Source organism: Aquarana catesbeiana, linkage group LG05 (assembly GCF_042186555.1).
Source record: "Aquarana catesbeiana isolate 2022-GZ linkage group LG05, ASM4218655v1, whole genome shotgun sequence".
Lineage (NCBI taxonomy): Eukaryota > Metazoa > Chordata > Amphibia > Anura > Ranidae > Aquarana > Aquarana catesbeiana.
The window spans coordinates 322,887,634-322,959,722 of record NC_133328.1 but is presented as its reverse complement, the minus strand read 5'-3'; positions in this window follow the sequence as shown (position 1 = coordinate 322,959,722).

Genomic DNA, 72,089 nt, shown 5'->3' with positions numbered 1-72,089 from the left:
GCCTTCATCGAGCTCAGTATCATCATCAGAGCCTTCCAAACGCTGGGCATCCTCCTGGAGCATGTACCCAACACTGTGGTCAAACAGTTCGAGGGACTTCTCAGGAGGACATGGTGGGGCTAGGGAAGGAGTCACTGATGACATTGAGCTGAGGGAAGAGGCCGCTGCTTTGCCAGACAAAGTACCCTTGGCATGGGTGAGAGAGGATGAGGAGGATGAGGACGGCTTGGTCATCCACTCGACCAAGTCTTCCGCATGTTGCGACTCAACACGGCCAGCTGCCGAAAAAAAGGCCAAGCGTGTCCCACAGCCACGTGCTGATGAGGATGCACCGTCTCCACCACCAGCACTAGACACAGAGCCTGCTTGCCCTCTCTTATTGGCTTGTGACTGTCTACCTCTCCTTCTTGGCCTTCCAGACATACTAATGGCCTGTAGCTGCACTAAGCTGGGATATATATATATATATATATATATATATATATATATATATATATATATGTACTGATACTGCAGCTAGCAAAATCAACTGCCTGCCTGTAGTATGAGAACACCACCAACCTTCTACAGGTAGCTTTAGCTGAACACTGTGAGGTGAACGCACCCCACTAACTTGTAGGTTTAGCTGAACACTGTGAACAGGACGCACCCCACTAACTTGTAGGTTTAGCTGAACACTGTGAGCAGGACGCACCCCACTAACTTGTAGGTTTAGCTGAACACTGTGAGCAGGACGCACCCCACTAACTTGTAGGTTTAGCTGAACACTGTGAGCAGGATGCACTGCACTAACTGTAAATAGTCTAGCTGCCTGACTGAGGTACTAATAGGATCAAAAAAACACCAGTAATTTTCTTCAGGTAGCTGTATATACTGTAACAAGACAAGCCTGCCTGTCAGTAAGAAGATAACAGGAACGGATCTAGCTGAACACTGTGAGCAGGACGCACCCCACTAACTTGTAAGTTTAGCTGAACACTCTGAGCAGGACGCACCCCACTAACTTGTAGGTTTAGCTGAACACTGTGAGGTGGACGCACCCCACTAACTTGTAGGTTTAGCTGAACACTGTGAGCAGGACGCACTGCACTAACAGTAAATAGTCTAGCTGCCTGACTGTGGTACTAATAGGATCAAAAAAACACCAGTAATTTTCTTCAGGTAGCTGTATATACTGTAACAAGACAAGCCTGCCTGTCAGTAAGAAGATAACAGGAACGGATCTAGCTGAACACTGTGAGCAGGACGCACTGCACTAACTTGTAGGTTTAGCTGAACACTGTGAGGTGGACGCACCCCACTAACTTGTAGGTTTAGCTGAACACTGTGAGCAGGACGCACTGCACTAACTGTAAATAGTCTAGCTGCCTGACTGTGGTACTAATAGGATCAAAAAAACACCAGTAATTTTCTTCAGGTAGCTGTATATACTGTAACAAGACAAGCCTGCCTGTCAGTAAAAAGATAACAGGAATGGATCTAGCTGAACACTGTGAGCAGGACGCACCCCACTAACTTGTAGGTTTAGCTGAACACTGTGAGCAGGACGCACCCCACTAACTTGTAGGTTTAGCTGAACACTGTGAGCAGGACGCACTGCACTAACTGTAAATAGTCTAGCTGCCTGACTGTGGTACTAATAGGATCAAAAGAACACCAGCAATTTTCTTCAGGTAGCTGTATATACTGTAACAAGACAAGCCTGCCTGTCAGTAAGAAGATAATAGGAACGGATCTAGCTGAACACTGTGAGCAGGACGCACTGCACTAACTTGTAGGTTTAGCTGAACACTCTGAGCAGGACGCACCCCACTAACTTGTAGGTTTAGCTGAACACTGTGAGCAGGACGCACTGCACTAACTGTAAATAGTCTAGCTGCCTGACTGTGGTACTAATAGGATCAAAAAAACACCAGTAATTTTCTTCAGGTAGCTGTATATACTTTAACAAGACAAGCCTGCCTGTCAGTAAAAAGATAACAGGAATGGATCTAGCTGAACACTGTGAGCAGGACGCACCCCACTAACTTGTAGGTTTAGCTGAACACTGTGAGCAGGACGCACCCCACTAACTTGTAGGTTTAGCTGAACACTGTGAGCAGGACGCACTGCACTAACTGTAAATAGTCTAGCTGCCTGACTGTGGTACTAATAGGATCAAAAGAACACCAGCAATTTTCTTCAGGTAGCTGTATATACTGTAACAAGACAAGCCTGCCTGTCAGTAAGAAGATAATAGGAACGGATCTAGCTGAACACTGTGAGCAGGACGCACTGCACTAACTTGTAGGTTTAGCTGAACACTCTGAGCAGGACGCACCCCACTAACTTGTAGGTTTAGCTGAACACTGTGAGGTGGACACACCACACTAACTTGTAGGTTTAGCTGAACACTGTGAGCAGGATGCACCGCACAAACTTGTAGGTTTAGCTGAACACTGTGAGCAGAACGCACCACACTAACTTGTAGGTTTAGCTGAACACTGTGAGCAGGACACACCCCACTAACTTGTAGTTTTAGCTGAACACTGTGAGCAGGACGCACTGCACTAACTGTAAATAGTCTAGCTGCCTGACTGTGGTACTAATAGGATCAAAAGAACACCAGCAATTTTCTTCAGGTAGCTGTATATACTGTAACAAGACAAGCCTGCCTGTCAGTAAGAAGATAACAGGAACGGATCTAGCTGAACACTGTGAGCAGGACGCACTGCACTAACTGTAAATAGTCTAGCTGCCTGACTGTGGTACTAATAGGATCAAAAGAACACCAGTAATTTTCTTCAGGTAGCTGTAAATACTGTAACAAGACAAGCCTGCCTGTCAGTAGGAAGATAACAAGAACGGATCTAGCTAAACTGAATACAGTGTATATATATATATGCAACACCTGGGATGCATATATATATACACAATACACTGTAAGTGCCGCTAACTGACTGACTGTTCTGCCTAATCTATCTAACTCAAATCAAATGTCACTGTCTGTCTCTCTCTCTCTCTCTCTCTCAATGAACGCCGGAACACACACTACACAGGGCTGCCGTGCAGGCAGCCTTATATAGTGTGGGGCGTGTACTAAATCCCCTGAGCTATAATTGGCCAAAGCCTCCTTGGCTTTGGCCAATTACGGCTCTCTGTTCAGGCAGCGCTGTGATTGGCCAAGCATGCGGGTCATAGTGCATGCTTGGCCAATCATCAGCCAGCAATGCACTGCGATGCCGCAGTGAATTATGGGCCGTGACGCGCCACACGAATTTGGCGCGAACGGCCCATATCGTTCGCAATTCGGCGAACAGGCGATGTTCAAGTCGAACATGGGTTCGACTCGAACACGAAGCTCATCCCTAGTTACAAGGTATGTGACAGGCCCAATCTGATTAATATTAAGGCTTCAACAACAATTACTCTAAAACAACAATCTTTGCCATAGACCAAAGTCCTACATCCACTATTCCCCCCTCAATCACTTTGCTGGTTTCCTAAATTTGGATCTTTACAATGCTATGAATACTATTCTATGTCATGCTACCATCATTTGGTTTAAATCTTACATAATGACTCGCATCTCAAGAATATATTTTACACTCCCTTATGGCATAATCTCCAGCTCCTGAACTACTTCATTACAGAATCTCAACTCTGGTTTGGAGCAGGCTTGCTCTTTTTGGCCAAATTCTAGGAGCATGGTCAGTTTGCACCTTACCAATTCTTCAATTTCAACTGCACACTGGGTTGTTTCCAGTTTCACAGTTTTGCAGATACCTGTTACCAGATGCCCACTGGCTTGTTTCCAGTTTCACAGATACCTGCAAAATTAGGCTTTAAAGTCCTAATTTCAGTCACTCGAAAAAGACAAAATTTAGGTGCCGCTCAGGTAGAGAGGTAAAGTGTGTTCATTTCTCATAAAATTGCTCTTCTGCACAAAGGTTGCCAAAATGTTTTGGAGACATTTATAATGCCCTGTTATTGAACAAATAATTATTTACTGTATTTATCCATGCTATCTTTGCAGGAAGATATTCCTATGTTAGATGCATTGGAATTGGATTAAGTCTTGTAGACCCCAAAATTGGTCTCCCTTTATCTTCACTTACTTACTTAACTCACTCAGACCTAAATTACCCTAAATGTGGCTCTCTAGATGCTTCTTTTTACCATCTATAGTGGACGTGCTTGGATATACAGGCCTAGTGGCTTCAAAGCACTAAGATGTATCATGACTGTATGGGCTGTACAGTTTCCCTGGATCCAAAATTATTGTAATTGTAATCTCAGAACTAATATTTGTGATTCTGATTCACAGGTCTATAGCAATGTGTTGGCTTGTGGTTTCCTCTCCAGCATTCAAGAAATGGCTCTGGTGGTTTTTGACACTTGGTGCCCCTTAACCTTGTGGTAGCTCAACACATTAACAGAATTTTTGTTCCCTGTTGAGACCACCTCTACCTGAACCCCTTATATAAATGACCAAAGTAAAGAAAATGTCATCAGCACACCAAGGATTCCTTGAAAATGATTTATATTCATGGTCACATGATATACATACAGCATAGCTGTATGTTTTTCATGTGACCACGAAAATAAATCATGGCATTTTCTTCACTTTGATCATCCACGGTTTCCAGCCTATGGTCATTACACCACCCGGCATTACTGAATAGCCAGTTTCTTGAATGTGTTAGTAGGGAATATTGCACTTGGACCTATTATAAATGAGACACGGACACATTGGGGTTAATTTACTAAAACTGGAGAGTGCAAAATCTGGTGCAGCTCTGCACAGAAATCAGCTTCCAGTTTTTTTGTCAAAACTTAAATAAACAAGCTGAAGTTAGAAGCTGATTGGCTACCCTGCACAGGTGAGCCAGATTTTGCACTCTCCAGTTTTAGTAAATCAACCCCATTGCTTTTTTTCCTTGTCAAAAGAAGTTTATTGAGTATACAATGTTATAAAGATACATAAAGTAAGTTTACAAGGATCTATAAAGTAAGCTCATTGTTTTACAGTAGGGTTTATATAGGTAAATATCATGAAATTTCAAATATTAAACATTGGGTTCACGTAAACCTAAATTAAAGATATATATCATTTCCTTAGTTACTTTTGTAGGTATTTAAATGATTTATACCTACTATACATATTTTTTACAAGTAGAGTGTATATAGGTCAAATAAATTCTGATAATGAGCTTTAATCGTAAGGTGGAGAAAAGGAAAGAGAAAGAAGAAAAAGGGTTGAAAGGTAGAGGTATGGTCCACAAGGTTGTCCCGCTCGTCAGTTTATTATTCTTTTTAGTTCTCTTTGAAGCCTTAGAATGGGTGTCACTGTAAGTCATTTAATCTGTTACCATGGCAACAGGACAGAGTCATTGAAGTTTGACAGGAACTGTTGTTTTATCCAAGGATGCCAAAGTTTTTCAAATTTTGGAATTTGATTTTGATCGATGGCTACCATCTTAGCATGGGACATTGTATTATTCATTCTGTGAATTGTTTCTGCTAGTACCAATGTAGGAGATTTCCATGCCTTGGCCACTGTTTGTTTTGCAGCCGTTATTAGTTGGATCATAAGTTTGAATTGAGAGTGTTAACCATTCCGGTTTTAGATTAAGTAAAGTTAAATATGGATCTGGTTGTATTATTTTTTTAAATATTTTAGATGCAATCACGAAGACTTCCTTCCAGAAGGTTTGGATTACTGGGCACGTCCACCATATGTGTAAATATGTGCCTATTTCTGGGCATCCTCGAAAACAAAGAGCTGAGGTATTAGGTGAATATTTTGCCACTCTAGCGGGTACAAGGTACCAGCGAGTTAGGACTTTATAATTTGTCTCCAGTGCTAGGATGTTGGGTGAAGATGACTTAGATGTGAGCCATATGTTAGACCAGTCCGTGTCTTCTAAAGTTCGTCCCAGGTCCTCCTCCCACCTCTGAACGTAAGAGGGTCTATTAAGATTTGCTACTCCATATAATTGATTATAAAGTGATGAAATTGTACCTTTAGCAAATGGATCTTTTGTACAGATTGATTCAAAAATGGATAATTGGGATAATGGTGTATCCCCCTTTAGGAATGGTGTATAGAAATTTTTGATTTGGAGATATCTAAATATCTCAGAGTTTGGTAGATCATATTTTTCTCTAAGCGATGGGAATGAAAGGAATGATTTAGATGCTATGAAGTCATTTAGTGTCTGAATGCCTGATGTTGTCCAAGCTTTAAAAGAATTTGGGTAGATCCATGCCGGATAAAAGGCCGGATTTCTGATAAAAGAAAGGAGAGGATTGTGTGGAGATTGTAACTGATATTTGGTTTTTAGTTTATCCCAGAGAGATAAGAAGTGTTTAGTTATGGGATTATGAATTTTAAAGCGGTCTTTAGGATCAAGCCATAATAAATTTGATATTAATAGAGGGTCATTTTCTGAAGCCTCTATAAATACCCATAATGGGATTTCCTGTTTTGCATGGTATTTGGACAGACTGGCCAAATGTGCTGCTCTGTAGTAGTTAGTAAAATTAGGGTATCCCAGGCCTCCTTTATTTTTGGGAAGATGTAGTGTGTGTATAGGTATACGTGGTTTAGAAGAGCCCAATATAAACAAAGTTGCTCTTTTTTGTACTATTCTCAAAAAATAGGAAGGAATTGGAATAGGGAGGACTCTGAATAGATAAAGCAATTTGGGTAGAATAGTCATTTTGATTGCATTAATCTTCCCTATCCAGGATAAAGGAAGTTGCGACCATTGTTTTATTAGATTTGTGATCTGTCTTAATACAGGAGGATAATTGGTTGAGAATAAGTCAGAATGAGATGCTGTTAAATGAATTCCAAGATATGGGATTGATTTTTCTGCCCATGTGAATGGGAGTGCAGCCCTAGCCGGGATCAATTCCATGTTTGTGAGTGAAATATTAAGCACTAGGCATTTCTTAGGATTAATCATAAGGCCGGATAGGGCTGCAAATCCATCAAGAGCTGGTATTAAGTTAGGACCAGAGACCTGTGGTGATGATAGAAAAAGTAATATATTGTCTGCAAATATACATAATTTGTGTGTAATACCTCCTACTTCAATGCCAGTTATAGTTTGGTTTGTTCTGATGTATTGGGCCATGGGTTCGAGTATAAGGGCAAATAATAAGGGAGATAATGGGCAACCCTGTCGGGTACCTCTTTCGATATTAAAGGCTTCAGATTTGTATCCAGCATATTTTATATAGGCTTTGGGTTTATTATATAATGCTTTGATCCATGTTAAAAAGTGGGGTCCAAAACCCCATTTTTGTAATGAATATTGCATATATTGCCAGGATACTGTGTCAAATGCCCTCTTAATATCGAGAGATAGAAAACATAAAGGGATTTTCCGTTTTTTAGCAATATGTGAAAATAACACTGCCCTGCGTATATTATCGCCTGCCTGTCTATTTGGCATGAAGCCTACTTGATCTCTATGTATTAATTTTCCTATAATGCTATTGAGGCGTTTTGCTATTATTTTTGCTAATAATTTAATATCGAGGTTTAACAGAGAGATAGGCCGATAATTCACCCAGGAAGTATCATCAGAAAGGGGTTTTGGGATCATACAAACAATTGCCATTAGTGTTTCTTGCCGAAAAGAATGTCCATCTAGAAGTTTGTTAAAAGTTTCAGTGAGAATGGGAGAGAGTATTTCTGAGAATGTTTTATAGTATAAAGCCGAGTAGCCGTCTGGGCTTGGTCTTTTGTTAAGTTTTAGGTCTTTTATGGCGTTAGCAACTTCATCTATAGTTATAGGCTCATCCAAACTGCTTTTTTGATTCTGAGATAACTCAGGTAAGGTTATTTTTGAGAAGAAGGATTCAGCCTCTGTAGGATTAAATTCATTGTTTGTCTTGTATAAAGTTGCGAGATGTGAGTGAAATTTATGGACTATTTTAACTGGATTACAAGTGTAAACATTTTTTGATAATTTCAAACGTATTGGTTTGAAAGATTTGTTAGTTGAATTTAATGCCCGAGCCAAATATGTACCTGGTTTGTTTGTATTCATGTAGAAATTGTGTTTGGAGCGTTTGAGGGATTTATCAACTGACTCAGTGAGAAATAGATCGTATTCCAATCTAGATTTTTCCAGATGAGATTTTGTACTCTGGGATGGATTATCTTGAAATGATATGTAGGCTGCATTAAAATTGAGTTCTAGTTTTTTTGCTAGATTTTTGCGTTCCCATTTAAATAGTGCCATTTGTCTTTGTATTGTACCAAGCAAGACAGGCTTATGAGCTTCCCACAGTGTTATTGGGGAGATGTCTTTTGTATTATTAATTGATATGTATTCCTTTAAAGCTTGTTCAATGGCCTTCTGATGTAGTGGGTGTTTGAGCATTATGTCCGGTAAGTACCACGTTGGGTCATGCGCTTTTGGTATGGCTGAGGCTATAGTAGTGTATACTGCATTATGGTCAGACCACGGAATCGGAATTATATCTGATGCAATAATTTCTGGTATCATTCCTATTGTTAGAAAAATATGATCTATTCTGGTGAAGGTTTGATGAGGGTGCGAGAAATAAGTGAATTTCTTTTTCATTGGGTTACTTTCTCTCCACGAATCTACCAGATTGTATTTGGAAAGAAGTTGAGAAAAAGGTAATCTAGAGGTTATTTTGGATGGTGTAAAAGGTGATTTATCTAGAAATGGGAGGAGGACCTGGTTTGAATCCCCACACATTATCACTGTTCCTATTTTGTGTGTATTAATCACTTGTAATATATGTGAGAGGAATGGTGTAGGTTGTTTGTTAGGAGCGTAGTAGGAAATCACCGTGATTGCTGTATCCATTATATAACCCATGAGTATCAGGTATCTACCTTCTGGGTCTTTAATTTCTGATGATAAGGTGAATGGTGTGGATCGGTGAAATGCAATTAGAGTTCCCCTTTGCTTGGTACAGGCAGAAGCCGTGTAAATTTGTTGATAAAAAGGAGAAATATATTTTGGAGTAGAATCTTTGGTGAAGTGTGTTTCTTGGAGGCATACTATGTGAGCCTTCTTGTTATGGAAAGTACGGAAGGCTTTGGTCCTTTTTTGAGGGACATTTATTCCCTGAACATTCAGGGAAAGTATATTCAGTGGTGCCATGGCAATAGATCAAATAGTTTTGACTTACTTTTTGTTATGCAGAGCTGACTGCGCAGATCAACCTGTGTGGACTGAAGAGATGAATAGATAGAAAAGAAACCAGTGAATTCTGGAGTAAAGAGTAAACAAAAAACATATGAGATTAGATGATACATTGTATAAATTATTTTTTGCAAGTAATCACAATTTACCCGTGAAAGAGAATAAATATCTCTCTCAGGGGAATAAGTGCCTTCGTCACACTCCCACATAATATGGTTGGGAGAATGAGGAGGGCTAATGGGGGTACACGGGTCTTCCGCTTACAGGAGAGAAGTGCTATGTCAAAAGACATCAAAATGATGTTTCCTTAATTGGAGTGCAGAATATAGTTTTTGTTGAAATTATTTATTCCAGGGTGGTTGTATATGGTTAGTCTTGCCCTAGGCTAAATAATTCAGTTAGAAAGGTACTGTTAATAACTTTGGTATTGATGAAGATAGTTTGAATTATTTGGGGATTTTAACCCTTTTAGAGTAAACAATTACATATTTTATTCATATGTAACTGTTTAGATATGTTAACTCATAAAATTGAGGTTGTATTGCTTCAGATTAGAATAAACAAAAACATAATTCTAGGAACTAGTTAGGTAATAATATATTTGTTTTAAGAAAAGAAAGAAAAAGCTTCCATTACTTCTGGATTATTGAACATATTTGTCCTAAAAAGTAATAAATCTATTGTTATTACCTGATAATATATAACTGAACCAGAATTTCCTTATTTCACTTATATATTCTAAGGCTATATGAATCAGAAGTAATAAGAAATATAACTGGAATGTAACATGATCCCACACAGTGTGTGACTATCAGAATGCAGTTACATTCAGTTATAAATACAGGTTTTTTATAGAGAACCATCTCTTAGTATAATAAATGAAGAGATATCAAGAATTAGGATGTCAGTCCATTGAATCTTCTTGGTCCATGGATGATGTGGCATAACGGCCTCTTTTGTGAGAATGATGATTCCCATTTTGTTCTGAAATTTTCTGGGTGCTGCTTGAAGGTGAAAATGACGCCATTCTTCTGCGTGTGGGAGTGTTGCTGCTTGTGGGTTCTGTCAGATTTAATTTTAAAAGGGTTTGTTGTAGTTCATCTGCTGATCTGCTTCTGTAAATTGTACCTTGGTAGTTAAATCTGACTGAAAAGGGGAAGCCCCATTGATACATAATGTTGTGGCGTTGCAGTTCCATTAGTTGGGGTTTCATAGATCGTCTTTTAGTAATAGTAAGTTGGGATAGGTCAGCAAAAATTTGATAATTGTGTCCTTGAAAATTAAGTTCCTTTTTTTCTCTTGCAGCAATTAGTATTTGTTCTTTCGTTCTGTAATAATGAAATTTTGTGATTATATCACGTGGGGGTCCATCTTTCTTTTTGGCTGTGAGGGCTCTGTGTACTCTGTCCAGTTCTAAACGTTCAATAGGGATATCTGGCTTTAGTTCTTGTAATAGAGCAGTAATAGTAGATTGCAGGTCTGTCACAGTTTCAGGTATTCCCCTTATGCGCAAGTTTGAACGTCTGGCTCTATTTTCGTAATCTTCGAGCTTAGTTTGAAGTATTAAATTCTCTTTTTTTAATTGTTCCAATTCTGTTATATTTTCTTGGGTTGTAATTTCAATTTCATCCATTTTTATTTCTAAGGCTGCGGTGCGGTTTCCCAGCTCTCTTATTTCTTTGGTTAGGCTTTTTGTTATTTGGTCTGAGGTTTGTTTTAAAGCCTTATGAAGCATCTTTTCAAATTGTAATAATATTACTGGGGATACTGAGGAGGCTTGTGGAGAAGTTTGTGAGAGAATTTGATCTGTATCTGACTCAAATGGAGAGTCTTGCTGTGACATTTTCTGTCTGTGAGAGCGCCCTGGTGCTGTATCTTGTGAGGTGACTGGAGCTGCTTCAGCTGCAGTGAGTGCCTGTGAGCTCTTTGTGAGGTGATTTTTATTTCTGCCACGGCTTCCTCCCAGTACCATATTTCCTGCCCAAACTTTCACAGTTTGTTCCCAGGGGCAAAAAGGTTCAAATGGATACCTTTTGAGCCTGCAGGCTCCGCTTTGTCCTTCTCTTCTCTCCTCAGCGGTGTGGAGCTCTAACAATGCATGTCTGCTCCACTAGGCTCCGCCTCCTGCCCCCCCCCATTGCTTTTTTTCAATAAATTATTTTGTATTTGTTTATCTAGGTTTACTTGCTTTTGCATTATTCTTACCTAGTGAGATATTGCTCTGCCAGTTGTTGTGAGATGTTCTGACCCCCATAACATTATGCATGTACTTACTTTTTGTCATGCATAACAAAATAAAAAAAATGTTAGCTAAAGTTATGTTTTAATGCTTTAATGTGTTTGTCTCTTCCTTAAAGTCTTTTACTAAAGGTTAATTAAGGACTACCATGTCAACCTTGCTGTACAATTTAAATTCAGAATCAATAGTGTTGTCATATTTTTACAGGAAGTAAAAACATGACATATCTACTAGCAGGATCAACATGTAATAAAACTACATTACAGGAGACTCAGAAAAAGAAATGCTTGTGAATGGCTGCATTTTATACACTATATATTTTTGAGCATAATTTCACTTTAAAATGTGCTGTAATATTGGGCTTTCTGATTCATATTAGGTTCTTTGTCCTCCTTGGTATTTGAGAAGATGAAGTTTGATAGGTCACACAATGCAAAGAAACATTGACTGAAAATTGAATAAATGACCTGTAACTTGTTTTTAAGAGACATTTTTCATTCAGACTGAAAAGAATTGCACAGCTATTATACCTAAAACACAGCAGACTGGCTAGTATGTGCTGCAAGATAAATATTAGCATATATCTAAATTGTAACATTCAGGAATGTCTATGACATGGCTCTTGTGTAAAATAAATTGCATAGAAAAATCTAAAGCCCATGAAAAATATGAGGACAAGAGGCAAAAGATCTATCTATCTATCTATCTATCTATCTATCTATCTATCTATCTATCTATCTATCTATCTATCTATCTATCTATCTATCTATCTATCTATCTATCTATCTAATTATCTTTTAATCCACAGAATACACACTGTTTTTTCCTAACAGCTTTAAAAAAAACGATGTTTGTACCTCTGGCCTGCTTAAAACTCAGTGGCAATTCAGAAGGAAAAACTGTAAAACTGTTATTAAACTTGTTTTAAGTGTATTTATTTAAGTTACCTTTGTACTCAGAGGAATGATGTATCAGCTTTTTAACTTGACAGCTTATTATAATACCCATTTATCAACAGGCCATAATGCATATTTATAAGTTTTACAAAAATCCCTGAGTGCACAAAAACGTTTTCCCCTTTGCTTTCGCCTACTGTTGAACTATTTTAGTCTGAAAATGTTTTGTAATCCATTGAAAAGTATGAGGAAAATATTCAATTTAATACTCTATAGAGCAGATCTGCATTGCACAAAAATATTAAAATGAATGACTATAAACTCTGATCAAAAATATCTGAAGTGGAAAACAAAGCTGTGGGGTTCAGTGTTAGCAACTGTTATTAGTAATTGAAAAAAAAAAAAAAAAAATATATATATATATATATATATATATATATATATATATATATATATTATATCTATAATATATATATATATATATATATATATATATATATATATATATATATATATATATATATATATATTATATCTATAATATATATATCTATATCTATAGATATAGATATATCTATATATATCCATAGATATATATTTTTTCTGTCTGGCAGGAAATAAATGCATGTAATTAAAATGCATAATCCCACAGATACTGCCAGACTTTAATATGAAAATATTACATCAATTAATCCAATGTAAGAAAAAGTACTGCACTGAAAGATCTATTTTTTGCAAAACTTTCTATTTTAGATTCTTGTATTAAATAACATTGTGGCATTTTTTAAACAGATTCTTTTTATTTTTATATGCAAAACATTAAAACATTACAAAAAATTATCCTAACAAAATCACATAGACCAAACAAACACTACAACGAAAAAAAAGAGAGAGAAACCCTCCCCACCCTATTTCTTGGAGTATAAGAGAGAAAAAAAAAAAGAAAAACCTTTAATGCATTAGAAGCACTGAGAGAGGCCACAAAGTACAGTTTTCACAGAAAAAATGAAAATCCAAAAACCTATATACAGTATTTACCCATAAATACCTATATTAAGATTCACCTACAAGCCAATATCTGATATTACAATATACATAATACAGATTGGTCATACTGATGCCAGGGACATAGACTCAAGCCACTTTGACCAGATGCCATCAAACCTATTCATGGCGTTCCTTAAAAAATATGTATGTTTTTCAAATATTATAAACCTATTAAGGTCCTGAAATCCAGTCAGATACAGTCGGCGCATGGGGGGAGGTCCACCTAAGGGCAATCTGTCTGTGGGCAACAAGGAGTGCTCGCCTAATAGTGTTGCCTATAGAAAAAGTATAAGCAGAGATATCACAGTATCCCAGTAGGCACATAAGTGGTTCAGCTGAGATATTGATATCCAGTAGCCGAGTTAATGTGCTCATCACCTCCGCTCAGTATCTCTGGAGTTTAGGACACCGCCAGAGAAGATGTATTAACGTACCTGTGTTACCACATCTAGCACAGGCTGGCTCAGATCTCAGGCCAATGGTATGCAACAATTGAGGAGTTATATAAACCCTATAAAGGATAAAGATCTGGGTCAGTCTGTGTGATGGAGAAAGGGATACTCGAGGCAAAGATCGGAGAGCATCTTCCCATACCTCTTCCGGGATGGGACCAAGATCCTGTTCCCATCCGGCCCTAGAACGAAAAGGAAAGCTCAACAGAAATCTATCCAACAGCACCCTATATGTAACAGAGGTAAGACCTTTAGTTATCTTTGCTTGTACGATCTTGTTGAAAACAGGGGTAGGGGGAAAGAGTATTTCAGCGGACGAAAACCGAGCATGCAGAGCATGTCTCAAATGAAGGAATTGATAAAACCAAATTGATTGTAAAGGGAACTCTCCCCTTAACTCTTCAAAGGACTTAAGTAAACTATTCTCATACAGCTGAACTAACATTGTTATTCCTGATTTTTCCCACCTCTGAAAGCCTCTAAGAACTAAAAGATGGGGAAGTCTATCATTTTTCCATATCGGAGTATATCTAGTGGGGTATGAAATACTCATCTTTTTTTGACTGTATCCCACATTTTACACATTACGTAACTTACAAGTGGGCATTAGGGATGAGCTTCGTGTTCGAGTCGCACCCATGTTCGACTCGAACATCGTCTGTTCGCCCATTCGCTGAATTGCGAACGATATAGGCCGTTCGCGCCAAATTCGTGTGGCGCGTCACGGCCCATAATTCACTGCGGCATCGCAGTGCATTGCTGGCTGATGATTGGCCAAGCATGCACTATGACCCGCATGCTTGGCCAATCACAGCGCCGTCTGAACAGAGAGCCGTAATTGGCCAAAGCCAAGGAGGCTTTGGCCAATTATGGCTCAAGGGATTTAGTACACGCCCCACACTATATAAGGCCGCCTGCACGGCGGCCCTGTGTAGTGTGTGTTCCGGCATTCATAGATAGAGAGAGAGAGAGACAGACAGTGTCATTTGATTTGAGTTAGATAGATTAGGCAGAACAGTCAGTCAGTTAGCTGCACTTACAGCGTATTGTGTATATATATGCATCCCAGGTGTTGCATATATATATATACACTGTATTCAGTTTAGCTAGATCCGTTCCTGTTATCTTCTTACTGACAGGCAGGCTTGTCTTGTTACAGTATTTACAGCTACCTGAAGAAAATTGCTGGTGTTCTTTTGATCCTATTAGTACCACAGTCAGGCAGCTAGACTATTTACAGTTAGTGCAGTGCGTCCTGCTCACAGTGTTCAGCTAAAACTACAAGTTAGTGGGGTGCGTCCTGCTCACAGTGTTCAGCTAAACCTACAAGTTAGTGTGGTGCGTCCACCTCACAGTGTTCAGCTAAACCTACAAGTTAGTGCGGTGCGTCCTGCTCACAGTGTTCAGCTAAAACTACAAGTTAGTGCGGTGCGTCCACCTCACAGTGTTCAGCTAAACCTAGAAGTTAGTGCGGTGCGTCCTGCTCACAGTGTTCAGCTAAAACTACAAGTTAGTGCCGTGTAGGGATGAGCCAAACACCCCCCTGTTCGGTTCGCACCAGAACATGCGAACAGGAAAAAAGTTTGTTCGAACACGCAAACACCGTTAAAGTCTATGGGACACGAACATGAATAATCAAAAGTGCTAATTTTAAAGGCTTATATGCAAGTTATTGTCATAAAAAGTGTTTGGGGACCTGGGTCCTGCCCCAGGGGACATGGATCAATGCAAAAAAAAGTTTTAAAAATGGCCGTTTTTTCAGGAGCAGTGATTTTAATAATGCTTAAAGTCAAACAATAAAAGTGTAATATCCCTTTAAATTTCATAGCTGGGGGGTGTCTATAGTATGCCTGTAAAGGGGCGCATGTTTCCCGTGTTTAGAACAGTCTGACAGCAAAATGACATTTCAAAGGAAAAAACCCATTTAAAACTACTCGCGGCTATTGCATTGCCGACAATACACATAGAAGTTCATTGATAAAAACGGCATGGGAATTCCCCACAGGGGAACCCCGAACCAAAATTAAAAAAAAAATGATGTGGGAGTCCCCCTAAATTCCATACCAGGCCCTTCAGGTCTGGTATGGATATTAAGGGGAACCCCGGACAAAATTAAAAAAAAAAATGATGTGAGGTTCCCCCTAAATTCCATATCAGACCCTTCAGGTCTGGTATGGATTTTAAGGGGAACCCCGCACCAAAAAAAAAAAAAAAAACGGCATGGGGTCCCCCCAAAAGTCCATACCAGACCCTTATCCGAGCACGCAACCTGGCAGGCCGCAGGAAAAGAGGGGAGGACGAGAGTGCGGCCTCCCCTCCTGAACCGTACCAGGCCACATGCCCTCAACATTGGGAGGGTGCTTTGGGGTAACCCCCAAAACACCTTGTCCCCATGTTGATGAGGACAAGGGCCTCATCCCCACAACCCTGGCCGGTGGTTGTGAGGGTCTGTGGGTGGGGGGCTTATCGGAATCTGGAAGCCCCCTTTAACAAGGGGACCCCCAGATCCTGCCCCCCCCCTGTATGAAATGGTAAGGGGGTACTTACCCCTACCATTTCACTAAAAAACTGTCAAAAATGTTAAAAATGACAAGAGACAGTTTTTGACAATTCCTTTATTTAAATGCTTCTTCTTTCTTCTATCTTCCTTCATCTTCTTCTTCTGGTTCTTCTGGCTCTTCTGGTTCTTCCTCCGGCGTTCTCATCCAGCATCTCCTCCGCGGCGTCTTCTATCTTCTTCTCCTCGGGCCGCTCCACACCCATGACATGGGGGGAGGCTCCCGCTCTTCTCTTCATCTTCTTCTCTTCTTCTTTTCTTCTCTTCTTCTCTTCTTCTCTTCTTCATTTTCTTCTCCGGGCCACTCCGCACCCATGCTGGCATGGAGGGAGGCTCCTGCTGTGTGATGGCATCTCCTCATCTGACGGTTCTTAAATAATGGGGGGCAGGGCCACCCGGTGACCCCGCCCCCCTCTGACACACGGTGACTTGACGGGACTTCCCTGTGACGTCACAGGGAATGCCACAGGGAAGTCCCGTTATGTCCCGTGTGTCAGAGGGGGCGGGGTCACCGGGTGGCCCCGCCCCCGTTATTTAAGAACCGTCAGACGAGGAGACGCCGTCACACAGTGGGAGCCTCCCTCCATGCCAGCATGGATGCGGAGCGGCCCGGAGAAGAAAATGAAGAAGAGAAAAAGAGAAGAAGAGAAGAAGAGAAGAAGGAAGAAGAGAAGAAGATGAAGAAGAAGATGAAGAGAAGAGCGGGAGCCTCCCCCCATGCCATGGGTGCGGAGCGGCCTGAGGAGAAGAAGATAGAAGACGCCGCGGAGGAGATGCTAGCTGAGAACGCCGGAGGAAGAACCAGAAGAACCAGAAGAAGAAGAAGATGAAGGAAGATAGAAGAAAGAAGAAGCATTTAAATAAAGGAATTGTCAAAAACTGTCTCTTGTCATTTTTAACATTTTTGACAATTTTTTAGTGAAATGGTAGGGGTAAGTACCCCCTTACCATTTCACACAGGGGGGGCGGGATCTGGGGGTCCCCTTGTCAAAGGGGGCTTCCAGATTCTGATAAGCCCCCCACCCGCAGACCCCCACAACCACCAGCCAGGGTTGTGGGGATGAGGCCCTTGTCCTCATCAACATGGGGACAAGGTGTTTTGGGGGGCTACCCCAAAGCACCCTCCCAATGTTGAGGGCATGTGGCCTGGTATGGTTAAGGAGGGGGGGTGCACTCTCGTCCCCCCCTCTTTTCCTGCGGCTTGCCAGGTTGCATGCTCGGATAAGGGTCTGGTATGGATTTTTGGGGGGACCTCACGGCGTTTTTTTTTTTTTTTTTTTGGCACGGGGTTCCCCTTAAAATCCATACCAGACCTGAAGGGTCTGGTATGGAATTTAGGGGGAACCCCACGTCATTTTTTTTTTTAAATTTTGGCCGGGGTTCCCCTTAATATCCATACCAGACCTGAAGGGCCTGGTATGGAATTTAGGGGGACTCCCACGTCATTTTTTTTTTAAATTTTGGTTCGGGGTTACCCTGTGGGGAATTCCCATGCCGTTTTTATCAATGAACTTCTATGTGTATTGTCGGCAATGCAATAGCCGCGAGTAGGTTTAAATGGGTTTTTTCCTTCGAAATGTCATTTTGCTGTCAGACTGTTCTAAACACAGGAAACATGCGCCCCTTTACAGGCATACTATAGACACCCCCCAGCTACAAAATTTAAAGGGATATTACACTTTTATTGTTTGACTTTAAGAATTATTAAAATCACTGCTCCCGAAAAAACGGCCGTTTTTAAAACTTTTTTTTGCATTGATCCATGTCCCCTGAGGCAGGACCCGGGTCCCCAAACACTTTTTATGACAATAACTTGCATATAAGCCTTTAAAATTTGCACTTTTGATTTCTCCCATAGACTTTTAAAGGGTGTTCCGCGGCATTCGAATTTGCCGCAAACACCCCAAATTGTTCGCTGTTCGGCGAACTTGCGAACAGCCAATGTTCGAGTTGAACATGAGTTCGACTCAAACTCGAAGCTCATCCCTAGTGCTGTGCGTCCTGCTCACAGTGTTCAGCTAAACTTACAAGTTAGTGTAGTGAGACCTCTGCACAGTGTTCATCTAAAGCTACAAGTTAGTGCAGTGCGTCCTGCTCACAGTGTTCAGCTAGATCCGTTCCTGTTATCTTCTTACTGACAGGCAGGCTTGTCTTGTTACAGTATTTACAGCTACCTGAAGAAAATTGCTGGTGTTCTTTTGATCCTATTAGTACCACAGTCAGGCAGCTAGACTATTTACAGTTAGTGCAGTGCATCCTGCTCACAGTGTTCAGCTAAAACTACAAGTTAGTGGGGTGCCTCCTGCTCACAGTGTTCAGCTAAACCTACAAGTTAGTGGGGTGCCTCCTGCTCACAGTGTTCAGCTAAACCTACAAGTTAGTGTGGTGCGTCAACCTCACAGTGTTCAGCTAAACCTACAAGTTAGTTTGGTGCGTCCTGCTCACAGTGTTCAGCTAAAACTACAAGTTAGTGCGGTGCGTCCACCTGACAGTGTTCAGCTAAACCTAGAAGTTAGTGCGGTGCGTCCTGCTCACAGTGTTCAGCTAAACCTACAAGTTAGTGTAGTGAGACCTCTGCACAGTGTTCATCTAAAGCTACAAGTTAGTGCAGTGCATCCTGCTCACAGTGTTCAGCTAAAACTACAAGTTAGTGTGGTACATCCACCTCACAGTGTTCAGCTAAACCTACAAGTTAGTGCGGTGCGTCCTGCTCACAGTGTTCAGCTAAACCTACAAGTTAGTGTAGTGAGACCTCTGCACAGTGTTCATCTAAAGCTACAAGTTAGTGCAGTGCATCCTGCTCACAGTGTTCAGCTAAAACTACAAGTTAGTGTGGTGCGTCCACCTCACAGTGTTCAGCTAAACCTACAAGTTAGTGCGGTGCGTCCTGCTCACAGTGTTCAGCTAAAACTACAAGTTAGTGCAGTGCGTCCTGCTCACAGTGTTCAGCTAAAACTACAAGTTAGTGTGGTGCGTCCACCTCACAGTGTTCAGCTAAACCTACAAGTTAGTGCGGTGCGTCCTGCTCACAGTGCTCAGCTAAAACTACAAGTTAGTGCGGTGCGTCCACCTCACAGTGTTCAGATAAACCTACAATTTAGTGCGGTGCGTCCTGCTCAGAGTGTTCAGCTAAAACTACAAATTAGTGCTGTGCGTCCTGCTCACAGTGTTCAGCTAAACCTACAAGTTAGTGTAGTGAGACCTCTGCACAGTGTTCATCTAAAGCTACAAGTTAGTGCAGTGCGTCCTGCTCACAGTGTTCAGCTAGATCCGTTCCTGTTATCTTCTTACTGACAGGCAGGCTTGTCTTGTTACAGTATTTACAGCTACCTGAAGAAAATTGCTGGTGTTCTTTTGATCCTATTAGTACCACAGTCAGGCAGCTAGACTATTTACAGTTAGTGCAGTGTGTCCTGCTCACAGTGTTCAGCTAAAACTACAAGTTAGTGGGGTGCATCCTGCTCACAGTGTTCAGCTAAACCTACAAGTTAGTGGGGTGCGTCCACCTCACAGTGTTCAGCTAAACCTACAAGTTAGTGCGGTGCGTCCTGCTCACAGTGTTCAGCTAAAATTACAAGTTAGTTTGGTGCGTCCTGCTCACAGTGTTCAGCTAAAACTACAAGTTAGTGTGGTGCGTCCACCTCACAGTGTTCAGCTAAAACTACAAGTTAGTGCAGTGCGTCCACCTCACAGTGTTCAGCTAAACCTACAAGTTAGTGTGGTGCGTCCTGCTCACAGTGTTCAGCAAAAACTACAAGTTAGTGTGGTGCGTCCTCCTCACAGTGTCCAGCTAAACCTACAAGTTATTTTTTGCGAGCTCTGCACAGTGTTCATCTAAAGCTACCTGTAGAAGGTTGGTGGTGTTCTCATACTACAGGCAGGCAGTTGATTTTGCTAGATGCAGTATCAGTATATATATATATATATATATATCCCAGCTTAGTGCAGCTACAGGCCATTAGTATGTCTGGAAGGCCAAGAAGGAGAGGCAGACAGTCACAGGGCAATAAGAGAGGGCAAGCAGGCTCTGTGTCTAGTGCTGGTCGTGGAGACGGTGCATCCTCATCAGCACGTGTCCGTGGGACACGCTTGGCCTTTTTTTCGGCAGCTGGCCGTGTTGAGCCGCAACATGCGGAAGACTTGGTCGAGTGGATGACCAAGCCGTCCTCATCCTCCTCATCCTATCTCACCCATGCCCAGGGTACTTTGTCTGGCAAAGCAGCGGCCTCTTCCCTTGGCTCAATGTCATCAGTGACTCCTTCCCTAGCCCCACCATGTCCTCCTGAGGAGTCCCTCAAACTGTTTGACCACAGCGTTGGGTACATGCTACAGGAGGATGCCCAGCGTTTGGAAGGCTCTGATGATGATACTGAGCTCGATGAAGGCAGTAACGTGAGCATGGACAGAGGGGGTGCCCAAGAAGGACAGCAATCTGGCAGTCATGCTCCCCCTGCTGCAGCATACTGCCAGGTTTGCTCCAGTGATGAGGAGGGAGGGGATGATGAGGTCACTGACTCAATGTGGGTGCCTGATAGGAGAGAGGAGGAGGAGGAGGAGGAGGAGGCGGCACATCACCAACGAGGCAGGACGCCCTCCAGGGGCCAGCCTAAGAGCAGCACCTTGACTGCATCACACCCCAAAGCTCCACATGTGCAGGGCGCTGCAGTCTCTGTGCGTTATTCAAAAAGTTCTTTGGTGTGGGCCTTTTTTGAGACGAGTGAATCAGATTGCACCGCTGCTATTTGCAACATATGTCTCAAGCGTATCTCGCGTGGCCAAAACATCTCCCGCTTGGGTACCACATGCTTGGCCAGACATATGTTGACCTGCCATGCAGTTCGTTGGCAAGCGTATCTAAAAGACCCACACCAAAGAACAAAGAGGACCTCTCCTTGCTCCTCATCAGCTGAGATCTCCAACCCCACTATACCTTCAGTCCTCTCTGAGACCTGCACTGAGAGGAATGAAGGTGCAGAATTAGGTGTGTCACAGCCAAGTACTTGTGGGCAATCTGCTTTTGGTGCACCGACGTCAGATTGTACCAGGCAAATTTCCCTGCTCCAGCTGCTGCACCGCCGAAAGAAGTTTGCTCCCAGCCATCCACATGCCCAGCGGTTGAATGCTAGCTTGGCAAAATTGCTAGCACTGCTGCCTTTTCAGTTGGTAGACTCTGCCCCCTTCCGTGAGTTTGTGGAATGTGCGGTTCCTCAGTGGCAGGTACCCAAACGCCACTTTTTCTCACGAAAGGCAATTCCAGCTCTCTACCGGCATGTGGAAGGCAATGTCCATGCCTCGCTGGACAGGGCGGTCAGCGGTAAGGTGCATATTACCGCTGACTCATGGTCCAGCAGGCATGGACAGGGACGTTACCTAAGTTTCACAGCGCATTGGGTGACTCTGCTGGCAGCTGGGAAGGATGCAGGACAAGGTGCAGTAGTGTTGGAGGTTGTTCCGCCACCACGCCTCCAAAATGCTAATGATTGTGACACACCTCTCTCCTCCATCCCCTCCTCTTCCTCCATGGCCTCTTCCTGTGCTTTGTCCTCTGAACCAGCGGTGCTCCGTAGCCGTTCAAGGGGCTACGCAAGTATGCAGGCCAAAAGATGCCATGTGGTGCTTGAGCTGGTGTGCTTGGGGGACAGGAGCCACACTGGGGCAGAGGTTCTGTCAGCTCTGCAGGGGCAGGTTCAGAGGTGGTTGACGCCACGCCAACTTAAGGCAGGAATGGTGGTTTTCGACAATCGCACCAACCTCCTCTCTGCCCTCTGACAGGGACAAATGACCCATGTGCCCTGTTTGGCTCATGTCCTTAACTTGGTGGTGCAGCGGTTCTTGGGCAGGTACCCGGGCTTACAGGATGCCCTGAGGCAGGCCAGGAAAGTCTGTGTGCATTTCCTCCGGTCATATAATACCAGTGCTCGGCTGACGGACCTCCAAAAGGAGTTTAACCTGCCCAAGAACCACCTAATCTGTGACATGCTCACCAGGTGGAACTCAACGTTGGCCATGCTGCAGCGGCTGCACACGCAGTAGAGGGCCATCAATGAGTACCTGTGCGACTATGGCACCAGGACAGGGTGAGGGGAGCTTGTTTTTTTTCCCCACGCCAGTGGGCCATGATCAGGGATGCATTCACTGTCCTGTCACCATTTGAGGAGGCCACGAGGATGGTGAGCAGTGACAGTGCATGCATCAGTGACACTGTCCCCCTTGTCCACCTGTTGGAGCACACGCTGCGTGGAATAATGGTCAGAGCACTTGAGGCAGAACAGAGGCAGGAAGAGGAGGACTTCCTTAGCTCTCAAGGCCCCCTTTATCCAGACAGTGTTCCTGCGTGCCTGCCGATCACACAGGAAGAGGAGGAGGAGGAGGAGGAATGAGGAAGATTGTGTCAGTATGGAGGTGGAGCCTGGCACTCAGCATCAGCAGCAGTCTTTAAGGGATCAGTCCCAAGAAACACATGGACTTGTACGTGGCTGGGAGGAGGTGGCTGCGGACCATGTCATCCTTAGTGACCCAGAGGACTCCGGACTGAATGCCTCAGCAAACCTACGCTGCATGGCCTCCCTGATCCTGCAAAGCCTGCGTAAGGATCCTCGTATTCGTGGTATCAAGGAGAAGGACCAATACTGGCTGGCAACCCTCCTTGATCCACATTACAAGGGTAAGGTTGCAGACCTTATCTTGCCATTGCAGAGGGAGCAGAGGATGAAACATCTTCAGGAGGCCTTGCAGAAAGGTCTGTGCAACGTGTTCCCAGAGACTGGGAGTTTACAAACTCCTGTTTCTGGACAATATGTTGCTGAGGCTTCGGTCAGTCAAAGAAGGAGCGGTGGAGAAGGTGGCCGTCTGACCGATGCGTTCAGACAATTTTTTAGTCCGCAGCCCCAAGGTATGTTTGGTTCCAGCAACCATCGCCAGCGTCTGTTTTACATGGTGCAGGAATACCTAGGGGCAAGATCTGACTTGGACACCTTTCCCACCGAAAATCCTCTGGGTTACTGGGTCTTGAGGATGGATCACTGGCCAGAGCTTGCACAGTATGCAATTGAGCTACTGGCCTGTCCTGCATCCAGCGTTCTTTCGGAACGTACATTCAGTGCTGCTGGAGGCTTTGTAACCGATCACAGGGTGCATCTGTCCACCGACTCGGTCGATCGACTGACCTTCATAAAAATGAATCAGTCTTGGATCACCACCAGCTACCAAGCACCTGATGCTGATGTAACCAAATAATTTTTTTTGAAATCTCAGATCCCTTCAAAGACTGCCTATGCTGATGCTGAGTGACTATCCCTGAGTAATTATCCTCTACCTCCTCAATCATCACGCTGATAGCTTGTAAGAACATTTTTGGTTCTGGGCACCACCACCAGTGCCTAAGGCCCAATTTTTCAGCCCCTGTTTAACAGGGGCGTGTAATTACAATTTTTGATGCAATACTTTGCATCAGGGCTCATTTCTGAGTTCCAACTAGAGTATCTGTGAGAGGTTGCAGTGTTGTGGCACCAGCACCAGTGCCTAAGGCCCAATTTTTCAGCCCCTGTTTAACAGGGGCCTGTAATTACAATTTTTAATGCAAAACTTTGCAGCAGGGCTCATTTCTGCATTCGAACTAGAGTATCTGTGAGGGGTTGCAGTGTTGTGGCACCAGCACCAGTGCCTAAGGCCCAATTGTTCAGCCCCTATTTAACAGGGGCATGTTATTACAATTTTTGATGCAATACTTTGCAGCAGGGCTCATTTCTGCGTTCCAACTAGAATATCTGTTAGGGGTTGCAGTGTTGTGGCACCAGCACCAGTGCCTAAGGCCTAATTTTTCTGCCCCTGTTCAACAGGGGCATGTAATTACAATTCTTGATCTAATATTTCACAGCAGGGCCCATTTCTGCACCCACCAAGAGCGAGTGAGGACTTACAGTGTTGTGACACCACCACCACCACCACCACCAAAGGCCCAATTTTTCTGCCCTTGTTCAACAGGGGCACGTAATTACAATTCTTGGTCTAATATTTCACAGCAGGGCCCATTTCTGCACCCACCAAGAGCGAATGAGGACTTACAGTGTTGTGGCACTAGCACCACCACCACCAAAGGCCCAATTTTTCTGCCCTTGTTCAACAGGGGCATGTAATTACAATTCTTGATCTAATATTTCACAGCAGGGCCCTGTGAGGGCTTACAGTGTTGAGGCCACAACAACACCTAAGGCCCAAATTTCCGCTGAGTATATAGGGCAGGCCCCTACTTTCAAACATCTAACTTACAAACGACTCCTACTTGCAAATGGAAGAAGACAACAGGAAGTGAGATGAAATCTACCCCTAGGAATGGGCGGAGCCTAGCTGAGCAGACATGCATTGTTAGAGCTCCACACCGCTGAGGAGAGAAGAGAAGGACAAAGCGGAGCCTGCAGGCTCAAAAGGTATCCATTTGAACCTTTTTGCCCCTGGGAACAAACTGTGAAAGTTTGGGCAGGAAATATGGTACTGGGAGGAAACCGTGGCAGAAATAAAAATCACCTCACAAAGAGCTCACAGGCACTCACTGCAGCTGAAGCAGCTCCAGTCACCTCACAAGATACTGCATCCGGGCGCTCTCACAGACAGAAAATGTCACAGCAAGACTCTCCATTTGAGTCAGATACAGAACAAATCCTCTCACAAACTTCTCCACAAGCCTCCTCAGCATCCCCAGTAATATTATTACAATTTGAAAAGATGCTTCATAAGGCTTTAAAACAAACCTCAGACCAAATAACAAAAAGCCTAACCAAAGAAATAAGAGAGCTGGGAAACCGCACCGCAGCCTTAGAAATAAAAATGGATGAAATTGAAATTACAACCCAAGAAAATATAACAGAATTGGAACAATTAAAAGAAGAGAATTTAATACTTCAAACTAAGCTCGAAGATTACGAAAATAGAGCCAGACGTTCAAACTTGCGCATAAGGGGAATACCTGAAACTGTGACAGACCTGCAATCTACTATTACTGCTCTATTACAAGAACTAAAGCCAGATATCCCTATTGAACGTTTAGAACTGGACAGAGTACACAGAGCCCTCACAGCCAAAAAGAAAGATGGACCCCCACGTGATATAATCACAAAATTTCATTATTACACAATGAAAGAACAAATACTAATTGCTGCAAGAGAAAAAAAGGAACTTAAATTTCAAGGACACAATTATCAAATTTTTGCTGACCTATCCCAACTTACTATTACTAAAAGACGATCCATGAAACCCCAACTAATGGAACTGCAACGCCACAACATTATGTATCAATGGGGCTTCCCCTTTTCAGTCAGATTTAAACACCAAGGTACAATTTACAGAAGCAGATCAGCAGATGAATTACAACAAACCCTTTTAAAATTAAATCTGACAGAACCCACAAGCAGCAACTCTCCCACACGCAGAAGAATGACATCATCTTCACCTTCAGGCAGCACCCAGAAAATTCCAGAACAAAATGGGAATCATCATTCTCACAAAAGAGGCCGTTATGCCACATCATCCATGGACCAAGAAGATTCAATGGACTGACATCCTAATTTCTGATATCTCTTCATTTATTATACTAAGAGATGGTTCTCTATAAAAAACCTGTATTTATAACTGAATGTAACTGCATTCTGATAGTCACACACTGTGTGGGATCATGTTACATTCCAGCTATATTTCTTATTGCTTCTGATTCATATAGACTTAGAATATATAAATGAAATAAGGAAATTCTTGTTCAGTTATATATTATCAGGTAATAACAATAGATTTATTACTTTTTAGGACAAATATGTTCAATAATCCAGAAGTAATGGAAGCTTTTTCTTTTTTTTCTTAAAACAAATAAATTATTACCTAACTAGTTCCTAGAATTATGTTTTTGTTTATTCTAATCTGAAGCAATACAACCTCAATTTTATGAGTTAACATATCTAAACAGTTACATATGAATAAAATATGTAATTGTTTACTCTAAAGGGGTTAAAATCCCAAAATAATTCAAACTATCTTCATCAATACCAAAGTCATTAACAGTACCTTTCTAACTGAATTATTTAGCCTAGGGCAAGACTAACCATATACAACCACCCTGGAATAAATAATTTCAACAAAAACTATATTCTGCACTCCAATTAATGAAACATCATTGTGATGTCTTTTGACATAGCACTTCTCTCCTGTAAGCGGAAGATCCGTATACCCCCATTAGCCCTCCTCATTCTCCCAACCATATTATGTGGGAGTGTGACGAAGGCACTTATTCCCCTGAGAGAGATATTTATTCTCTTTCACGGGTAAATTGTGATTACTTGCAAAAAATAAGTTATACAATGTATCATCTAATCTCATATGTTTTTTGTTTACTCTTTACTCCAGAATTCACTGGTTTCTTTTCTATCTTTTCATCTCTTCAGTCCACACAGGTTGATCTGCGCAGTCAGCTCTGCATAACAAAAAGTAAGTCAAAACTATTTGATCTGTTGCCATGGCACCACTGAATATACTTTCCCTGAATGTTCAGGGAATAAATGTCCCTCAAAAAAGGACCAAAGCCTTCTGTACTTTCCATAACAAGAAGGCTCACATAGTATGCCTCCAAGAAACACACTTCACCAAAGATTCTACTCCAAAATATATTTCTCCTTTTTATCAACAAATTTACACAGCTTCTGCCTGTACCAAGCAAAGGGGAACTCTAATTGCATTTCACCGATCCACACCATTCACCTTATCATCAGAAATTAAAGACCCAGAAGGTAGATACCTGATACTCATGGGTTATATAATGGATACAGCAATCACGGTGATTTCCTACTACGCTCCTAACAAACAACCTACACCATTCCTCTCACATATATTACAAGTGATTAATACACACAAAATAGGGACAGTGATAATGTGTGGGGATTCGAACCAGGTCCTCCTCCCATTTCTAGATAAGTCACCTTTTACACCATCCAAAATAATCTCTAGATTACCTTTTTTTCAACTTCTTTCCAAATACAATCTGGTAGATTCGTGGAGAGAAAGTAACCCAATGAAAAAGAAATTCACTTATTTCTCGCACCCTCGTCAAACCTTCACCAGAATAGATCATATTTTTCTAACAATAGGAATGTTACCAGAAATTATTGCATCAGATATAATTCCGATTCCGTGGTCTGACCATAATGCAGTATACACTACTATAGCCTCAGCCATACCAAAAGCGCATGACCCAACGTGGTACTTACCGGACATAATGCTCAAACACCCACTACATCAGATGGCCATTGAACAAGCTTTAAAGGAATACATATCAATTAATAATACAACAGACATCTCCCCAATAACACTGTGGGAAGCTCATAAGCCTGTCTTGCGTGGTACAATACAAAGACAAATGGCACTATTTAAACGGGAACGCAAAAATCTAGCAAAAAAACTAGAACTCAATTTTAATGCAGCCTACATATCATTCCAAGATAATCCATCTCAGAGTACAAAATCTCATCTGGAAAAATCTAGATTGGAATATGATCTATTTCTCACTGAGTCAGTTGATAAATCCCTCAAACGCTCCAAACACAATTTCTACATGAATACAAACAAACCAGGTACATATTTGGCTCGGGCATTAAATTCAACTAACAAATCTTTCAAACCAATACGTTTGAAATGATCAAAAAATGTTTATACTTGTAATCCAGTTAAAATAGTCCATAAATTTCACTCACATCTCGCAACTTTATACAAGACAAACAATGAATTTAATCCTACAGAGGCTGAATCCTTCTTCTCAAAAATAACCTTACCTGAGTTATCTCAGAATCAAAAAAGCAGTTTGGATGAGCCTATAACTATAGATGAAGTTGCTAACGCCATAAAAGACCTAAAACTTAACAAAAGACCAGGCCCAGACGGCTACTTGGCTTTATACTATAAAATATTCTCAGAAATACTCTCTCCCATTCTCACTGAAACTTTTAACAAACTTCTAGATGGACATTCTTTTCGGCAAGAAACACTAATGGCAATTGTTTGTATAATCCCAAAACCCCTTTCTGATGATACTTCCTGTGTGAATTATCGGCCTATCTCTCTGTTAAACCTTGATATTAAATTATTAGCAAAAATAATAGCAAAACGCCTCAATAGCATTATAGGAAAATTAATACATAGAGATCAAGTAGGCTTCATGCCAAATAGACAGGCAGGCGATAATATACGCAGGGCAGTGTTATTGGCACATATTGCTAAAAAACGGAAAATCCCTTTATGTTTTCTATCTCTCGATATTAAGAGGGCATTTGACACAGTATCCTGGCAATATATGCAATATTCATTACAAAAATGGGGTTTTGGACCCCACTTTTTAACATGGATCAAAGCATTATATAATAAACCCAAAGCCTATATAAAATATGCTGGATACAAATCTGATGCCTTTAATATCGAAAGAGGTACCCGACAGGGTTGCCCATTATCTCCCTTATTATTTGCCCTTATACTCGAACCCATGGCCCAATACATCAGAACAAACCAAACTATAACTGGCATTGAAGTAGGAGGTATTACACACAAATTATGTATATTTGCAGATGATATATTACTTTTTCTATCATCACCACAGGTCTCTGGTCCTAACTTAATACCAGCTCTTGATGGATTTGCAGCCCTATCCGGCCTCATGATTAATCCTAAGAAATGCCTAGTGCTTAATATTTCACTCACAAACATGGAATTAATCCCGGCTAGGGCTGCACTCCCATTCACATGGGCAGAAAAATCAATCCCATATCTTGGAATTCATTTAACAGCATCTCATTCTGACTTATTCTCAACCAATTATCCTCCTGTATTAAAACAGATCACAAATCTAATAAAACAATGGTCGCAACTTCCTTTATCCTGGATAGGGAAGATTAATGCAATCAAAATGACTATTCTACCCAAATTGCTTTATCTATTCAGAGTCCTCCCTATTCCAATTCCTTCCTATTTTTTGAGAATAGTACAAAAAAGAGCAACTTCGTTTATATGGGGCTCTTCTAAACCACGTATACCTATACACACACTACATCTTCCCAAAAATAAAGGAGGCCTGGGATACCCTAATTTTACTAACTACTACAGAGCAGCACATTTGGCCAGTCTGTCCAAATACCATGCAAAACAGGAAATCCCATTATGGGTATTTATAGAGGCTTCAGAAAATGACCCTCTATTAATATCAAACTTATTATGGCTTGATCCTAAAGACCGCTTTAAAATTCATAATCCCATAACTAAACACTTCTTATCTCTCTGGGATATACTAAAAACCAAATATCAGTTACAATCTCCACACAATCCTCTCCTTTCTTTTATCAGAAATCTGGCCTTTTATCCGGCATGGATCTACCCAAATTCTTTTAAAGCTTGGACAACATCAGGCATTCAGACACTAAATGACTTCATAGCATCTAAATCATTCCTTTCATTCCCATCGCTTAGAGAAAAATATGATCTACCAAACTCTGAAATATTTAGATATCTCCAAATCAAAAATTTCTATACACCATTCCTAAAGGGGGATACACCATTATCCCAATTATCCATTTTTGAATCAATCTGTACAAAAGATCCATTTGCTAAAGGTACAATTTCATCACTTTATAATCAATTATATGGAGTAGCAAATCTTAATAGACCCTCTTACGTTCAGAGGTGGGAGGAGGACCTGGGACGAACTTTAGAAGACACGGACTGGTCTAACATATGGCTCACATCTAAGTCATCTTCACCCAACATCTTAGCACTGGAGACAAATTATAAAGTCCTAACTCGCTGGTACCTTGTACCCGCTAGAGTGGCAAAATATTCACCTAATACCTCAGCTCTTTGTTTTCGAGGATGCCCAGAAATAGGCACACATTTACACATATGGTGGACGTGCCCAGTAATCCAAACCTTCTGGAAGGAAGTCTTAGTGATTGCATCTAAAATATTTAAAAAAATAATACAACCAGATCCACATATAACTTTACTTAATCTAAAACCGGAATGGTTAACACTCTCTCAATTCAAACTCATGATCCAACTAATAACGGCTGCAAAACAAACAGTGGCCAAGGCATGGAAATCTCCTACATTGGTACTAGCAGAAACAATTCACAGAATGAATAATACAATGTCCCATGCTAAGAAGGTAGCCATCGATCAAAATCAAATTCCAAAATTTGAAAAACTTTGGCATCCTTGGATAAAACAACAGTTCCTGTCAAAACTTCAATGACTCTGTCCTGTTGCCATGGTAACAGATTAAATGACTTACAGAGACACTCATTCTAAGGCTTCAAAGAGAACTAAAAAGAATAATAAACTGACGAGCGGGACAACCTTGTGGACCATACCTCTACCTTTCTACCCTTTTTCTTCTTTCTCTTTCCTTTTCTCCACCTTACGATTAAAGCTCATTATCAGAATTTATTTGACCTATATACACTCTACCTGTAAACAATATGTATAGTAGGTATAAATCATTTAAATACCTACAAAAGTAACTAAGGAAATTATATATATCTTTAATTTAGGTTTACGTGAACCCAATGTTTAATGTTTGAAATTTCATGATATTTACCTATATAAACCCTACTGTAAAACAATGAGCTTACTTTATAGATCCTTGTAAACTTACTTTATGTATCTTTATAATATTGTATACTCAATAAACTTCTTTTGACAAGGAAATCTACCCCTAGGAAGGGAAAAAACATTTGTCATTGGGACAAAAAGTGAGGTGAAATCTTCTGAAGAGGAGGAAAGACAGCAAAACAAATGTCACAGGGGTGATAACCCTTCCCTATGTTTTCCAAAAAGCTTAAAAAAGAATTTTTTGGCTGGAGCTAAACACGTTAAAAATGTACCCGTTAAAAATTACAAACAGATTCTACTTAACAACAAGCCTACAGTCCCTGTCTTGTTTGCACCGCCTGTATACTGCTGTTCAGAATATATAGGGCCTGGTGGCCCCACACCTTTCCTTATTTTAATTTGGGTGCGGGGTTCCCCTTAATATCCATACAAGACCCAAAGGGTCTGGTAATGGACTGGGGGGTACCCATGCTGTTTGTCTCACTGATTTTCATTCATATTGCCAGGACCCGACATTACATTAAACCCGCAAGCAGTTTTAAATGAGATTTTTTCCTTTAAAAATGACATTTTGTGCAGGGACTGTTCTAAACACGGGAAACACGCGCCACTTTACAGGCATACTATAGACACACCCCAGGTACGATATTTAAAGGAATATTTCATTTATTTTTTTTTTTACTTTAAGCATCATTAAAATCACTGCTCCCGAAAAAACGGCCGTTTTTAAAAGTTTTTTTGCATTGATACATGTCCCCTGGAGTAGGACCCGGGTCCCCAAACCCTTTTTAGGACAATACCATGCAAATTAGCCTTTAAAATTAGCACTTTTGATTTCGAATGTTCGAGTCCCATTGACGTCAATGGGGTTCTAACTTTCATGCAAAATTTTGGTCCGTTCGCAGGTTCTGGTGCGAACCGAACCGGGGGGTGTTCGGCTCATCCCTAGTGGGCATATCCGTACACAAAATATCCCCTCTTACCCCCTCTAAAACATATAGTAGTGACCGACACTTAAATACATAGGAAAATAGTTGTCACACAGGAAGAGGTAGCTGTTCAAGCTCCCATTCAGCAAAATGCTGTAGTTGTGATGCAAAGAAATATATCCTTGGTTTAGGAACTGCCAATCCACCTGCATTTTTGGGATGTTGAAGAGTCTCCAATTTAATACGGGGGGTTTTATTCTGCCATATTAAACGCCTATACTATTAATCTTAGTAAAAATCTGTAAAGGTATCCAGATCGGAGCATTATGGAAGAAATGCAGAAGCTGAGACATCCATATCATCCTAATTAGATTAATACGGCCTATTAATGAGAGGGAGTTTATTTCAGATTTTACTTTGGTCTTGGAATCTAGCAAGTAGTGGAAGTATGTTGTCTACAATATATGACTCAGGGGAATCAGAAATAACTATACTCAAATATTTTATAGAAGATACAACTCTGAGCTGAGAAAGTGAGGATGGTAGTGGGTCCTTGGGGAGATCTAAGGGCATCACCGTGGACTTCTCCCAATTTATATCTAACCCGGAAAACCTACCAAACACCTTAAGATATATCATTAATGCCGGTAAAGATGAGCGGATATTGGTCAAAAAAAGAACATCACATGGAGCCCACATAACACAAGCCAAGGGCTTTATAACTAGGGCAAAGAGCAGGGGGGACAATGGGCACCCCGCCTAGTGTCCCGGCAAAGTCTGAAACTAGAAGATTGGAGGCCATTAACCCTAATTGATGCCATATGAGCTGCATACAACAACCGTACCCATTGGCAGAAATTAGAACAAAGCACAAATTTTTCCAGAAAGGCCCATAGATAAGGCCATTCAACACTATCAAAGGCCTTTATGGCATCCAGTGCCAAAAAGGCATGATTTGGATGATCTGGAACCTGCAAATTTAAATATGCACATCTAATAATAACTGCTGTTGACATATTGGGCATAAATCCTACCTGATCTGAGTGAATAATTTGTTTAAAAATCTTGTTTAATCTGGTAGAGAGTACTTTGTCAATAATTGTAACATCTGTAGACAATAAGGAAATTGGTCTATAGAATTCAGGGTGTAACAGGTTTTTATCTTTTTTAGGTATAACTATTATAACACATTGGACCATACTGTCTGGAAGCCAACCTAAATTGAAAGCCTCATTTAATGTATCAAGAAGGGCAGGAAGCATATTCTTATTATAGTTTTTATAGATCTCTATAGGAAGACCATTGGTCCCTGGAGCTTTGGAATTAGAAAGACTAGCCATTGCACTCTCCAATTCCACTAAAGTAAATGGGACATTAATAGTCTCCCCCTCTTCCATTGAAAGGGCCGGGAGATTAATAGTAGCCAGATAAATAGTTAACTCGGCTAACGTATAGTCTGCCCTAGAAGTGTATAGATCCTGGTAGTAGAGTTTAAAGGCAAATACAATAGGGCTAGTCTGGTCAATAACCTCTCCTTCTCTATTCATTAAAGCTGAGACATGTGTGGGGTTGGATTGAGACCTTACTATCTGAGCCAACAGTCTACCATTCACCTCTCCCTCTACCTAGCTAAGCGAGAGAGAATGATGCGGTCCAAGACACCAAACATAATTGGCCTCCATCCCAAATTTGAAAAAAAAGAGAGAAGGTTTGGTCGGCAGGACTTTAAATTAGGCCAATCACTACATAGAGTAGGCATGTGGGATGTAAAATGCAGTATTGCTTATATGGGTTCTGACAAAAAAAAGGGGGAGTTTTTGGGGACTGTGAATGAGAGATGTATACCAAAAAGCAGACTTAGCAAAGAACCTTTTATTACACCTTGTGAGATCATGTACAGCATACTAAATGACACAAAAAAAGAAGCATACACAGAATCGCATGAATGCAGGGCATGCTAAAAACCACATATAAATATTGACGCCATGGTACTTGGCATATTATGGGGTAAGGATGAGTCCTGCACAACATGGGCCACTGGAAGGGCTTGATGGTGTTGGAAAATCTAGAGTAAAACAATATAAAAAACATAAAATCAACTGTATGGACATCATGGATCTATGTAAGCCCAATGCATTTCCTTGGGGTGTACCAACTCTTCAGGGGTGAATGCAATGGTGATCTATAAAGAAACATAACCATATGGTATAACATTGTAACTTAATAATAGGAATAAGTAATGGGTGTAAGGGACAGGATGGACATCCCCATAAATACTGACGCCAACTGCATAGATGTGAACAGAGGACTAGAGCTGTTAGAAATGTCTGGCATAGGAGCTGAGGTAGAGACACATGGACAAGCAGGGAGCACTGTGGATTCCCCAAGGCCAATGTTTAAATGTAGGTGACAGTGAGCCAACACTTCTGTGGATTGAGATCAGCATATTGAATGTATAATAATATTAATGAGAAGTGTGAAAAGCCCATACACCAGGTCAGATGAAGGGAAGAACTGAGCATAGATGAAAAAACAGATACTCAAAAAGCCACCAAGTATGAAAGTGGAAGAAAGAAAAGAAAAATATATCCTGGGTGAGATAGTAAAGGAACCAGAGAGAAAGATGAATAAAGTGCTAAAAGTATAGGTGAAACCTATGGTGATTTACCTTGTTGGTGCACGTGGAACTTGGGAATCAAAATCACAAGTGAATGCTTGCATATAAGGTGTTGCCAAAGAGACACATAGACACTAAGTGAGGTGAATTTAACCGCTTCAGCCCCAGAAGATTTTACCCCCTTCCTGACCAGAGCACTTTTTGTAATTCGGCACTGCGTTGCTTTAACTGACAATTGCGCGGCCAAGCGATGTTACAATAAAACAAAACTGATGTCCTTTTTTTCCTACATAGAGCTTTCTTTTGGTGGTATCTGATCACCTCTGCAGTTTTTATTCTTTCGCTATAAACAAAAAAAGAGCAACAATTTTGAAAAAAAAGCAATATTTTTTACTTTTTGCTATAATAAATATCCCCCCAAAAATATATACATTTTTTTTTCCCCAGTTTAGGCCGATATGTATTCTTCTACATATTTTTGGTAAAATTGAAATAAAAAATGATTTATATGGGTAGGTCATGAGAATAAAGAGAGTATAAAGTATAATAAAGCCATGATTGGGTCTATCATGGATTGCAAAAATGTAATTGAAAGGGGCTTTGCAGACTGCTGAATAGTAACTTACAACTCATGTGGTGAAACACCTTTTGATGTTGCACCACATGAGTAGGTTTTTCTTTCCATCTAGGCTGACATTGGGAAGGTACCTGAGCCTGTAGGGGTGGATTTTTTCGCTCTGGCATGGATGCCTCCCATTTCTTGCCACGTCCACGTATCGCTGGGTGTGACACGCTGTATCAGCTGAGAGCATATAAATTTGCCTCACTTGGTGTCTATGTGTCTCTCTGGCAACACCTTATATGCAAGCATTCACATGCAGGGGAAGAACAAGATGGAGGAAGAAGAAGAACCCCGAAGGAAGACCAGAAGAAGATGGAAGAAGGAGCGGCGAAAGAAGAAGACATTAATAAAGGAATTGTCAAAAACCATCTATTGTATTTTTTTGACACTTTTTTGTGAAATGGTAGGGGTACATTTTGGCTACCCCAAAGCACCCTCCAAATGTTCAGGACATGTGGCCTTGTACGGTTCAGGAGGGGGGCTCTCTCCCCTCTTTTTCTGCGGCCTGCCAGGTTGCGTGCTTGGATAAGGGTCGGGTATGGATTTTTGGGGGGACCCCACGCCATTTTTTAAAAAATTTGGGCGTGCGGTTCCCCTTAAAATCCATACCAGATCTGAAGGGTCTGGTATGGATATTGAGGGGACCCCATGCCATTTTTTTATTTTGGTGCGGGGTTCCCCTTAATATCCATACCAGACCTGAAGGGCCTGGTATGGAATTTGGGGGGACCCCATGCATTTTTTTTTTTAATTTTGGTTCGGGGTTCCCCTGTGGGGGAATCCCATGCCATTTTTATCAATAAACCTTTATGTGTATTGCCGGACCGACAATTCATTATAGCCGCGAGTTTTAAATGACTTTTTTTGATTTAGAAATGTCATTTGCTGTCAGACTGTTCTAAACATGGGAAACATGCGCCACTTTACAGGCATACTATAGACACCCCCCAGGTACAAAATTTAAAGGAATATTACACTTTTATTGTTTCACTTTAAGAATTATTAAAATCACTGCTCCCGAAAAAACGGCCATTTTTAAAACTTTTTTTTGCATTGATACATGTCCCCTGGGGCAGGACCCAGGTCCCCAAACCACTTTTTAAGACAATACTATGCATATAAGCCTTTAAAATTAGCACTTTTGATTTTTCATGTTCGTGTCCCAAAGACTTTCGTGTGTTCAAACCAATTTTTTGCCTGTTCGCATGTCATGTTCTGGTACGAACCAAACAGGGGGTGTTCGGCCTATCCCTTCTCTAGCCAGCCAGCCTGCACTAAGTATAATAATAAATGGCACATAGGTATAAAACATAATAGATACTCCAAGAAGGGAAAAAAAATACACAACACCCCCCAAACAAAAAAAACAGTCCCACACAGGAGAAAGCCATTGAAAAAGGAAAAAGAACATCTAGTAGCTAGCTACTGATTAAGCCTCCGACAACCTGACTTATACTTAAATGTGCACCATTGTCTCCACATCCAGCTTTGTGTGCATTTCCTACTAGAATAGGCCCATCGCCCCAAGGTTTAATTTTTTAATTGACTGTCAAGCCAGTCCAGTGCATCTTTGGGTGTTTTAAATAGTTGTACGTTGCCTTCATGGACCCCCCTCAAGCGAGCAGGATAGAGCATAGAGTATTTTAAGCATAGAGTAACAGATGTTTCTTAGCTTCTTGGAAGTTTGCCCTTCATTTCTGAACCTCTGGTGAAAAGTCAGGAAAGAACATAATTTTAGATCCATTATATCTGATATCATTTTAGGACTCGCACTCTTCACAAAATATTCTCCTTGTCTCGTTAATTTAAAAGACGTATTAGAAAGGGCCGTGGTATATTTCCTGGTTTCTGAAGCCGGGTAGGGACTCGATGAGCCCATTCTACAATAAGTTATGAAGAAAGATAGTCCTTGCCAAGGATTTCAATAAGCCACTGTTCTGCAACTTTAATTGGGTCATTACCCTCGGCCTTCTCTGGTATACCCAGTACCCGAATGTTATTACAACGTAAATGGTTCTCAATGTCTTCGACTTTAGAAATAGTAGTACTAAGCTTACGTGTAGCAGACTTCATCTCTGTTACCAACAGAGGAAACGTCTCTTGCCTCTAGGCCACTTTCTAATGCTTTAGTACGTTCATGTACATTTTGAAGATCCCCACATATATGAATGACCTCTTCCTGTATGGCCTGTACCTGGCCTGTAAGCAGGGAAAGAGAGGAGGAACAGCGTTGTATCAAAGAATAAACATCCCTTAGTGTGGGTTGAAAGACCTCCTCGGCTGTATTCTCCCCTTCAATTATTTTCTGAGTCGAGACATTCTGAATAGAGACAGTTTGAACAGATGTATTTGCATTCACACAGTGAGTGAAGAAGAGGATGAAGACAATGGGGGCATTTATTATCACAGGGTTTCAAAGTCAGCTGGGCATCCATTTTAATCAGCTGCAGGCAGGGTCCCTCACTGCTGGGGACCACCCCATATTCCTCTAATTGTCCATTATGGTCTTGGACCAGGTTAATGCCTTCTTGGCGGGTGACATTCCCTCTTGCTCTGTCAGCTCTTGTAATAGCTCTGGTTTCAGAGGTAAGAGGGGGGGGGGGCACTACACTAGTGCTTCCCAATCCTCCTGGATACAGCATGGTTTTGATAATATTTGCAGTGCCTTTCCCCTCCTTACCTTTAAACATTACAGCTTCTGCTTCAGACTCAGCAGCAGGACACCCCACATCTCCAGACTGACTTTAATGGTGTTCACGTGTTCTGCCAAATTTTTTGCCTGTTTGCAAGTTCTGGTACGAACTGAACCGGAGAGGTGTTCGACTGATCCCTAATCGTGTGTACACAAGTCCATCACACAAAAGTCCAAAGTACAAACACGCATGCTCGGAATCAATGCTTACCAAACACGACATTAGCAGAAAGTGCCCAAAGGGTGGCACTCAAGAGTTGAAATTCCACGTAGTACATCACTACATTCATGTTTGTTGGCATACAATTGTGTACCGTTTGTATGCAAGACAAGTTCCTGGCACACGCCCTTCAGACAAAAGTCTGAAGCTTTGTTGGACAACAATCTGATCGTGTGTACGAGGCTTTATTCAGTGCCTTTGCTTGTTAACAGGAGACAAAGATGAAGTAGCAGCAGAGAATAATGCATTACATACTTCCTTGCATACTCCTTCATAGTAGTTTACTTCTCAAAAATTGCAGATATTCGATATTCAGATAACACAGAGATAAAATAATCAATGCACGCCGTGCGCATGCGCGAGAGCTCCGTCATGGCTGCTTGAGCCAAGAGCTCCGCTCCACCCCGGACCACCGAGCCGCACACCAGCCGCCTCAGCCCTATAGCGGGCTAAACAATACCACTCCCGAGCAGGGGAACGTCCCGGGAACCAGAAGGAATGTCTGGGCCCCCGGCGAGACGCGATCTCGGCCCCCAATTCTCCTCAGTCAGCGCGGACGGGAGTCCCAAGATGGCCGCCGTCACGGACGGACCGACACAGCAGGCAGGCATCCACTCCAGGACCCAGGAGCACAGGCCAGTACTTTCTCCCCCGACCCTGTCATATGCTCAGGCAACACAGGGACCCCCCCAAACATCCCATGTACACCTGCAAGGCCATACGAAGCCCCAGGCCGCAGCAAAGGCCTCCACTGAGACTCTGAGCCTCACACAACAGGAGCTATGCTCTCAGGCCCTCCCTGCACAGGCCCATCCTCCATCTTCACTCTCCCAGCAACCAAGCTTCTCAGTAGCTGACCTCACAACAATGCAGGCAGACATGTTTGCTAAATTCTCATCCCTGCTAGAGAAAGGTCTGGCTAATACAGCAAATCAGATTACCAGTACTATTAAAGCGGACCTGTCCAATTTGGGCGCCAGAATTGAAGCCATTGAGGACAAAGTGGAATGCACAGCCGCGAGAACCAATCAAAACTCTGCACACCTCTTGACCATTCAGGATCAATTAGATGTTGCCCTTTCTAGGATCGACGAGCTCGAAAATCGGTCCAGAAGGTATAACTTTCGGATCAGAGGCCTCCCCGAAACTTTTTCGGACATCCCCTCCACGGTTCAGGACATTATTGCAGCCCTTATTCCTAACATACCCCCCCAACGTCTTGAACTAGACAGAGCACACAGGTCTCTTGGTCCCCCTAGACAAGATGGATCCCCAAGGGACATAATTGTCAAGCCGCACTTTTTCGCGGTCAAGGAAGAGGTCATGCGGCAATCCCGACAAAACCCGAAGCTACTACACCAGGGTCACCAGATCCAGATTTTCGCTGACCTCGCCCCCACGACTATCCAAAGACGGAGGACGCTAAAACCCCTCCTCACGGTACTCTCTCAACGGGATATCAAATACCGCTGGACCTTCCCCTTTGCAGTAAAGTTCACTATTCAGGGTAAGACCCATTCCTTTGCAAGCCTTCAGGAAGGTGAAAGACTGTTCCTCGCACTCAGGCTTATCTCCCAGGAAGCACCAATGGACTTTTCGTCTTCTTCCTCGGGCTCCACTAAACGTCCTCCTCCAGGCAGCCCTGTATCTCCACTCTGGCTAAAGGGACCTTCCAAGAAGAGCAAGGACGGGAGACCGCCCTAAGGACCCCTTCTCGTACCTTATCCCTTCAGTCTCGGCAGAGGCATTTTTGGGCCGACTTTTCCCCCCCTGTTGATGGAGCAAGTGCTCCAAATCCTCTCAAGTCTTATGGACATGACAATCCACACATCCAGGTTCTCATCGAACTTCACGGCCTCACACAACGTTTTCTACTTCCAAAAGTTGCTTTGTTAACGAAGATTTGAAACAAACACTTACCACTCGTTGCTTCACCTTCTCTACCTCACGAACCAGCTAACATTTTCAGAGGAAGTAGCCTTCCACAGAGTATTAGCTCCTCTATGAAGTTCCCAGTTTCTTGAAGACAAAGCTCCGGTTCACTGGACTAGATTCACGTAGTTCTATAGGATGTGTCTTATCTTAGTCCAGGTTACAGTCTAGGTTTAATTCAAATACCCATCGTACGTACCCTCTTTCAGGGGGTTATACGGTTAGCTGGGCCATGAAGGCCTTCCTTTTTGAATGGTTATCCCCCTGGCATTCTCCCCCTCATAGTTAGATAGGGGGGGGGGGATTTTTCTGATTGTCCAGGAGATGGGATCCTCAGGGAATTTGATTTTTTATTCCTGCCTGGGTTGTTTATTATTTCAGGAGCTTATAGCCCAGTTCCTAGGGCTGTCCATACAATTTTTATGTTTTCCGTTATGGTGTGCATATGTTTTGTTTGAAATTTGATATAACAAGGGTCCGGGGTGGAACCCTTGTGCCTCCACTCGATCCCAAAGAACCTTTTGAGTCCTTTGGTGTCGGAACTTCAGACGGCCCTCTGGGCACTCTGAAGTTGTTATTGGGGCTATAGCGAATTGCGATTCGCATAACTCCAAGGGTACACTCCAAGTACCCATGTCGTTTTGTATGTATTTACCTGTTAGTAAGTCTCATAACTTTCTTTTCCCCATCTCTTTCCTTCTCTTTCTTCTAGCCATCCAGGGGGGGTTTCCCCCCGCGCCCCGGAGTCGGTCCTCCACGCAACCAGGCCTAAATCCGGTATGAGAAGACTCCCAAGGGTAAGTGACTGGTTGGTTTCTAGCCTCTATCCCCTCTGCTCCGATGGCTGACCTGAATGCGAAGAGTAATGACCTCAAAATAGGTTCTCATAATGTCCAGGGCCTAAACTCTCCCAGGAAAAGGAGACTGGCACTGGATCATTATAAATCCCTAAGACTGGATGTGGTGCTTCTGCAGGAGACGCACTTCCCCATCCGGTACACCCCCAAGTTCATACATGCACACTTTCCATCATTTTACCTAGCGAATGCCCCTAACAAAACGAAGGGGGTGGCTATTCTCTTCTCTAAAAATTGCAAATTTACAGATCTCTCTGATTTTAGGGATCCAGAGGGCAGATTTATTTTGGTGAAGGGTACCCTGGAAGGTGTTTTATATTCCTTCGTCTCCTACTACGCCCCAAACAAGGGCCAAGCGTCTTTCTTCCAGGACCTGTTCTCATCAGTGGAACCGCTCCTGGAAGGCAAAGTCATCCTGGGGGGGGACTCAAATGTTGCGTTTGATCAGGGTCTAGACAAAACTAAGCCCCCTAAAGACCAACTCACACGACCATCCAAACTCAGTACTAGGATCGCCAAGATGGTTCACGCTCAGGGTCTGGTGGACGCATGGAGAGAAATGAACCCCAACAAAAGGGACTTCACGCACTTTTCTGCTCCCCACCAGTCCTACGCGAGAATTGACCACATCCTCACCCAGACTGCCCTCATTCCCTTGTTTACCAGGGCGGCAATACTAGACACCGCATGGTCAGATCATTCATTGGTTCTCCTTACTTTGCGAAATGTTCTGTCTGGGAGAGGAGGTTTCTACTGGCGACTAAATGAATCCCTTCTGGCTGACCCTAGTATAACACAAGAAATAGCAAAATCTATTAAAGAATACTTCCTCTTTAATGATGTGGAGAACATATCCCCCGAAACCTTGTGGGCAGCCCACAAGGCAACTATTCGAGGAGTTATAATTAGGCTAGCGACCAAATTTAAGAAGGAGCGTTTAATCGACATACTTAGACTCGAAAAATCCTTCCTTCAACTAAAAGCGGAACACAAAAATAACCCGTCTAGAACCCTCCTAAGCAAACTTGATGCCACTAGACTTGAACTGAATCTCACTTTAACGGCTAAAGCAGAGAAAAATCTTAGATGGGGAGGAGCCAAATTTTACTGCCACAAGGATAGATTTGGCTCAATGTTGGCAGCTAAACTCTCCCCTAAATTTCGTTCTCTCTCCTTCCCCAAACTGAGGATAGCAGGCCAACCTCCAACAGCTAATCCGGCCAGTATTATGTCTGCTTTTCACGACTTTTATACTAATCTTTACAACCCTCCCCAATCGGATAAAGGGCCCTTAGATAATGAGTTTATAAAGAATCTCCCACTTCCCTCACTATCCAGAGAGTGTAAAGACTTAATGGAGGCTCCTATCACGGAGGCCGAAATTAAAGAGGTTATTAAAGGTTTAAAATCTGGTTCCGCCCCTGGACCAGACGGCCTCTCAGTCCCCTACTACAAGGAATATGGCGCTATCCTAGCCCCGTACATGGCGAAGTTCTTTAACTCTAAAAAAGACGGGATCCCACCTTGAAACCCAACTAAATACAGCATTCATCTCAGTGATTCCCAAACCCAACAAAAATCATGAGGAAGTTGAGAACTACAGGCCCATATCTTTAATTAACAATGACCTCAAAATTCTTACTAAAATTCTTGCCAACCGCCTTTCCTCTTTCATCAATCTCTATGTACACAAGGATCAGGTTGGTTTTATTCCTGGTAGGCAAGGACCCGACCAAATTAGGAGAGCAATTGATATAGTATCCATTCTACAGTCTAACTGGGAAGGGGGGCCGAAACAAGAAGGAATGATCCTCTCGCTGGATCTCCATAAAGCTTTCGATTCGATCGAATGGCCTTACCTTTTCTCCATTTTGGAGAAATGGGGATTTGGTCCCAACTTTTTAGGGACTCTAAAAGCCCTATACTCCTCCCCTCAAGCGGTGATTCGCCTGCAAGGTCAATACTCTAAACCCCTAACCATTGCAAGAGGCACTAGGCAGGGATGCCCTCTTTCCCCCCTAATTTTCGCTATCGCGATCGAAACGCTAGCAATAGCAATAAGAGCAGATCCCAACATTCAAGGGGTCACCTGTGGTGACCAGGTCCACAAATGTGGATTGTTTGTGGACGATATGCTCCTCTTTATCACATCACCGACCACCACCCTTCCAAACCTGTGCAAACTCCTGAAAGACTTCTCTAAGGTCTCTGGACTGAAGGTCAATTATGCCAAATCTTCAGCTTTAAACATCTCCCTTAACCCATCCATTTTGGCATCCCTGCAAAGTGCCTTTGAATTCAAATGGAGTGACTCATACATTGACTATCTGGGGATAAGGCTCACTGCTAAGACGGAACTCCTTTATCCAACTAACTTTCCTCACACATACCGCAAACTGGAGGCAGACTTATCCAAATGGGCTAAAGGGGGCTTGTCCTGGTTAGGAAGGATCCATGCAGTCAAGATGACTTTACTCCCTAGAATCCTCTACCTTTTTAGAGCCATCCCAATAAGCATCAATAAAGAGCACTTGAAAGCATTTCAAAGGAAAATAATAAAATTCATTTGGGGGGGGAAGGGGTACAGACTTCCACAGAGCACTTTATACTTAAATAGACCACAAGGGGGCTTGGGCCTACCGCAGCTATTTTGGTATTACCAATCAACCAGGCTAGCTCAGATCTCGTCGGTTTATGCGAAGACTGAAAGACCGGACTGGATACAGATTGAGAGACAGGCAGTACCCTCCTTCACTATTGACTTCCTCCTATGGGTCCCCCCAAAAAAACGTCCACCCATTTTATCCCCCATCCTCTCACAATCCTTTCAATTATGGGATTCTCTGAGAAATCATCCATCCATAACCTCCTGCAAACACCCCCTGGCTCACATCTTCAACAACCCTGACTTTCCCCCGGGAACTGACATCAAAGCATTCCGCTGGTGGTTGGACAAGGGGATGTACCGGATAGGACACTACTTTACACCAATGGGGCCCATCACCAGAGCCTTCTGTGTGAATCAACTAAAGATGCCAAACTCCGAATTCTTTCGTTTCCAACAGATCAGACACTTCCTCACTCAGTTGGGTAAAAACAATCTCTCAAACAACGCATTCACCCCTTATGAAATATGGTGTGGACAGGCTACGGAGCAGAGGGGTGGAATCTCCACCATCTATCAGTCACTCTCAGGTCAGTCCACCAAGACCTCATACATGACAGCTTGGGAGTCAGACCTGTCCTTGGAGTGGGACCTGGAGAAGTGGAGGGTCTCCTTTAATAGGGCTTACAAGAGCATCTTAAACATTTCGCTGGTGGAGTCCAGCGTGAAGCTTATCACACGTTGGTACCTCCCACCGGAAAGACTGGCCAAAATGTTCCCCTCCACGGACCCCAGATGCTTTAGGGGCTGTCAACTTAGGGGATCCCTGGCCCATATCTTCTGGGAATGTCCAAGATTGAGACCTTTCTGGAGCAGGATTTTTCACATGATCAAAAAGGTTACTGGAGTCCAGATCCCGAGGTCCCCCGCAGCTGCCTTATTGAACGACCACTTACCTAAGACCCCCAAGCAGGCCCGTAAATTGATTCATTTCATTTTGCTGGGAGCGAAGCTATCTATTGCTAAGGCCTGGAAGCAGCCCAGGGTTTCATTTAAAGCGGCTATCCGCAAAATCTCTTGGATCATGGCCCAAGAAAAGCTAGCCAGTACCCTGCTCAACACCACACAGAAATTTGAAGCAGTTTGGGAACCGTGGGCTGATTTCATAGGCATTTCCCTAATTCCAGGGGTCCAACCATGATGCGTGGGCCTGTTTCGGGGTCGGGGGGGTTCCCTCCAGTGGATTGGCTCTCGACTTCTCTTTTCTCTCTCTCTCTTTTCCCCCCTTCTCATCTCTACCTCTCCTCTTTCCCCCTTTTTCTTATTTCTCTGATAGTTTTAACAAGATGATGTTTTGCCTGTTTAATTCATGCTGTAGCAGGGTCCCTCGGGGGTCGTACTCCCAAGGGAAGCACTCGAAGTAGGCTTTCCTGCCCAGTGAGATACCTAGAGACTTTTTATATTTTAGAAGTGAGGGTTGGGGAGTGATCGGAGAGCTCCGATCAGGCACAGTGTGATCCCAATCGGGGTGCTGTCGGTCTCTCCTCCCTCCCCTTCCCCCAACCGGTCCATATCTCCGGGTTATAAGGTTCGCGCTAACGAAAGTTGGTATAGGAAGCCTCTACTGTACTGTATTTACCAGAGACATGCTTATATCTACAGTCATAAGTTTGATTTGTTACCCCAAGGGGGCTCGCATTTGTCTGATGTATAATCCTGCATTTAATGCTGATGACTTGTAAACCCCCTTTTTTTCTCTGAAAATTCAATAAAATACTTTGAAAATAAAAAAAAAAAAATAATCAATGCAATGCAATGCAATTCAAACTATGTAATTGTTCAAAACGGGGTCACTTTAAAAAAATACTATAATAACATTAATGAGGAACTCCACACTGGTCATATTCTGCACCAATATATCATACCTTTCTTAGGGAGGGATTTGAAATTCAGAGGAGATTAAATCTAGTAACTGCAATAAGATCAAGTGTGTAGCAATATTAGAATAACAATAAAAGTAGCGATACAATTAGTATTAGGAAGAGGAGAAGAGAAGAGAATTAAAAAAAAAAGACAAGTAATTCTTACATTCTTTAGAATAGAATGGAAAACATTTTTTGGTGACTAAGGCATGTAGCTTGTATAATGGCATTATTATCTGCAAGATGTATGTTACCTGCAAGAAGGTTGCTGGAAGAATAGAAGCTGACATTGTGAAGTAAAATTGTAATAACGCATTACTTGTAATCGAGGCATGTCCTAGGATGGTCTTTGTTCTCCTTAGACTGACTATTTTTCTTATTCAAATTGGGACAGGGCTAATTTGCAACAGGATTGCAATTGTTAGTATAATAATAGCATGCCACTAATTGCAAATAGACTGACATAGGCTCACCTAATCCTTGGATTAATTGACATTACCCTGTCAAAACACAAAGGATTACCAAAGATGAAGGAAATTATATTATAAACTTTAAATGTTCACACGTGTGTGTTATATTCAGAGAGGAAAATATAGTCTCATTTTGGCTACCTTTCACTTTTTAACATTTGGGACATGTTAATTTTAGTGAATAAGAAGTTGTAGGCATCATTCACACCATGTACAGAGATGTCTTTGCAAGGGCACAAAAAAAATTCTATGTGCCCTGTTCTTGCCACAACATTTGTACCATGTGTATGAAAAATGTATACAGTTTTTTGCACAGAAAAAAACCTCACATGAAATCAACTTTGTAGTGTGAACAAGACACATAGAGAACACATTATTTTCTCTGTGCCCTTGCAGAGAATTTATGCTGCACATTTCTGCACAGAGAAAAACTTCACATGACAGCAGTGTTATAGTGTGAACAGGGCACATTGAATAGCTTTTTTGTGTTCCTGTAGAGACTTATGCTAGAAATTATGCACGTCTCAGCACATGGTGTGAAAACAGGACAACATATTCTATTCTATGTATATTCTAAGTCAAATTTGCAAGTTTTTTTCCATTCAGCTTCTCTGCATGTATGGTGTGATTGAGCCTTAGGAATAGCTATGAATCCAAAAATCTAGTTATACATCCCATAAATCACTTTATGTGATTGCAAGTACAGTGGAGGGTTGTAACCCATAACAACCAAACAGAATTGATTACTTACTGATCTAAATAGAAAAAGTTAGGGCTTTTCTTATAAAAAAAAGTACAGGTACTCACTCCCTCCTCTGTGAGCCCTGGTGGAGGGAAGTAAAGCACACACAGAATACCACATTGAATGGTGGGTGTGGCAAAACAATAGGAAGGTCTTCAAGGGGTATGGTTATTCTATATTTACTCACTGTATACATGGCACAGATATGTCCCTGTCCTTACCTACACAACATGCATCACATATGATTTTTACCCTACCTTTGCTCAGAAAATTTAACATAAAGTGTGAATGTCTGTACCATGAATCCTTTATATATTAGAAACAGCAGCTGCTGTTTAAAGAAGTATCAAAATGATGCTTCCTGACAATGAATACATGAAAATATATAACAGTGCTAACCCAAAGGTTATATCAATAAATATATCAAGTGAACCCTAAACCATAAATCATATCATCCCATCAGCATATACAAATTGATTTATATACAAATCACGTGTGAATATTCATATAGAAATAAATCACATAAAAATCATCTTGAAAAAGAAATTGAAGGCATTATTAAAAAGGGAAATAAATTACAAATCCTGACTGGGAAAGAAGAAAAATATTTAGTATCAAATACCATAAAAATTCTCAGCATTTATTACTTACTAAAATACGCAAGACTCAGGAACATCCCCCTGGGAGACCAATCGTTAGTGCAATTGATTCATTTTTTTTCAGAATAGAAATAGAATAGAAGAGCATACCGATTTTTATTGGGTATAGTGGCAGAAAATTGGTCCTTTTTAAAATCTGACAGAGAATTGATCTCACTTCTAAAAGATACCACCTATAGTGAGAATTATATCTTAGCAACAAACTATGTTAATGCAGTATACACAAAAGCCTCAACACAGATGGTTAAATAAATGAACAAAGTATAGATATAGATATATCTCAATCAGTAGCCACTTAAAAAATTATCATACATATAAACAATAGATGGGCAATATAATACTCTAACTAATAACTAATAGTCAGTAACAAATATACACATCAAAGCGGCGCTCCAGTCAATTGGCATAAAAACTGACAGGCTAGTACATGTTCATATTCGTATACGACACAATGGTTATACCAGATAGACTAATGAAAAATAATAGGGTAACAGTCTCTAGTGGACACAGATGAAATTTGCAGGTGAACAATGATGAGTGCACCTTTCACCAAAAATTCTTCTACCGCTTGCTCAATACTCCCCCCCCCCCCAAGGGCCTCTATCCACGTCCTGCAGATTGCTCGGTCTGGATGTCTTTACAAAAACCACCAAAGTCCAGGGACATAGGGAAAGAGACTTCACATAGTCTAATACCATTTAACCATTTATTAAGTAAGTAGCTTGATAAAAGTTTGTGGTTCCATGACACTGTGCACATCAGATAAGTGATCGTATAGCTCAATGTCAGTGTCATATGCGCTCTACATAGGTCACTCTTCCTGAAAGCTTTTTAGGGACCAAGTGTGCTTCGGTGAAGATCGGAAAGATCTCGGCGTTCTGCGCTTCCTCCTTCCGTTTAGCTCTCTAGGTCCTGGAATGCACAGCCTCAATGATGTGATTTCCGGTCGCCGTAAGGTCACGCACTGAAGTGTTTCATCATTCCGACTTTGTCAAAGGGTGTGGCCTTATGACGAGGCGTCCCGGTATTTATCTCAAATGTGTTTAATTTGGATTAACCTATTATGTGCCGTCCGTCCCCTGTTTAATATGGTGCACAGCAGTGACGATTGCACAATATTGTAATATTTATATAGAATACTATCAGTCTAGTATCCACCGACATTAAGACATAGACCATTACAATCCTGACTTATAACCTGTCATGGCAAATATATAAAAAAGGTTTATAATAAAAAATTGCAATTTGATATAAAACGTTAAGCAGATTACAGAAAATCTGATATTCCTTATAAATACAATTCCCAACATTAATAAAATTGCAGAAATATACAAACAAAAAATAAATTTTAAAAAATCAAAACTTTACGCATACTAAAGCAAATAAAATCACAGATTATAGTTAAAAACAAGTCTAAAAACACATAAATGCTTAGTGGTAGATGTGTTAGTGCAACAGCAATTCAAGCCAACAACATACTATCTATACACTTCATACATCTTCAATCAATAAAATTGACTATTCTTTTTCTTTTCTTCAAAGGGAAGTTCCACTCCATATTTTTCAAGGAGTCAACTTTAAAAGGGCACTCCTCCCAAAATTAAAAAAAAAAACCCAAGGATGTAGTAGAATCTAAAAGGGCACCTCCCCAACAGGTAAGTAAACATCCGTATCAAATCAAACCATAAAAATTATAACAGACCTCCTATCATTCATTAATTCTTATTGCAAATATCTCTGTACAGAATTATATCAAAGATTAAGGAGACCTAATAGTCGCTTATGAAACAGTTTATGTCAAGCTCTATGTTTAACCTTTTCGGGCTAAGTATATCTGCCAAGAAAATCCATTGAGTTTCTCTTTTAGAAAGCTCCCGTACCAAAATTGCAACCCCTCCACACAGATTTGATATGGTCTATACCCCAGAATTTCAGACCAGATGGATCTTGGCCATGATGCAGTTTAAAATGCAGGGACACATTGTGGTCCTTAAAACCAGTAGCAATATTGAGCACATGTTCTGCGATTCTGATCTTCAATACACGTTTAGTCCTCCCTATATGCATTAACCCACAAAGTTCTTTTAAGAAATGCATTAGACTTCTGTCTATCACATAACTACTTTTGGTTTGGTAACAATTTTTTTACTAAGAAGAGGGGAGTGCCAATGGCCATGAAGTTCGCGCCCAACCTTTTTATGGGTGAGTGGGAGGATAAGGTGGTATTCCATAATAGGAGACCAGAGCTTCTATTTTATAGGCGCTATATCAATGATCTCCTGACAGGGCCTAAATCCTCACTTAAATAATTTTTAGATCACTTGAATGATAATGTGCGTAATATAAAATTGACCATGGAGTACAGAGCAAATCCATTTTTTTGGTTGTCAATATTTCTAGAGTTGAAGATAGGCTGCAGACCAGAGTTTTTTTCAAACCCACTGACAGGAACAGTTTTTTGCCCACACATAGTGGACACCACCCTCTGTGGTTGAAAAATGTGCCTAAGGGCCAAATGATGAGGGTAAAGATGAATTGTTCTACAGTGGAAGACTTTTACCAACAAGCCTTGGTGCTGAAACATAGATTTGTAGAAAAGGGATACAAACTACAACAATTAGACCCTATAGTGGAGGAAATTAGGGCCCTGCCTTGAGAACTGTGTCTGAGGAATCGAGTAATCGAGACTCACAATATGGACCATGAGTGGGGGTTCATATCTTCCTTTCACTCACAGTTCAGAGAGGTGGAGAACATCTTCCATACACATTGCCATGTATTATGCCTTGCTAAAACTTTGAAAAAAGAACTCTCCACTAAACCAAAGTGTATTTACCGTAAGGCCCCAAGCTCTGGAGATTTGATTGTGAAAAGGGTTATCAACCCTCCTAGTCGAATTCCGTCTTTTTGGGATCAATACGGATTCTTCACATGCAGAAAATGTAAAGCATGTAAGAAGGTGTCTAGACCAATGAAGGGAGTAGGTAAATCTACTTCTACCTCAAATAATAAGGAGTTTACCATCAAACAGTTCATAACATGTAATACATCTCATGTTGTCTATGCCTTATAATACCCTTGTGGGTTAATGTATATAGGGAGGACCAGGGATGAGCCGAACACCCCCCCCGGTTCGGTTTACACTAGAACATGTGAACAGGCAAAAAATTTGTTCGAACATGCGAACACCGTTAAAGTCTATGGGACTCGAACATGAATAATCAAAAGTGCTAATTTCAAAGGCTTATATGCAAGTTATTGTCATAAAAAGTGTTTAGGAACCTGGGTCCTGCCCCAGGGGACATGGATCAATGCAAAAAAAGTTTTAAAAATGGCCATTTTTTCGGGAGCAGTGATTTTAATAATGCTTAAAGTGAAACAATAAAAGTGTAACATTCCTTTAAATTTCGTACCTGGGGGGGTGTCTATAGTATGCCTGTAAATGGGCGCATGTTTCCCGTGTTTAGAACAGTCTGACAGTAAAATGACATTTCAAAGGAAAAAATGTCATTTAAAAGTACTCGCAGCTATATGAATTGTCGGTCCGACAATACACATAAAAGTTCATTGATAAAAACGGCATGGGATTTCCCCACAGGGGAACCCCAAACCAAAATTTAAAAAAAAAATGGTGTGGGGGTCCCCCTAAATTCCATACCAGGCCCTTCAGGTCTGGTATGGATATTAAGGGGAACCCCGCCCCCCCCAAAAAAGGCGTGGGGGTCCCCCTCAAAATCCATACCAGACCTTTCAGGTCTGGTATGGATTTTAAGGGGAACCCCGCACCAAAAAAAATGGCATGGGGTCCCCCCACAAATCCATACCAGACCCTTATCCAAGCACGCAACCTGGCAGGCCACAGGAAAAGAGGGGGGGACGAGAGAGCGCCCCCCTCCTGAACCATACCAGGCCACATGACCTCAACATTGGGAGGGTGCTTTGGGGAGTCCCCCCCAAAGCACCTTGTCCCCATGTTGATGAGGACAAGGGCCTCATCCCCACAACCATCCAAGCACGCAACCTGGCAGGCCGCAGAAAAAGAGGGGAGAGAGCCCCCCCTCCTGAACCGTACAAGGCCACATGTCCTGAACATTTGGAGGGTGCTTTGGGGTAGCCCCCCAAAGCACCTTGTCCCCATGTTGATGGGGAGAAAGGCCTCATCCCCACAACCCTTGCCCGGTGGTTGTGCGGGTCTGCGGGTGGGGGGCTTATTGGAATCTGGAAGCCCCCTTTAACAAGGGGACCCTCAGATCCCAGCCCCCCCTTTGTGAAATGGTAACCATTTCACAAAAAAGTGTCAAAAATGTTAAAAATGACAAGAGACAGTTTTTGACAATTCCTTTATTTAAATGCTTCTTCTTTCTTCTGTCTTCTATCGTCTTTCTTCTATATTCCTTCGGTTTCTTCCTCCATCTTCTTCTTCTTCCTCCGATCCTCTGCTTCTTGCTCCGGTGTTCTCGTCTGGCATCTTCCTCCGTGGCGTCTTCTTCCCTTCTTCATGCTCAGGCCGCTCCGCATCCATGATGGAAGGCTCCCGCTGTGTGACGCTTCCCGTCTTCTGATGGTTTTTAAATAACAGAGGGCAGGGCCACCCAGTGACCCCACCCCCCTCTGACGCACGGGGACTTCTCTGTGGCTCTCCCTGTGACACCAGAGGGAGGCAGGGTTACGTAATGGGTGAACCCCGGACTTGATTAGACTTGATTAGGAAAGCCACACACCTGTCTATATAAGACCTTACAGCTCACAGTGCATGTCAGAGCAAATGAGAATCATGAGGTCAAAGGAACTGCCTGAAGAGCTCAGAGACAGAATTGTGGCAAGGCACAGATCTGGCCAAGGTTACAAAAAAATTTCTGCTGCACTTAAGGTTCCTAAGAGCACAGTGGCCTCCATAATCCTTAAATGGAAGATGTTTGGGACAACCAGAACCCTTCCTAGAGCTGGTCGTCCGGCCAAACTGAGCTATCGGGGGAGAAGAGCCTTGGTGAGAGAGGTAAAGAAAAACCCAAAGATCACTGTGGCTGAGCTCCAGAGATGCAGTCGGGAGATGGGAGAAAGTTGTAGAACGTCAACCATCACTGCAGCCCTCCACCAGTCGGGGCTTTATGGTAGAGTGTCCCGGCGGAAGCCTCTCCTCAGTGCAAGACACATGAAAGCCTGCATGGAGTTTGCTAAAAAACACCTGAAGGACTCCAAGATGGTGAGAAATAAGATTCTCTGGTCTGATAAGACCAAGATAGAACTTTTTGGCCTTAATTCTAAGCAGTATGTGTGGAGAAAACCAGGCACTGCTCATCACCTGTCCAATACAGTCCCAACAGTGAAGCCTGGTGGTGGGAGCATCATGCTGTGGGGGTGTTTTCAGCTGCAGGGACAGCACAACTGGTTGCAAGCGAGGGAAAGATGAATGAATAAGTACAGGGATATCCAGGATGAAAACCTTCTCCAGAGTGCTCAGGACCTCAGACTGGGCCAAAGGTTTACCTTCCAACAAGACAATGACCATAAGCACACGGCTAAAATAACAAAGGAGTGGCTTCACAACAACTCTGTGACTGTTCTTGAATGGCCCAGCCAAAGCCCTGACTTAAACCCAATTGAGCATCTCTGGAGAGACCTAAAAATGGCTATCCACCAACGTTTACCATCCAACCTGACAGAACTGGAGAGGATCTGCAAGGAGGAATGGCAGAGGATCCCCAAATCCAGGTGTGAAAAACTTGTTGCATCTTTCCCAAAAAGACTCATGGCTGTATTAGATCAAAAGGGTGCTTCTACTAAATACTGAGCAAAGGGTCTTAATACTTAGGACCATGTGATATTTCAGTTTTTCTTTTTTAATAAATCTGCAAAAATGTCAACAATTCTGTGTTTTTTCTGTCAATATGGGGTGCTGTGTGTACATTAATGAGGAAAAAAATGAATTTAAATGATTTTAGCAAATGGCTGCAATATAACAAATAGTGAAAAATTTAAGGGGGTCTGAATACTTTCTGTCCCCACTGTATGTGTTTTTAGACTTGTTTTTTAACTATAATCTGTGATTTTATTTGCTTATAGTATTTGTAAAGTTTTGATTTTTTTTTTATTTATTTTTTGTTTGTATATTTCTGCAATTTTATTAATGTTGGGAATGTTATTTATAAGGAATATCAGATTCTCTGCAATCTGCTTAATGTTTTATATCAAATTGCAATTTTTGATTATAAACCTTTTTTATATATTTGCCATGACAGGTTATAAGTCAGGATAGTAATGGTCTATGTCTTAATGTCGGTGGATATTAGATTGATAGTATTCTATATAAATATTACAATATTGTGCAACCGTCACTGCTGTGCACCATATTAAACAGGGGACAAACGGTACATAATAGGTTAATCCCAATTAAACACATTTGAGATAAATACCAGGATGCCTCGTTGTAAGGCCACGCCCTTTGACAAAGTTAGAATGATGAAACGCGTCAGTGCGTGACCTTACGGCAACCGAAAATCACGTCATTGACGCTGTGTGTTCCAGGACCTAGAGAGCTAACCGGAAGGAGGAAGTGCCGAGATCTTTCTGATCTTCACTGAAGCACACTCGGTCCCTAAAAAGCTTTCAGGAAGAGTGACCTATGTAGAGCGCATATGACACCGACATTGAGCTATATGATCACTTATCTGATGTGCACAGTGTCATGGAACTATGAACTTTTATCAAGCAACTAAATGGTTAAACAGTATTAGACTATGTGGAGTCTCTTTCCCTATGTCCCTGGACTTTGGTGGTTTTTGTAAAGACATCCAGACCGAGCAATCTGCAGGATGTGGATAGAGGCCTGATAACCTTTTGGTTCCGGTGAGTTTAAATCCCTTGGGGGGAGTATTGAGCAAGCGGTAGAAGAATTTTTGGTGAAAGGTGCACTCATCATTGTTCAGCTGCAAATTTCATCTGTGTCCACTAGAGACTGTTACCCTAATATTTTTCATTAGTCTATCTGGTATAACTATTGTGTCGTATAAGATGATGAACATGTATGATGATGAACCTGTCAGTTTTTATGCCAATTGACTGGAGCGCCGCTTTGATGTGTATATTTGTTACTTACTATTAGTTCCTAATTGTCCTTGTATTGTTTATATATTTAAAAGATATTGCTATGGGAGAAAATATGCTCCAAGTGTGGCCAAGTTAGTGAAGACAAGATGGGAGAAAAAATAGCGATTTATGACAAATGCCACAATTGAAACTATACAAACATTATAAAGATGATATAGTGGATTGCCTGGGAGGGAACAGTAGAAACAGTAGAAAGCTTTTTTGATTATATTAATGGCAATATATATGGATTAACATTCACCGGAGAGTGCAACAAAGAAAGGGTGAACTATTTAGATTTGACATTTTTGGTAAAAAATGGCCAGAGAATATGTGCAAAAGACAGATTATAACAGTTTTATTTCAACCACCAGTTGCCACCACTTGAAATGGTTGAACAATATACCTAAGGTGCAACTCATGCACATAAGTAGGAATTGCGATTTAGGTTGGGACTATGTTGAACAAGCTAATGTCTCAGTAGGTTTGCTGAGAAAGGATATGAGAGAAGACAATTGGAAATATTGAAAATAGAGTTACTCAGTACAGAGAGAGAATTTTTTTTAATAAGATGGATAAAAAGAAAAAGAATGTTGAGTGTATTTTTTTTTTTTTACAGATTATAGTAGACAATACAAGGATCTATAAAAATGAATTAAAGAAACAGGCCAATTTTATTAAACGTTAAAGAATTAAAGAAAGTTCTTCCCATGAGATCAAAATTTGTGTATAGGCAGGCCCATTCATTGCACACGAGAATAGTTCATAGTGGTATAGAGCACCCCCAAAAACATCAACCTCATTTTTTGAGGGTTAAGGATTTTAGAAGTGTAACAGATGCAGATCTAGCAAAATCATCAGGAGACAACATTGCAGTAGAACAAAAATAAATTTTTATTTACGCAAATAATATGAGACTGGGAAATGTATTTTTTGTGATATGACACACATTGTATAAATACTGAAAGGCCCATGTGGGCCACAATGTGTAGGAAGAGCTACTAGAAAATTGGGTGTTAGTGAACATATAAAACATTTAAAAATTTGTTTTAAAAAGCACAGTTTCCCCCATACTTACCAAAGTAATCAACCACATCTTACAGGGACATAAACTCTCAGAAGAAATGCTCTCTGGTAATATGACCCTTATACCTAAACCTAATAAGGACCATTCCCTGCCACAAAATTATAGACCAATCTCAGTCCTGAATAATGATACAAAAATTTTAGCCCACATGTTATCAGACAGACTTGCACCCATTATCTCCACACTAAGGTCCAGAACAGACCAGCTTTATCCCCACGAGACAGATCACAGATAACATCAGATTAGTAGCTAACATAATATAAGATGCAGATATCTGTTCCCGCAAGGTGTTAATTCTGGGCCTAGATATACATAAAGTCTTCAACAGCATCCTCTGGCCATATATAGATGCTGTTCTGACTAAATTTGGTTTCCTGGGGGAATTTGTTTATGGTTTTAAAGCATTATACCACAACCTACACACCCATATCAAACTCCCAGGATGCTCCTTGGAGTACTTCCCGCTCGACCGTGAAACAAGGCAAGGCTGCCCATTGTCATCATTGATTTTCACCCTGGCCATAGAACCATTGGCCAGGGTGATTATCACTAACCAAACATAAAGGGATACATGAAAGGGGAAGAGGAATTCAAACTGAATCTCTATGCAGATGATCCATTGGTTTCCCTCCCCAACCTAATGTCCACCCTGCAAGAGTTCCACTCCATCTCCAGGCTAGGAGTAAATCTAGCAAAATGCTCTGCTCTCCCCATCAACATCCCACCTCATATCGCCACCAGCATTAGGGACTCATTCGGGATCAATCTCATGGATAACTCCCTACAATACTTAGGAGTGCGTCTGGCACCTTCCCTCCATGCTATATATAATGCTAACTATCCTCAGACCTTCCTCCAAACTAAAAAATGGTTACAGCTTTGGTCTACATTTTCCATCCCCCTTCTGGGATGGATCACGGCCATTAAAATGTCCATCCTCCCAAAACTATTATTTTTTTTAGAGCTTTCCCCCATATGTGTCACGCCAAACAATCAACTTGATCCAGATAGCCATTAACAGATTCATCTGGAAAGACAAACCCCCCAGATACGGGATATTGCTCACACACAGACCACTTTCTCAGGGAGGTTTAGGGTTGTCAAATATTTGGCTATATTATTTGGCTGCCAGACTCGCACAAGCTGCCCAGTGGCACGCCAATCGAAATAATCTCAACTCACCCATTTTATATACCCGGGCTTTTATGGCAATCTGGTGTAAAATCTAGAGAGGTTGGCACGCTAAATAATATTGTAGGCCAAATTATCCACCTATGGAACTTATACCACCGGAAATTTAAACTTCAATCTGACAGGCCCCTCTTGTCTTGATTTTTAGGAAACAAGAGATTTTCCCCTGCCTTTGATCTACCCAAGGATTTCCAATGGTGGGATCTTAGGTCCCCCACCACGTTGAGGACCTTAACTAACGGATCACAATTTTACTCCTTTACACAATTACAAGAACAGTTCGAAAGCCCTAGAATAGAGTTCTATAGATATCTTCATATTAGGCATTTCTTTGAATCTCTATTCTCAATACATGGTAATCCCATATTCTCTTTATATGAAAACTTATGCCTTAATTTGTCCAGAGAACGGGGGACAATTTCTATGATATATAGACACCTCAATGAAATAGACCTCCCAGAGAAATCGACAGCCATGACCCATTGGGAAACTGATGTAGACCAGGTATTCTCTACAGAAGGCTGGTCTGACATGCTGAGTAACATGCACAAATGCTCCCGCTCCATGGCCATTAAAGAGACTGTAGTTAAACTACACACGAGGTGGTATCTCACTCCAGACAGAGTACATAAGGTCCCTGCCACTTGCTTTAAAGGGTGCCAGGCCCCGGGTACTTTACTCCATACGTTTTGGAGCTGCCCACAACTGAATCACATATGGTCCCAGGCAGCCATCAGGGTAGCACAGATCTCAGGTACCATAATCACATTGACAGCCCCAATGTGTCTGCTTTTCACACCTATACCAGAAGTACCTCCACCTACTCAGAAACTGCTGAACACATTATTCTGTGCTATCCTGTGGGCTATAGCCCTGAATTGGCGCTCCCTGACGGTTCACTGAGCCCAGGTGCTCCAGAGAATGGAATCCATCAAACTAATGGAACTGATCCATCACACCATACTGGACACACTGCATATCTACCATAACAAATGGTTGGGATGGACTTCATATGGATCTGTGTCTTAGCCAAAACCCATGAACCTTACTACCACCAAGGGCTCACCCAAATACCTTTGTGCAAAACTCACATGATTACTGAAGTACACCATCACTATAAAAAATGAATACAGAGTGGTTATTGTTGTTTTTAACTTTTGTTTTTTTTGAATCCTCCCTCTTTTGGTATGTTATTATTCCCACTACTAGGAACAAGGGTAACTCCTAATGTGACTCCAAACTGATAAATGGAGCCTCTATTTGATATTGTTATGTCACTTGGGTTGCATCCCAGCATGTACTAGATGTCTCTTACATAACAAAACTGTTTTGTAACCTTTTTTATGTTCAACCCCTAAATAAAAATTGTTTGTATTAAAAAAAATAAAAAGCACAGTTTTTTTAGACATGCTAGAGGAAAGCATCATAAAGATCCCAGTGGTTTAGTAGTCTATAGCACAGGTTGGATAAACTCTCATTGGAGAGGTTCAGATCCAATCAAAGAAATGTCAAAGTTAGAAACAAAATAGATATATGAGTTAAGGACACTACAACCTGGAGGATTTAATACTGTATATAGACATTGATTGAAATTGCGTCTTAACAAATCAAATTAGACTAGAGGCTTATTGACTGAGTGATATAAGACCCGTTGATTAGAGGGTCAAGAATACTGGTAAGTCATTTGTGTAACTGGTGGAGATTTCACTTGAGGATTTTCAACCTGGAATTAACATACAGTATGTGGTGGAAATTTTTGTGATATGAACAAAGATTTGTATTGGATTATTTGAAGCATGGGACACTTTTTGGAGCACTATTAATTACTTGTGATATACATATTTTTAAGCACTTTTAAGCACTTGAGATCTTGAGTTTATTTTTATGTACTTTTTTTTACACATGGTTTTTCTTATATGAATACTTACACGTGATTTGTTTATAAATCAATTTGTATATGCTACTGGTACTATAGGGATCTATGGTTTTGGTTTCACTTAATATATTTATTGATATACCTGTTGGGGCTAGCACTGTTATATATTTCTATTTATTCATAGCATAAAGAGTGCAGTGGCCAGGAGTTTATCCTATATAGCCCAGCATAAAAAGGGTAGTGATCAGTATGAAAAAATTATGAAACATAAAACAAAGAGTCTCAGGATGTGCATAACATACAGAGTGAAGGGCTTAGAACCATATAACACACAAAGAGCAGAGTTCATAAGTGCATATTATACAAAATTTGAATGTCAGAGGGAGAATGGTTTACTAAAGGATACCATTTATTTAAATATTTACCTGTCCATATTAAAAAAAATTATAATAATAAAATAAAATAATAAATAAAATGTAATTAGTAAATTTAGCAAAAGTTCCCGCTTGAAAGACATTGATCCTAATAAGGATATTGAAATCCCCATTGAAATATGGCAATACTTTACACTACAAAAAAAACAGACGAAGAAAGGGCTCACATTATTCTATAATCTTTTAACATCTCTCCCTATAGAATATAAAACTCCCAACATGACCAAATTGAAAAAAGACCTTTCAATTAACATTACAAAGGAACAATGGAAGAAAGCTATATCAATTACTAATAAAGCCTCCTCCTGCACCGACCATTGAGACAACTTACAAAAAATACTAAAAAAGGTGGTACTTGACCCCTTACAAAATAATCTACCCATCTGCTTCCCCTATATGTTGGAGATGTAACGAACAAATAGGTAGCCTTTATCATACCTTATGGTCATGTAAAAACCTACTTCGTTTTTGCAAGTCTATCTCCTCCTTTATAGCTACCATTAAAGGCAACTTATTAAAATGAACTCCCGATATGGCACTACTAGGAATAAATCTTGAAGTATATCCACTGTACTATAGAACAATTGTAGTACATATCAATAGCAGCAAGACTTACTGTAAGTAGCTTATAGAAATCTAATGAAACTCCTAACCTTACAAATGTCATCACCAGACTCAATATCCAAGCACATATGAATTGTTACTAGTGTATAAAAATTACTCTATAGCTAACTTAAAAAAAAAACGGCAAGAATGGCTAAATAATTTAAGAGTCTCTAAATATTTTTTAAAAATGTAAAATATAAATATGTCACTGGATGGTAACAATGGGATTTTGTTATTGTGAAGTACAACCTAAATTTAATTTCTTCTTCTTTCTTTTCTCCTCACGGAATATAAGGTCCTGGGGGTAGATCTCCGCCTACAGTCAGGTCCCATTAGGGGTAGGCAGAAATTAACTAACAAGAAATTAGACACTACCCTAAATGTATTTCCATTCTTGTTCCTTGTTCTTTATTGATGTTTAATACTATACCAGACATTGTTACAATATGCTATGGAAATATCCTGTGCTATAACTGTTGGAATTTATCAATACCAAAATTCAAAAAAAATGTAAAGTTGAAAAAATAAGTACATATCACACAGGGCTCAGTAGTGTATATTGCACAGGGCGCAGGACTCGGGTGTGTGTACTGCACAGGAATCAGGAGTGCATATCATACAAAGTACAGAGCTCCTATAAAACCCCCCTGGTACACAGCTTTACCCCAAAATCCCCCCCCCAATGAGAAGTATCCTCCTATCATTCCCATATCCCCTAGTACAAAGCTCACTCTCACTTTCCCCCAGGACAGAGCTATCTCACCACCCCCAAATTCCTCCTCAGTACAAAGCGATCTGATTAAAGCTGAGGAGAAGCCTAGGGAAGCCTTACCTTAACTATGAAGTGCAATACAATTTGTAATGGAACTGCAGGACCGAAACTGTAACATAAAAATAAATTCTAAAAAAACTGTGTAAGGTCACGGCTTCAGGATTTGGGGCATCCTACATGAGATTTGTCCTAGATGATTGGCATTATTGATGCCCTTAGGAAGCACCCAGTCCAAAACAAGTGCCAGTAGATTTCTGCTTTGTTTACTTCCCACCCAGAAGTTGAGTGACTCCCCATTTTTGTGACCTATTAATGAGGCAATTCTTTCCACTTGGTACCTGAGCCTATTTAATAGCCAACTGGCGAGGATGGAAATGAGAGTGGAGTAGAATGAGAGGCACATCAGAGAACCTGGCCTTCAGCTAGGCATTAGATAGAGCTACAAATCATGTTGTAAATCATGGAGATAAAGACAAAACTGAAGACAAAAGATTAATTTGTGGTTCTGAAAATTACACATTTTTCCAAGTCCATTTTGAGTAATGAGTGGAACCAAACTGTAACAAAAACTCATCTTGACCTCTTGTTCTGGTAAGCATAGCATTTTCACTATTTACCAAATTCTAATTTTTGTGCAGGGTATTGGATAGCCAAAATATACTCACCTAATCCTCCAATCCTCCAAGTGCAAGACCGGTCCCTGTCCATTCTTGTGCATTCTTTGTTTGCAGGGCAATTCTTTTTGTATTTAACACTTTTGCTTTTAAGCCAATAATAGGTGGATGCTCACCCTGCAACATATAGCAGATTGCTGTCCTATATTTGAAAAACCAGACTGCATTTGGGGGCTTTCTCTATTCAGGCAACTATTTTCCCATTGGGATTGCGCTGCTGTCCCCTTCAAAGGTACCTCTTTCTCAAGTGTTTAAAATTGGAAGTAGAATATTTCCCTCCTTCCTTTTGTCCACTGTGCTGAATACCTCTGGGGCTTTCCATATTTAGCTGCGTATGACTCTTTTTAGAATTAGCAAGAAAACCTTCCCTTGAATTGCTTCCTGACTCTTGTGTATTGAGCCATTATTGGCATCAGTATCTGATATCTCTACATAAACATTTGCCTATTCATTGTATTCGTCCACAAAGATACCCCTGAAGAAGACTTCATGTAGTCGAAACGTTGGGGTATCAAAATTCTTTGTTGCATTTGAATAGGATATGTCACTACTTTTTTCTGTAGCTTTGAACTTCCAGGTTCATGATGTTTTATCTCAAATAGAATTTTAATATGTTTGTATTCAAATAAAATCTTTTTACATCTAACAGTGTTTGTTGGTGCCTTTAAAGTCCATTCCCCCATCCAGTTTGTTTTTGCATATATACATTGGGATGTGGCACCTGTTCAACACTTGAACAGTCAGGCTTTTGATAAATATTTTGCAGATGTTTTATGTTGTTTAAAAACTTTCTCTATTTTTAATCATTGTGTCCTGGCACTATTATTTATGACAGAGTAAGGATGTTTTTGACATTGCCTTATCATTTTTATTCTATTCTAAAGGTGTCTGTAGATTGATTTAAATTCAGCAGGGATCATCTGATTTTTGATCCAGGTGTGGCTACTGCTATTGAACAGAAGTCAATTTACTGATCAACTTCAGTTTAACCGCCCTATTGGATAAAAGCTGCTCAATTCCCCCTTCCACCTTGAATGTGTGCATGGAGGAATCAGTTCAGTTTTTCTTCTGTTCAGCCCAATGGCTGAACAAAAAAACTGAACCACATATGACCAGCTTAACTTTAAAATAAGTTTGCTTAAGAAAAAAAAAAAAGAAGAGGAAGAAGAAGAACAACAGCAACATTTAATTTTCTGCCTCAAGGATATAGGTTTCAGAAATTTTCAACAGAGAAAACACCTTTAAATAACGTGGACTTTGTGCTGTAAGCATATATAAATACATCACATTCTTAAAAATGTTTCTACATTTTGGAACAGTCATAAATACTGTATGTTTCTGCATTTTGGAACGGCCAGAAGATTCCCTTCTTATGTGAATATACTGTATTCATCTTTTACTTCAGTATAAGTTATGTTAGGTATGTCCTTTGAGACATTTCTGCTACATAATACAAAGGTTTATTTTTTTATTTTGTTTTAAAATAAAATATATATGTAGGGAATATCTGCTTAAAAAATAAAAAAAATTCAAAACAGCTCATTACTTTTTATGGCATTTATACTGAGTATAGTGACATTGTATGGATGCAGAATATCACAAACAAGCAAAGGCTGATTCTGTAGCTTTGTGCTCCACAACATGATAATGACAACTTAACTGATTTATGTATCTCAATTTCCTTACCTTAATGAAAATTGTTTCTGCATATAAGAGATAAAATGTAATGAAATATAGAAGCTTTGATCAGATAAACATAACTGAGTATATTCTTACATTTCAGGGAATTTTTAGGAGATTAGCTAATAGTTCTTTCGGTATTCACATCTTCTGTTAACAGAGCTATGCTGAATAAAGTCCTAATTGGTTCCTTATCTGTTTCTATTTACCATGCTATTCATTCAATCTGCTAAAAGGTGGTTTAAATTATTTTTTGAAAGCAAAGCTTTTAACAGAGTGTGCACACACTTACGCACAGCTATCATATACAGTGTTATTGTTTTCAGAAAACGGCACAGCTCTTTTAACTAATACTTAACATAGGATTTGTGAGTGGATGCAGAACCACTTGTCAGAAACCATGAACCAGACCGAGACAGAAGTACAGTAAAATCACACTTTTTTATTGATAAAAATAAAAAGGTAAATAGAGTAAGCGTGGTCAAAGCATAGCCAGAGTACAGTAACCGGATTGGGTAGTCAGCCAAGCCAGAGTTCAGTAACCAGATCGGGTAATCAGCAAGGCCAGGAGTCAGGGATTCAAGTAGAGGAACATCAAGCAGGATAAGGAGCCAGAAGGGATGTCAGCAAAGCCAGTCTTTAAACAGGAACAGAGGAGATGTTTTCTTGTGATGTGACCAAGGTGAAGGCAGGAATGAAGCGAGCTGGAGATCTTTAAGTAGGCAGGACTGACGAACAGATCCACAACAGCTGGTTAACTGTGGAGAGAGAGATGAGAGCTGGCAATTAGCTGACAGCTGAGCGGCCAGCTCCGAGAAGGAAGGTGAGCTTTGAGCTTCACATGCTTTGTCCACAAAATCCTATTAGCCAAATGAGCAACACTGGCTAATTATTCATCTTTCATTGAATTTAAACTCAACTTTATGCTGGAATAGAGGACAGACATTATTTTATGGAGAGGAAAGATTCCTTTCCTTTCCTTTCCTCATAAAATGTACAAATCAATTTCCAAGGCTACTATAGCAGTAATGGTCAATAATTAACTTGTCTACCATGGGTTAATGTCAAATCCTGCTGCTTTGAGATTTGCTTTCTTAACAAATGTGCAGATTCAAACTAAAAACAAAATATGCAGCAACTATTTCTATTAAATAAAAAACTATATGTGATCATATTAAAAATAAATTTGTGTCCAGGAGGCAAAGTGTTTTTTTCAATTGTTTGGGTCAGCGGGCGTCATGATTGATGATGGATGTACATCGAGGGACACTATTTTTTATATATTTTTTTATAATAAAGCACTTATCGAAAAAAATTTTTGTGGTTTTTACTTTTTGACACTTTTTTGGTGAATGGGTATGGGTACGATGTACACATAAGGGGGGGGTGGGATCTGGGGCCCCCCTTGTTAAAGGTGGCTTCCAGATTCCGATAAGCCCCCCACCCGCAGACACCAACAACCACAGCCCAGGGTTGTCGGGAAGAGGCTCTTGTCCACATCAACTAGGGGACAAGGTAGGGGGCGTAGAGCCCCCCACCCCAAAGCACCTTTCCCCCATGTTAAGGGCATGTAGCCTGGAATGGTTCAGGAGGAGGGGGTGCCGGGCTGCATGTGCAATTAAGGGTCTGGTATGGATTTGGGGGGGCTCATGCCATTTTTTTTGTTTTGGTGTTTGTTTCCCCTTAAAATCCATACCAGACCCAAAGGGCCTGGTATGGACTGGAGGGACCCTACACCTTTTTTTAACATTTTTCTATTGCCGGGCAATTGCCAGCATTCTTTGTCTTTACATTCATCTGTCAGTGGGGAAGCTCGCTGACAGATGATGACTCATGGTTGTGAAGGATGTGGGCGGCCGGCTTCCCAGCCCGCTGCTTAAAGAGGAACTGCAGTCTGCTCACATAATTTGTAACAAAAACATCTTTGCCATTTTGAAGCTTCCCTCCAACCACTTTGCATATTATTTTATATATACTGTGAGTCTGTACTTACCAAATATGCTGTAGAAATCTCCCTCCACTGAGTCTGGCTGCAACCATTTTAACTGTGGGCAGCTGAAGCTGCTGCCTATTCACTCCCTGGATTTACACAGACATGCAGAGGCACACCTCCAGCTCTGCAGCTCTCATTGGCCCTCTTATGACTCACCCCCCCTCCCTTCCTGGCAAACTCTCATGAGAGTGGGAGAGAGCTGTGCATGATGTCATAAGCCTAGGCTTTTCACCAGACAAGAAACAGGAAGTGGGCTATATAAGGTATTTACTGGCAGAAAATGTTTTACTATCCAAAGCTAAAACAACAAAGGCAGAAGATTTAATAGATGGAAAGATGAAAAAATTACTCAAGTTCTGCTTTAACAACCAGCTATTTCTTCAAACAGACCTTGAATCGGTCAATTGTTTATCGACCGATCTGAATTCTAATCGCTCTGAAAAGTTGGAATTAGAAAATTATTAAATAAAACAAATTAAAACGAAACTAAATTTAATGAAAACTAAATGAAACTAAAAGATTTTTTAAACCAAACGAAAAATTAGTAACATCTAAAACCTAACATATTTTTCTGTTTTGCACATGTCCAGTGCCAATGTACCATAGCGTTAATCAGTACTAACATTCTGAATCCCCATCAGTAGTGCAATACATGATGGCCTCAGCCCATCTGGGGAGGAGGGTGCTTGGGTGTAATTTTATTTTTTTACACTTTTTTCACTAAAAGGGACTAAATGTCCCCTATGTGACACTATTTTCAAACAGGTTGTCTTTAAGGAGACATCAGGGCTCTGACATCTAGGGGGTTATTTACTAAAACTGGAGCATTCTGCATACAAACCAATCAACTTCCCAGTTTTTTTGCCAATGCTTAAGCGAACAAGCTGAAGTTAGAAGCTGATTGGCTACCATGCACAGACGCACTAGATTCTGAGCAAAACAGTTTAATATCGGGTGGATAGTGTATCAATGTAGTGATTTGATATTAATATTATGTGTAGTATAGTAGTATAATGGGTATGATAATTAATTAGTAAGTACTCTTCCGCAGCAACCCAATTCTTCCAGAGAGATGCACTTTATTGACTTCCAACACAGAACAAAGTCCACAGATGACAAAAATATCCAGCAGAGTATATCATTCAGAGTCCCATTTCTTAGGTCTGTGTCTTAATACACAGACAAGCCTAACCTTAAACTATAGACTGAATGCCGTGTTATATTCACTAGACACCGAATGGCTGAGCAATTTGATTGACCGTTTCAATTTAGGACTTTTATTTGCTTCAGTCTTTCAGGCAGACAACTCCCAGCCGTGAACAGCTGCAGCCATAAACCGCCCCAATTTGCACTCCCGCTTATCTAATATAATTAGATTAGATTAACAGATACTACCTGAACACCCTTTGAGATGTTCAAATAGACTTGCATAAGATTAACACATCAAAGGGTCTTCAGCTGTCCCCTTGCTATGTTAAAATTCAGTTCCCTCGAACAAATCAACCATTGTCAACTGAATTCTGGCCTGGTTAATATTGACTGTATGTGTACATACATATAATAATATAATGTCCCACATAAATTGGTGAACATATTACAACACCCCCAATGTCTCATCTGTCCGCCATTGAAGCTAATGGAGTGCAGATTATGGTCAATTAGCTTCAAAGTTTTTAATAGGTAGTGGAGATCAGAAAAAAGAATGCATCCTGCCATTACGGTCCTTGGTCCCCACAGTTGGGACAGCAGAGCTCAGGAAACATGGCAGGAGTCACAAAAGGGTAAACATGGAGTGTTCAAAGCAAACAGTTAACTTGTTAATTCATGATTAAAATTGTCCTTGTACTGGCAAATTTTAAATTGCTGTGTCATCTGTGGTTTCCTAATTCTTGTAGCCTGCCTGTAATCTTATTCTCTAATACATTTTGGCAAATTCTCCCTGAGAAAACTATCCCAATGCTAGCCAACTTTACACTGCTATATCATTTGCAGTCTCTTAATTGTTTTTGAGAGACTGATTAAAACTAGCCAGCAGCAGCACAGTTTTGCATCAGTCAGAATAGGGACAACCAAAGTGAACTACTGCCCACTATCTTCTGATAAAAGCTTGTCTATATGAAAGGAGCAGACCTTTCACAGCCATGCCCCTTTGAAAGAAGCCAGCTGAATGGCCAGCTCCTGTTGGACCGGCTGCAGTACACATGGGCCGAATGTTGGGTGACTGTCAAGTACCAGGTGCAAGGCCGAGGTGCTGAGAGGGCTACCCTTGCGGCTAAGTGCAGTTCACCCCTGGAAGTGGTACAGGGAGTGCAGTGCCCAAAGAAGCATGGTTTACCAGTTTATGTGGTCTGATGCACTGATCACCTGGAAGGTTGCTGGAACAAGCAAGATGCACTGTAGGGCAGGTGTACTTGTGGAGTACCAGGCGAAATTGGCAGATGGACCATCCAGAAACTGAACAAGGTGCCTGGCTGGGGTTCATGCACTTTAAATAAGTCAATGTGAGATTCAGGTAGCAGAACTGGAACAAGCCAGAGTCATACACGGTGAGACAGTTTGCAGCAGAGTCGGTGAGGCAAGCCGAGATCAAACACAGTGGAGCAGACAAGAGCAGGGTCAGTAGTACAAGCCAGAGGTCAAACCAAGAGATCAGGATAACAGGTTAAGCAAGTCAGGTCGGTGACGGGAGGTCAAAGATCAGGAAACACAGGAGCACAGGAACACAGGGGATCTGACAATAATCCAGCAATGCACAGGTCTCAGCAGCAGGTTTATATAGGCCAGGAGGCACCATTGCTCATATGCATATGCCTGTTCACACAACCCCGCATCTGTGTATGCCAATACGCATATGGGCGCGCCTGATGCGGCCATGTTGGGTGTTAGTAAGATTGCCAGTTCTTTGGCCATTTCCCTGACAGTGCCCCCCACCAAGGGGCAGCCTCTGGATAACCAAACGGGTCCATCTCTCACAATGTCTGTTTAGGAACTCCTGCAAAAGTCTAGGGGCATGTAAGTTACTTGCTGGCTCCCATTAGTTTTCTTCTACTAAATATTCTTTACACTTAATAAGAAATTGGTTTTGCCTACCTCTCTTGTGGCAGTCCAGGATGGCTTCCACTTCAAATTCTGGTTCATCACCCACAGAGACTGATGGAGGTGGTACTTCTTCTGTCCCTGGGAAGGGACTTGATTTAGCTGACTTAAGCAGAGACACGTGAAATACTGGATGAATCCTATAAGAGTTCGGCAGGGCAAGCTCGAACGCCACAGGATTAACTTCTCTCTTGATCTCGAATGGCCCAACAAATTTTTGCCCCAAGTTCCTGGAAGGACAAGACAACTTAAGATTAACAGAAGAGAGCTATACCTTGTCTCTGACTTTGAAACTAGGCTTACTTCTTCTTCTGTCATATTGTCTTTTAAAGTCATCTAGGCCTTCTGCGTGGTTTACTGGAGAGTCTGGTAATTTGTATGGATGATGGTTATCCGATCTTGAACTGCTGGTACTGAGGCTTCAGGGATGGTATAGGGTAGAAACAAGCAGTGAAATCCATAGTTTGCCCAAATTTTATCGGGACTGCGACATTATGTCGGACATGTTGGACAATTTTGACACATTTTTGGGACCATTGGCATATTTACAGTGATCAGTGCTATAAAAATGCATTGATTACTGTAAAAATGTACTTAATATCCATGAAAAAAGTACAGAAAACCCCCTATCAGGGCTTTAAAGCAGCCAATGAATACAAAATGGATAATCAAAACATAATTTTATTAGTACAAAAAATATTATGTAGCAAAATGATTCTGACCTATAGAGTCAGGACATGAACTGGAATACAGTATGCAATAAAAATATAAATATATAAAAAGTATACAGCGGACAGTGCCCGTAATTGGGAACAATGTGCAATACAATGTATAGGACAACAAAAGAATGTTAAATATTAAATATTAAAATCCTGACGCGTTTCGACCCTGAATGGGTCTTCTTCAGAGGATAATTGTCAACTGTGGAAATATAATCATGTATCAGACAAAATATAATATAAGGTTTGACAGTAGCAAATTTACATATATAACTCACAGTACATCTACAGGTCTTGTATAATTACCAATCACAGAATTCCTGATAGTGTTAGGTGTTGCCGATGAAGAAAATATATATATGGTCCCTCCTGAGCCAGTGTCTACCCCAGTGCCGGGTCAGCTCCTCAAAGAGCGGGTGGTGGGCCAGGCACGCTTTACGAGGAATCGTGCATTTTTTACCCCCCACACAAAGGGAAGGGAAGCAGGGAGAGGCGGGCGGCAGGCACTCACCGCACCTGGGGTGGGGTAACGATGGTACTACAATCAATTTAGAGCAGAGAAACATTGATTAATACTCGTAGGGGAATGTAAATTCCCCTAATACAGAGCATAGTAGGATGTAAGTGTGAGGGCATGCAGGAGCAAAAGTGCAAGGGAACAGAATGGAGAAACATAAGGAATAAAAGTGAAGGGAAGGAGACAAGAAAAGGAGGAGGGGGGGGAGAGAGAGGGTGGGGGGAGGGGGGAAAGGGAGGGAAGAACAAAGGAATGAAAGTTGCAAATGTGAGGGGAGTGAAAGCAGGGAAAAGTGAGAAGACAAAACATATAGGAAAACAGGGAAGGAACGGGGGTGTGGAAATGTGTGACCTAGGTGAGGAGTGACGTGGTGAGACGAAAGAACATACAGTCCCTTGCTGCCCCTGCAAGACCATGCAACAGTATGGGTATAGGTTATAATGCAAACCATACACCAGTATGAAAAAAGTGTGAGGTGAAGGAGACCAGCCACAAGGCTGGAAAAGAAAAAAGATTGTGGTGCAGCAATGAGAGTGAAGGAGGTGAGAGAGCCAAAGGTCAGGAAAAAAGTGAAAAGGCACAAGATAAAGGTAGTAGTGAAGCCCAGAAACCATATACAATCCACACAGAAGATTGGATTTCAAAAAAGTGCATGCAGTGTGATCACCAAAATAAAAAGTGCATGGGGTGAGGGTAATGATTATTACCTAATACTGAAGACCGGGAGAGCTTAAGTTAATTAGCCCAAATTCTGAAAAGTATAATATCAGCATCAGATATATTTGAATAAAGACAAGGGATATTACAAAGAAGTGCTCCGCAGTAGTGGTATAAACCACACATGAAAGAAAGCATTTCCAAGTGTTTCAAGGCACTTACCATTACATGAGACCAATGGCTGCATGCAAGCATTTAGCAGAGTCAGGAGAGGATCACTGAGCCTCTCATGTGGTTATGTGCTTCTTATGAAGGAAGTGCTGATTGACAAAAGCCCCTACAGGTGCGGGCTGCCCGTCTAAACCCCTCCTCCCCCCACCCCCCCACCATGGGGAGGAGCAGCACACAAGTGCGCTTACCGCACGATTCCCCCGGCATTCCGGAGGAGAATAAACCCTCGGGGACACCCGTCGCTTCCACCGCAATCACGCTGACGCCGTGACGTCATGCGCGCGACCTAGGTCGCGCGCGCATGCGCACGGGGTCCGGAAGGGATCCGGGACGCCGCTGGCAGGGAAGAAGTGTCCAATACCAGGTGCTGACACCTGGTGGACGCATTTAAGGAGACGCAGGGCCCAAGCGTCTCCCCTCTTCTCCTGCCAGGAAGGCGTGTGTGACACAGCACCGCCCCCCGCCAGAGAAGGAAAACCTGCCAGAGGGGGACACATACACAGGACACAGGGGGAAGAAAGAGCCAAATCATGGCAGATGAATCATGTTGAAAAATGTTAAAATTCCACCCAACATTAGTGAACACTGACTGGGAATGTTGGATGAGGCAAGAATAGTTTTTATTGTTGACGTACTTAATGTACTTAATATCCATACCAGACCTGAAGGGCCTGGTATGGATTTTGGGGGGACCCCCATGCTATTTTTTTTAATTCTGGCGCAGGGTTCCCCTTAAAACCCATACCAGATCTGAAGGGTCTGGTATGGATTTTTTGGAGGGGTGGGCAGGGTTCCCCTTAATATTCATACCAGACCCAAAGGGCCTGGTATTGGACTGAGGGGAACCCATGCCATTTTTTTCAATGAGTTTTATCTATATTGCTGAGACCCGACAATTCATTGCAACCGCAATCAGTTCTAAACACAGGAAAACTGCGCCACTTTACAGGCATACTATAGACACCTCCCAGGCATGATATTTAAATGAATATTTCATTTTTATTGTTTCACTTTAAGCATTATTAAAATCACTGCTCCCTAAAAAAAAAGACAGTTTTTAAAACTTTTTGCATTGATATATGACCCCTGGGGGAACCCAGGTCCCCAAATACTTTTAACTTGCATATAAGCCTTTAAAATGAGCACTTTGATTTTTCATGTTCGTGTCCCATAGACTTTAATGGTGTTTACCTGTTCGTCCAAGTTCTGGTGCAAACTGAACTGGGGGGTGTTCAGCTCATCCTTAGTTGCTGCATGCACAGAGTTATTGTAAGCAAATTCAGCGCACGGAAGTAGGGATAGCCAATCATCTTGGGAGAAAGAACAGAAACATTGCAAGTACTGCTCCAGGGTTTGGTTCATTCTTTCAGTCTGCTCATTACTATGTGGATGATAGGCCAAAGATAGGCCAAAGATAAGCTTACATCAATTGCCAAACTTCTACAGAGACTTCTCCAAAATCTGTAAGTAAATTGGACCCCTCTATCAGAAACAATGTTGTCAGACCATGCAGTCTGAGTATTTCTTTGATAAAGATATTTAGTGTATCCACAGCAGAAGGCTTGCCTATCATAGGTAGGAAGTGTGCCATCTTGGACAAGCGGTCCACTACCACAAAAATGGTTATATACCCTTCTGACGGGGGCAAAATCACAATAAAGTCCATTAAAATTTTCTTCCATGGTTGTTTTGGGACTGTTAGTGGTCTTAACAGACCGCAAGCCTTGGTGTTGGACCTCTTGTTGCGCTTGCAGGTGGCACAGGAGTTCACATACCTCTTACAATCCAATTTCAAGGTGGGCCACCACAAGGACCATTGAATGAGTTCCATTGTCTTTCGAACCCTGAAATGCCCAGCACGTTGGTGGTCATGGAATGTTTTTAGGACCTGCAGTCTGGCTTGCTGTGGGACAAAGATCTTAGCCTGATGCCACAGGAACCCTTCCTGATTTCTTAAGGAAGATGCCTCTGGTTCTGTGCACTGGACAGAGGCTTGTTCAATTGATGCTCTTAGGTCATGTTGGATTAACAAAAAGTTCTGGTTGGATAAGATTGTGTCAGGTATTGTTTCTTCTGGGGTGTCAGAAATCATTTGTGACAGGGCATTAGCTTTCCCATTCTTTGACCCTGGCCTGTAGGTAAGATGAAAGTTGAATCTGGAGGAAAACAAAGCCCATCAAGCCTGTCTGGGTTTTAAGCATTGGG